Here is a 69,793-nt window from a genome sequence, read left to right as displayed (position 1 = left end):
TGGGTATTAAATATCACCTTGTTCCAACCCCTGCCATGGGCAGAGACACCTTCCACTATCCCAGGTTGCTCCAAGCCCCATTCAACCTTGCCTTGGATATTTCCAGGGATCCAGGGGCAGCCACAGCTTATCTGGGCAATATGTGTCAGGGCTTCACCAATCTCCCAGGGAAGAATTTCTTCCCGATATACAGTCTAATCATGCCTTGTGTTGGGCAGATGAATGCTCAGATTACCCCTTTGCAAGGGTAGGGCTGTTTACACTGGCTGGTTTGTTCCAAGGGGCTGTATGAACTGCRACCAGTTCTGCTCTGGAGTGACACAATTGATGGTATCATTGGTTTTCTTAGCAGACAGGAGAGTAACTGGATTTCACAGAATATTTTCCAGATTGTAGCTGTAATCTTCAGATTATTATCTATGTTTACTATATTGCTTTATGGGAATGAGGATCCCATCATATCTRCTGGTGAAGTAATAAAAGCATGTAACTTCCCTGGGTGAACACTCATTTGAGGTATTGTGTAATCTTGGGAAGAAGTTTGTGTTGATAGTATCCCTGGAAAACACCAGTTGCATAACGGAGCAGTCTCTGCTGGAATCAGAAATCCACTGTATTTTCCACAGCATTGTAAACAGGCGGGAAAGAATCGTAATGCTGTAACAGAAGTATTCATTCTTATTACATTATTTTTATTATTTTTCTKCAGTGGAACAGGTTCCCATTTAAGTTATGTCTGCCTCATCCCTGGAAGTCCCCAAGGCTAGGCTGGACAGGATTTGGAGCAACCTGGTCTAGTGAAAAGTGTCCCTGTCTGTGATGGGGATGGAGCAAGATTAAGGTCCCATCCAACCTGAACCATCCTGTGATTCTCTGATTCTGTTCAATACYAGAATAGATATTTAATGCCATAATTCTGTCGGTGAGTGTAAGAATGGTWGAGGATTCCCATTATTCCTGTAAGATGGTGTAAGAGCTGCTTGAAAGCACAGTTAGCTCACAGTGAAACAGGTTCTTGTGGTCCTTCACATAGATCTTGGCTTCATTCTGTGTTACCTTGTYGGAAATTAGAGTGCCTGAGTTGAAATTCTACATAGTGTATGTCTACCTCTCTGGGTTGCAGGGCAGAGTGGGGAGGAGAGGGAAAACTGGAGTGTCATGAAGCAAGGGAGGATTTGGGGAGCAGGTACAGGCCTGGGGAGCAGAATAATCTGGGAAGAACATACTTAACTGAAAGGCAGTGATGAGTGAACATGGCCCCTCTGTGGCTCTGACACTGTGGGGATCACATCAGGGGTCTGACCCTGGGGAATGGCAGCATGCAGGGGGAAGGGCAGCAGGCACAGAGCTAGTCCTTGGGCAGGGAGCAGCCTCACCGGAGCCAGAGGCAGGGCAGGAAGCTGAGACAGGACCACAGGGAGGAATGTGAGGGTGAGCTGCTTGTCCTTGCATATCCACTGTGGAGCTCTCTGCCTGTTCCTCCATGGCAAACCAAAACTTCGAGGCACAGCAGCCCTCTGATGTCTGTGCAGGACTGGTGAAAGTGGTGTCCTCTACTCATTTTTCAGGCTGGGAAATTGTGTGTAGTTCCTGGCACAGGTTAAATACACACTGACCAGAGAGCTGTTCATTGACCCTGTAGCTCCTGCTGAGGGACCCAAAGGTTTGGTTTCTCTTCATGGATGGTACTTGCCCATCACAGTGGCTTCTCATYCCCARGATCTCTGAGTTACTCCAGGATGGTTTCCAGAGGCTGTTGTGCATTGTCTCGCAGTGCCCAGGAGATGGCAGTTCYGCATTTGGACAGTGTGTGGAGCTGCTCTCCAGATGCTCCAGAGACCGGCTGAAGAGGTTTGTGGGCTGCCTCTGACTCTGCTGGAGAGGAAAATGGCCACATTTGCAGGGTCTGGTGGTCTCCCCTGTTCTGGGAGATAGCAAAGCTGGGGWGATGAGCTGTGAGAGCAGTYTAAGCTCAGCAGRCAGGTGTTCTTGAATGTGTATTGATGGTGCAAACCCCAGCAGGGGTGAATTGGTATCGCTGTCAAGGAGTTATCACCACAGAGGASTTGGAGATATGACGCCTATGCAGCTTCAGCTCCTCCAGGTGTGAAGGCTTTAATCACAGCCWTATGAAAGCATCCTTGGGAGGATGGAGCCCACTGTCATGAAGCCTTACCACTGACTGCCTCTTCCAGGCATGGCTGCTTCCTTAAGCATTTCAGCAGGAAGYGCATGGTGGAAATCACCATTGGATTTCCTACTCCTCACTTACAGCCCTCAACTGCTCTTGTCCTTCTGCTCAGTCCCCATCCTCCCTCACCTTTGCCAGTCTTTCCAAGTCACCATTGTCCTGCCTGGGGTGTTCTGGCCTCTTCCCAACTCAGGGGCTGTGCCATCTCCCCATCTTCTGTCCCACACTCATTCATCTTTGGTCTCTTGGGGGTGATGTTCTCAGTGGGGCATTTTACTGSTTAAAGAAGAAACGCTGGAGCTGAGGAAGGGGCACAGTTCCTGGAAGGGTGCTTTGAACCATCCATAATGCTCAASCCTTCCCAACGTCAGTAGAGATAATCAGCAAGACCTTGGGTTCTAGTACTGGATTACTGCAAACTTGGCTTTGCCATTACAGAGCAGGAAGCACTTAAAATGACTTCACTCTTGGGATGATGGCAAAGAATCTGTTTGCTAAGCAAAATGTCCAACCCATCAGGAAAATCTATTGTTCAACCCATCTCTATTTTCTCTCCACGAGACATAGACAACAAACATATCAGTCAGTGTCACCTCCTTGAGCACAACTGATGTGCCTCAGCTCCCGGGTGCTTGCCTGGGGCTGCAGCTTCAAAATTCTTCCATTTACTGTTCCACTTGGAAGATGATAATCAATGTTGGTGTTAGGGAAGTGGTGCTTCAGAGAGCACCTGCAGAGAGGCTTCAGGTCATAGAAATACTTTGTTAACAGAGCTTCTAAATCTGGATGCGGCTGGACCCAAAGAGATCCAACCAAAAAGACCATCTTCTCAAACAAGAAGATCCCTGTGGTGAGAAGCTAGGGAAAGATATGACCTTAAGATGAAGAAATCAAACTTCTCGGGATTATTTTTAGAGTAGAAACAGAGCWCCATAGTGAAAAGTGGTGTCACAGTGCTCTGTTCAGCACTCCAAAAACTGATGGTTGTAGTCGGGCTGTAGAGCCATAAACTCCTTTGGGAAATTAAGCTGCTTCATCTCTTTTCTCTTTAAAATCTCATAAGGAATTCTAAAAATTCCCTTCTTGAAATTCTGCTCTTTGAATATGCTTTGTGGTCTTTATTATTTAACTTTGCAAATGTTCATGGTTGTATAATTCTGAACTGATGTCAGTTACTTCTTGGTCAGTTCTACTTAAGGAAGAAAACTTCGTTGTTCTTCAAATGTTTGCAGCATTAAGAATTTCTTATCAGATGTTTATTTGTAAAAAAAAAAACCTGTGCCTTTACATCACAGCTGCCAGATGCCATCTCAGTATAAACCAAGAGGTAAATTCATGTACGAGCACATACCCGAGACCTTCTGTAGACTGTGTGCTGTTGAAAAACCCTTTCAGCATGAAATATTCACATTAGTTGGAGGTTTGTTATCTTTTGATGCTTTTGCAAACTATGGATGAAAAGGTGGCCTGCTCTCATGGCTGGACAGTCCTTCTTTTGATGCCTGGCTTTAGCTGAAGGCTAGTTAAGGTGCCCTGGTACTTAAAAGAAGTGTGTGTTTTATAGTTGAAAGATACATATAGAGGAAATAGAAGTGTTTGGACTCACTTGAAATAACCTTCCACTGCAGGGGACAAGAAAAATCTTACAGAATAAGTAAAGAACCTTTTGCTCACCTTTGCTCACTGAAAAGTACTTTGGGAAATGTACAGCACTCGTGCAGGTGCAAACAAGTTATGCAAGCCTTGCATGATCAGCACCTGACCAGAGTGCTGATTGGTCAAGAGGAGGCATGGACAGTGACATAAAGGTGATAAGGGATGTGGCAGGCAGCCAATGTGTGTTTGCTTACTTAACRAGAATGCTAACAAGTATCATTTTAGTTTAGCACAGTATAAAACCCTTACCTAGCTGTATGGTATAAAAGACTATGTAATTGCATTAAATTATTCTCTTTGATGACAACAAGGGTGTCCATCTCTTCATTCACAACATTCCACTCCTTTTAAACTCTGGTGAAACTAAGGGGATTTATCTGAGAAAATGAGTTGCATACAGGGAGGAGATGAACATCCCTGGGGATGTTCTCCTGTTTTCCCTCTTGTGTGTAATGTGTGTGTTTAGAGAGTGAGACTGAGGAGTCGGTGACTTTGAGAAGTGAGGAACTGATGAGTAGTGGGAGAAGTGACGTGGGTCTGTCCAGGCTGGTYCATGCTGTTGGGTCTAGCTCGTGCCCCACCTTTTCTGACCTGAGAGCACATGAGGAGGTGCTGCACTGATGTTTCCCAGCAGCTTCCATACACACTTGGAGGTGTTTGACCTGGTGGTTTGCAAAGCCCTTCCCTGGGTCATAGTGACACAGGAGGGAGTCAGTGTGCCCAGTCCCTGGGCACAGTCCTGCTGATCTGTCAGCTGTTCTTGGGATCTGTGCTTGAAAACTGTTTCTTCTTGTGTTCCTACACCTTAAAGCAAATTCTCAGTGAGTTTCCCCATCCTTCCCATGGCAATCCAGACCTCCCAGTTACCCCGTACTGCTCCTCTGGGTTGGGGAACCGGAAGAAGCCAGCTCTGGCCCAGGTGYTCCAAGGTGAGTTTGATCCTAGATATGATTTTGGCTATGTGGGTCATAACATCCCTCTCGCCCCACTCCAGGTAACTGCCAGGATCCAAAGTCTGGGATTGCCCTCACCCCAGTGCCTGCTGGGTCACATAATGCTAGACTCAGTGCGAGCTGTCTGTGCATTGTGCTGGCAAGAATAAATAATTAACCTCTTGGGCTCTTTGGTCTCTGGCCAAAATCCAGATATGGGTCACCATGTGTTATGGGTTCGTGAGGATACCCATGCACAAAAAGCTCACAACACACTCAGAACTGCAAAGCAAATTAATTTTATTAGTTGYGTTAGCAATAAGTACATCCCAACYCCTGGATTCTGAAGAAGCTGAAGAGCACAAGAAGGAGATGGAGCATGGCTTCTGAACCAGAGGGGTGGGATGGACGGTCAGCACACCTTCAGGGCATCCTGCAGATGAAAATGGTGTGCATCATGGTGTCCGCACCCTCCAGCCCAGGACGACACCTCATATCCCCTCCTCAGGAGTGGCCAGTTCCAACGTCATCTCACGTGGGGCCAGTGCATGAGAAGAGGTCAAAACAGCCCATGATAATACCACCATGCCAACAGCGGCTTATTGTGTATTGTCCCCCTTTCACAGGATGAGTCCCACAGTGACTGATACATAGTTTCATTTCTGAAAGTTAGAATCCTACCAACTAACAATAAGAACTTCTTCTATGGTATCTTGTTGGACGTGCACAACAGCGGACCAAATATGGCAGGGCCTTAGACATGTCTTTGGTCCCTGACACGCCATGGCCAGCTGGGTCCTGGTGCATCCTAGCCACCAAGTGTCAGCCACTCCAGGGCTGGACAGCCCTGACCATGGTGCAGTGCCCTCTCACCCCCAGAAGCTCCATGGTCCCCATTTCCCCCCTGCAGAGAACCCAGGCTGAGAATTCCAGGGCTGACTCAAGACCCCTACTCACTCTGGGTCTCCCCAGCTCGCTGGGGCCTCAGAGCATCACTCCCCAAGCACCCACTYCTGGAATGCTGACAGACCCCAGGCACAACCCTAGGGATGGATTCCCCACGGCATGGACCCCGCTTCTGGTGACCTGCTGTCCTTCAGGGAGACCTTGCCCCCCAGCCCTTGCAGCAGGAGGTGGCTGGGATTCCAGCTCCCCCAGCCATGGCATGGACCAGAGCAAAGACAGGCTCAGACAAGGAAGCAGCAAATAGGATCCCCCCGAACATGATGGCCCCTGGAACCCCGACTGCTCCTGTGTGTGTTTGCAGCATTGCTGCACAGGATTTATTGGACCTGATTCCTCCCACTCTGGGTAGCAGAGCTGTGGGGGTGTGCACRGCCTGGGAAAGGAGTGGGGCCTGAGCAATGCGGGGTTCACTGACTGGGGGGGAAGGGAATTGGCACTGTGTCCTCCTCCCCAGGACAGCAGTGAGTGCACCCATCCCAAACCAGTGCCTGTGCTCCAGTGCTGGCCAGCACTGGACCACGGGATGAAGCTGCCCATGTGCCCGGTGCTCCAGGTGATGGCTCCCGAGCCCCAGTGCCGCTGTGTTTCAATGGAGCAGGAGCTGTGGGCAGCACAGAACACACACCGGGACTGACACGGGAACACCAAGCTGGATGTTGAGGAACACATCTGATGCAGGTGGGTCGGTTTTCAGTCTGCAGATTGAGATGCAAATTGAGCCATGGGTTTGAGCCAGAGTCTAGAGGCAAAAGGATATTTTTAGGGGAAAAAAAGTTCATCTGTATAAGGACATCCAGAGCAAATAGTTCAAAGCACTTGAGCTTGTTGTGTAAGACCTGGTGCTCCAGGTGCAGCGGAAGCAGCTCACAGGGATGCAGGAAACAGYCCAGCAGCAGCAGCAAACCAGAAAGAAATGTCAGGGTGGAAAGGAGTGGGATGGATGCTGGACACACCTAACAGCTCCTGCTCCCGTGGTCCCCACTGCTGTCTGCCAGTTCGCATTTCTGCTTGCATCTCCTGGAGCTGCAAGTGCTGCATGAAAGGAGCCATGAGAAAGGAGGAGGACTGATCCATCACTGCTGTGCTGCTGGTCAGTCCTGCTGCTCCCAGCTCCTGCTGGTCCCTGTCCCTTCACTCCCAAGTTTGTCCCTACACACCTCATCTGTGTAAGCACCTTATCACAGCATTAATCACTGYGTGCTCATCTGGTGGCTTGTCTTTGCTCAAGATGACACAGAGGCCTCAAGATCTCATTCTTGAGGAGAAATAAAGCAGTTCAGCTCTCCCAGCTGTGAGGCATTTATCGCCTGCAATTCATTGGATTTGCCCAGGAATTAAAATCTTCCTGGAGATGTACCAACTGCTGCAGGTCGATAAAGTAACTGAGGGAGGGGAGAAAAGCAAACAGAAGGGCTGGAGCATGAACTAGAAGGAAGAGTAGTGTCATCGAGAGATCAAAGAGAATAACACCAACAGGTTGTTATCATTTGTCAAAAGTTTGTTAAAAGTCCCCAGCTCCCAGCATGGTATGACACCTCTGTGAAAGCCAGATCTGTCTCATCRCTCTCCCAGCAGAACTGCCCAGACTTCAGCCCCAGAGCTGGGCTTCTGACACAGATGCCTTGTGCTCTCCATCAGCAAAGGATGGGGCTGAGGTCAACAACATTTCCCAGGGGCCATCCCTGACCCCTGGGTGCTTTGTGGCAGCTCTGAGCTCTCTGCCGGGATATGTTACACAGTGCCCTTCCTAACAACACTCACCCCTTATTCCATKTGTTTTGAGGGCAAGAAACAGGCTCAGGAGGGCTCTGCTGTCTTGCTCAAAATACTAAAGTGCACAGTCAACTTCCCACTCTGAACCTTTTGCATGTAAGGCTTAATAGATGCTAARTAGTCAAATAAATTGATATTCAGAGAACTGTGAATTGTGAAAGTCTATATCAGACCTGTAAAGATTAATGCATTAGAGGGTTTCCACCACTGCAGCTCAGCTTCTCCCTGAGCCAGGGCCATGATGACTTCCCCGAGATTACAGCATGGAAGGGGGCACCATTCTGCCTTGGCTATTTTAAAACTGAAAAAACGGTTTCCCAAAGTGCTATAAGACTTCTGTGTGGGAAAACCACCGAGCTCCTGCTATCCATCCCTCTGGATGTTCCTCATAGGTGGGGGTTTGCTGCCACAGGGTGACCCCTGCATTGAGGGGCAGCAAGATAAGCCCATTGGTGTCCCAATGTCCCCTTGCACAAGGATATGACCTGGGAGCTYGCAAGCCCCAAGGTGGGCAAGAGAAGAACCTGCCCTCCAAAACCTCTGCTTGACTCCTYGTTCCTGAGCCTGGGCTTTTTAACAGCACATCCAAATCTCTCTCTGCTCTTTCCAAGAGATGCAGCACATCAAAGGCTGAGGCTTAACACAGTCAGGCTTAGCAGAAAAAAGCTACAGGATTAGCACAGGTCATGTGTGCCCAACAGATGCTAAGTCCCAGACAAGGTGATATTTGTGAGGTCTTTTATGCCTTGAGTGATTTTAAGACCATGTGTGAAAAGTATAGTTTGAGAATGAGAGAGTCAGGTCTGAAACAGCAGGAAAGAACAAAGCCAGGGAGCACTGGAAGGGCTCAGAGAGCTCTGGCAATGAGGCGTCAGCAGGTGAGGGAACATCAGAGCATTTGCATCAATTTATATCAGGACTCAGCACGACAGGACAAATCAGGCAGACACTTTCAAGCAGGACCTGCCAGTTCTGCCAGGGTYAAACCTATGGACACAATGGATCCATCAACCCCCCCACACAAAGCAGCATTTCCCACAACAATCATGGCTTTACACTTTTCCTGAAGGGGTCAAGGGGAGGTTCAGGTTGTACATTGGGAAAAATCGGTTCCCTGAAAGAGTGGTTAAGCATTGGAACAGCCTGCCCAGGCCAGTGCTGATGTCACCATCCGTGGAGGGGTTTAACAGACATGTGGATGTGGCACTTGGGGGCGTGGGTTAGTGGTGGTGGCCTTGGCAGTACTGGTGGAACAGTTGGACTTGATGATGTTAGAGGGCTTTTCCAACCCTAATGATTCTAYGATACATCCTCATCTTTGAGAGCAGAACCCTTTTGCAGATGCCACCCATTCCAGATTCCAACCTCCACRGTATTTATGGATTCAAATTGCCTCCAGTGGCATGTGAGTTCTGGAGTGCCTTTGGCTCAGGGAGATGAGAGCTGTTGCCTCATCAAAACAAAAGCATGAGCTAGTGAATAAAAATCATTGAAAACAAATCTTCTATTACTTTGCTGTGCTTGCGTGTGCGATTTTTTACACCATGGTTTTACTGCATGCCTGCCTTGAAATGTGGGATTTCTCTCCCTGCCTCCTACTGCCTCCTGCCCCTTTGCAATGAGTCATGAGGTGTGTGAGAGGCAGGGGTAGGTGTCTGCCAGCTCAGAACAGAGACCAAACCCAGTGTAAGACAGAATAATCTAAGTCAAAAGTTCTTGGCTGTCAAACTTGGGAATTTCTTGTTTTTAGAAATCTTTTGGCTTTTTTTTCTGGGCTAACTGTCTTGTCTTCAGATACACATGGAGATGTATGACTAAAGGGACCCTCTGCTAATGCCTCCCCCTCAGGCTGGGCACCCACCATGCATCCCCATAGGGTGAGAGGCTGCTTAGGGGCAGCAGCACCTACCTGTGCTGGGCTCCCAGCACCACATTGCCTTCCATGACAGGAAAAGCAATTCCACTGAATATTCCATCCTCATGGTGAGGCTCCTTAGCAAGTTGCAGAAAAGTCTTGTTTGTACTATGTCTCCTCATTAACTTTAACCAGTGTGACTTTTGTCAAATGGAGGAGACTGTCCCCATCTGCCCTTGTGAGACCCTACCTGCAGTRCTGYCTCCAGCTCTGGGGTCCTGAGCACAGGAGAGATGTGGAGCTGTTGGAGCAAGTCCAGAGGGGGCCACTGAGATGCTCTGAGGACCACTCTGCTCTGGGGGCAGGCTGCGAGAGCTGGGGGTGCTCACCTGGAGAAGATAAAGCTCTGGTGAGAACTTACGAGTCCCTTCCAGGGCCTAAAGGGAACTTAAGAGTCCCTTCCAGGGCTCCAGGAGAGCTGGAGAGGGACTGGGGACAAGGGCTTGGAGTGACAGGACACAGGGAATGGTTTCCCATTGCCAGAGGGCAGGGATGGATGGGATATTGGGAGGAAATTCTTCCCAGTGAGGGTGGTGAGGCCTGGCATRGGTTGCCCAGAGAAGCTGTGGCTGCCCCATCACTGGAAGTGTTCCAGGGCAGGTTGGACAGGGCTTGGAGCAACCTCACCTAGTGGAAGGTGTCCTTGCCCACAGCAGTAGGGTTGGAATTAAATATTTTTAAGGTCCATTCCATCTGAAACCAATCTGTGAATTTTGAAGTGATGCCTCACTTTTCCTACAAGCGCCAGGGCTGCTGTGTATCCTCAGGACTCTCTTGCTCTCTCCTTAGCAACGGGAGGCCACGGATGAACTTGTACCTGTGCCCTGGGTTCCCATCAGTCAGCTTTGCTTTGGACACACAAAGAATTTTAATAGTTCCAGTGCAATRTAAGTTTATCTAATTCCTTATTGAGTCCAATTAGACTTTTGGTTTCACAGCATCCTGAGATGAACACGACAGCCATTCCTTTGCCTGGTGCCCCGAGAAATGCAGAAYCACAGAAYAGTCAGGGTTTGAAAGGGAGATCCCCTGGAGATCCTCCATCGCAAACTCCAGCTTGGAAAAGTGCTGAACAAACATCTCCAACCATTCCCTGTTCCTACTGCATCCATGTCTACATCCCCAGTGCCTGTCACCTCATTCACCTTTTTCTTAGATAGCATAGATCGTGATCTATTCAGCCTTTTCTTGCAGGGATGGCATTTCCACTTCYGACCACCCATTTTCTTCATCTCTGTGACCTTTTTCAGTTTTTCTCCATCTTTTCTGAGCCRGGTASCAAAGCCACAYGCACTCGTGAGCACTCCGCTTTATRCAGGAGCAAGGGATATTTYCCTTGCAATTTCTGGAGCCTTTCAATTACTCCTGAACCTTCTGCTGATGTTTTCAGAGAACTGCTTATAGTGAGAAATCTGTGCCTGGGTGCTCTCCAGGCATGTGTGCTCCTGCCAGGATGTGGGGCAGGGGAGGAATTTGTTAGAAACTATAGAGAAAAAAATGTAATTTAAGTCTGAAATTGTATCTGCTGTGTCCCTCTGTGGCTCAGGTTAGTGAGCAGATGCTTGTGACACAGGTCTGGCTGGGATGGCACATGCCAAATMCTGTATTTATCCACAATCCACTGTCTTGGAGCAGGRGASGAGGTTGGTGAATCAAGCCCTGTCYGTCTGCATCTCTAAGGACACCTYAGAGGTGAAGGCAATCCAGGGTGGATTTAGATTGGATATTAGGAAAAAATTCTTTGCTGTGATRGTGGTGAGGTCCTGGCAAATGTTGCCCAGAGAAGCTGGGCATCATCCCTGGAAGTGTTCTGGGCCAGGTTGGACAGGGTTTGRAACAACCTGGTCTAGTCCYTGGTCTAGTGGAAGGTTCCAGCCTGATATAGTGGAAGGRGGGTGAAATGAGGTAAGTTTTAAGGTCCTTTCCAACACAAACCATTCTAGGATTTGATGATTCTGTGATTTTTAGGACTGCATGACCACAATGTGTGTAAATCCCACTGTACCCAAGCCCATAGCTGTTCTCTCTCACATTTGTTATTTGCATCCCCTCTCCTACTGGGTCATRCCTTGGAGAAGGTTTTCCTGGAGCTGTTTCTCAGCTCGGTGCTTGGCTCAACGCCTTGGCCTGCTTTGTGCTGAGCTGAGTGCCTGTTRCTATAATTTTACCTGTTTGTGTCCCTTAATCTATATTTGTTCCCTTGAAAGTGCGGGGAGATCCATTAAAGCAGAGGCACTGGGTAAATACTGCCTGCTCCTCACTCCACCAGCACCCGGGATAAGCGATTAACTCCGGGTAAACAGAGCCGACTGCCAGCCAACCCTTGGCCACCAGCAAGAGGGGATAGAGGACCTGCAGKGCTCCTCTGCAGATGTGTGGGAGACGTAGAAGCTGGGGTTGTCAGGGACACTGCTGGAGCAGGACGGTGGCATGGAGCTGAAGTTCTGGTGACCAGTGCCCAGTGCCTGGTGGCCATTGGACACGTCCTGCTGAYGGTGTGCCATGGGCGGGATCAGCCACCAGCAATATAAATAGGGCTGGCAGTGAATCCGCCCTCACAAACCAACTGCTGAACCCTGGAGCGTGGAASAGACAGTGTGAGCTGGGTGGAGGAGGTGCCAGAAGGAGGTGTGGTGCCTGTGTCCTGCACTGGGGAGCCCAACAGCACGTGCTCGATGCCAGCGCAGTGCCTGTAGGGCTTCAGCTCAACCGGGATGTGGATCACAGCACTGGGTCAGATCCATAAGGGCTCTCCAGTAGGCACTGGGAATGGCAGGAGCTCAGGTGGGGCTCCCAGGACCTTTCCTGGAGTCTCCAGTTGGGACTTGCCCCGTCTCCGACTCTGACTCCGACTCAGAGGAYGCAGCCATGGGTGGCACAGGACCCAGCACTGGGGCACAGAATCCCTCCCAGGTCATCCACAGTGGCCACTTCATGGTGTCRTCCCCGCACAGCGACTCACTGCCCCGGCGACGGCACCACCGTGCTGAGCCCGAGCCGGCTGATCCCAGGAGCATCGACCCGACCCTCACCCGGCTCTTTGAGTGCATGAGCCTGGAGTACAGGTGAGTCCCAGAGCCCTTGCATGTGTCTTATGGACCCCTAGCTAGCTGAAGGCAGGAGGCCAGCTGAGCCCTGTTGCCCAGTCAGGAATTTGTTTCCATCTGACATCCTCCTCCTCCTCCTCTTCTCCATGGGSTGTGATGTGCCACATGCTCAGCAGTCACCATCCTGGAAAGTTTCAGGGAGAAAGACCTGATGTTGGGTTACTGRCTGTGGAGCCAGGTGAGAAGTTTCTACTCTTTTCATGTATAGGTTGACTCTCCTCCATTTTCCCATGAGATCTGCTGTCAGTGTGCCCAGCTGCAATTCCCTCCTGGCCAGACCTAGTGCACTCCATAGAGCAACAGTGACCCTGTGGACAGCTAACAGTTCTTTGGCAATCCAACCCAAAGCAGGAGTCCTGCCTTCTGTCCTTGACTCTGTCCACATGTCCTGACATCCCTTGGGACTGGATGGCTGCACACGTTTTGTCCAAGGTCTCCTGAAAGCTTTCCTCCTTCTCTCTGGCAAAATCAAACTGCATTGTTCCCCTGGCACACAAATTGCCCAAGGCCAATGACAGCTCTTTGGTGACAGCAGGACAGACTGCATCATGTGTCCTACTACCATGGTCCACATTTTTGGAGGCAGCTCCCCTCCTTTGTCAAGCTCCAAGATTTTGAATTCTCTCCAGCATGGCACCAGCGTGACTTGGTCTGCTGGAGGCAGTGCCGAGCTGCTTGCATAGCTTTCCCAAAATGTCCAGATGTGAAAACCTTGAATGATGTTGTCCTGCTAATGCTATGTGATAACAAAACCTCAGCAAAGTATCCTTGAAGAGGTGCCCATTGCCTTGTTTCTCATYCAGGATCTCATTCAGTGGCTGAGCTCTTAGGTTTGCCTTGGAGTCCTTGAGTGCTCAATGCAATAGGGAACACGGCCACTGCCAGGACATCCCTAGAGATGCTGGGCACAGGGACAGCACTCCAAGGGTACCAGTTTCCACAAAGCTGTGTCCATCTGACCTGTCACCATATCCCAGGTTGTGGGTAGGATCATCCCAGTTTACTGGTAGCCAGYACAGCYRAGGCAAAAGGCATGGTTTTGGTAGWTAAATTTGTGAGAAATGGAAGATGAGTGTTCAGGACTTGCAGGGAACACTGTCYTCCTTTTGCCAGCCATGTCCCACAACCCAGGAAGCAAGGGAGGTTCTGATGGCCCCACAGGGATGCTGCTCCTTGGAAAGGATGATGAGGGTTATCCTGCCAAGGGACCCTTGGCTCAGCTRTTCCCCTCCTGCTGCATTCTCTTTGTGCAGCCTTGCATCTTTCCAGAACACTCCTTTCTTTCTCCCTGTTCTTGCTGATGATGAAGAGGAAAATACCATGTTGCCATGAAATCAGGAACTGCAACACCTGAAACTGCTGCATGGGAAAACGAGTCACAGAGCAAACAAGGTGCTGCTGGATCCATGCCAATGTTGGACCCARGCTGAGCCCTGCTCCCACCTCATCTCATACCACAAAAAGCCTGTAGCCAGTGGCAGGATCTGTGTCCCACTCCCTCCRACAGTGTAGGGTAGTAGGACCCTTAATCTTTTTGGGGCACCCTATACCCTTCCCACAGTTGAATGTGGGGTTTGCACCCATCTCCCCAGGAGAGATAACTTCAGAGAGAAAGGTGGGGCACTTTTCAAAGCAAAGCAGGGAGCAAAGATCAGCCTGATAAGCCCCAAATCTGAAAAGATCGTTAAGGGGGAAAAAGGCATTTGTTGGTAAAGCCCAAAGGCATCTCCCTGCTGCCTCCAGGCCTCACAGCAACTTGGTAGCCACAGCCCTCAAGTGTGGCCAAGGTGTCTGCCTCTGTCCCACAGGCTCGGGCTGCTCCTCTCAGTTGGCTGTGAGTGAGGAGCATAGCCTTGACCAGCAGGATCTGGCCATGTTCCCAGGAATCCCGTCCCTTCCATTGGCTCCTCCACTTGGCACCATCTTGCTGTTTGCCTTGTGTGCCTGGGGAAAGTTCAAAATCCTGGTGATAGCAGAGTAGTCTGTGTGTAGCTGAGTCCTTAACTCTCTGCAAGCTGGAGCCACAGGTCCTTCCCCAGCCCCTGGAGCCATGTGTCAGGCTGGGCCTCCCTGGGGAGACCATCCCCATCCACTTCTGCACCTGCTCCCACACACATTCCTGCATAGGTTTTGGAATTGTGGGGGTCCCGTCCTCCACCTCTGCCAGAGGCAGATTTTRAGCCAGGCCAAATCAGAACTCACCAAAATAATTATCTGAGAGTGCTTRGAGGTTTCACAAGCTYGAATGAACAAGTCAGAGRTTTCATACACCACCCTAATCCTMAGCACCTCCCTGGGGACAGAGTCTGGTGGCACCTAGAGAGGCTGGGAACAGGGGATTAGAGATCCACCTTTCCTGCTCCCTGCATGTGTCAAGGAAAAGTGGGAGTCAAAGCAGCACCAATATCTTTGGGTATAAATTCTCTGTAGGAGAGGAACGTGGCTTCCCAGTCAGGGATGCCCTGCAGCCGACTCTAGAAGGGACCTCTGGAGCAGCTGGCATTGTCTCAAGGCCAYGCCATGTTGCTGAGAGAGATGGAGAGGTCAAATGGACCCCAAAGTAAGGCAGAGAAACCCTGGACTCCCTGCAGAACTCCTKGGGCAGCAGGACCCTCACGACCTCCTCGGTTGTTGCACGTGAGGGGTTGTGTCCCTCCACTGGATGGAAATAAGACAAGGAGTGAAATGAGGCTTCCTGCACTGCAGGTCCCACCAGGGATGTCACCACCACTATGATGAGCTGCAGAAYGAACACACTGCTTCTAGGAATGAAGAAATGAGAAGCAGGGAGCCCAGCTCGGGCTGAGGGCAGGGGGGCAGGTTTGCAGGGATGGGTGCAGAGAAGAGGCCAGGGAAGCTCGGGCTGAGACCAGGACTTGTCTTGCTTTCTGTCTGTCTTAGGGCACAGGCAAGTGTCCCTTAATGTCCTTAGCATCCTCCAGTGTTGTCCTGCCTTCCCAGACCCGCCAGAATGGCTGCCCTGACTGTCCCAGCTGAAGGCAACATTTCTAAGCCTGGCCTGGTGTAAAAGTGCCCAAACACTGTGATGAGGCAAGAGCCACCACAGCACATGTCCCTGGAGCATCTCACCTGGGAAGGACACTTACCWTCCTGTCCCCCAGGGCCAGGACACAGCTGGCTTGGTCAGGGGCAGCAGGAGCCCCCCTTGGAGCTGGGGTTTAAATTTCAAGGAATCAATTCCTCAGTGTGCTGCGCTTTAACACAGGGGTTTGAGAAGCCTCCTGTGGGTCTGGGAAGCTCAGGGTTTARGTCTGTGGTGCTCCCAGGGTGTGCAGGAGCTTGGGATGTTCCTGTGGATGCTCCCAGGTGCCTGGCAAGTGCCTGCAGCSGAGCCACGTGGCTGTTCCTGCTCCTGACTTGTCACCAGGCTGGTGGCACCTGGGCATCTTTTAAGGTGGTGCTCCTCAGCCTTCCCTTTGCTTGGTGTTTCAGTGGGAAGCTAGTGTCTCCAAAGTGGAAGAATTTCAAGGGGCTGCGGCTGCTTTGCTGGGAAAAAATTCGACTCAAYAATGCAATCTGGAGAGCATGGTACATTCAGTGTGAGTATAAGCCAGACYTCACTCTGTCTGCCAGATGCCAGGCTGTGCCAGTGGGATGGGGCTGGCACCATGTATAGGTGCAGAGATAGAGATGGGGCATGGATACAGCCAGATGTGTTCTTCCCTGTGCAGATGTGGAGCGGAGGAAAAACCCTGTGTGTGGCTTCATCACCCCTCTGGAGGGAGTGGAGGCTGATGAGCACCGAAAACCAGAGGTAGGGCAGGATCTGTATGGCATAGTGGGGAACTGGGGACACATTGCATTCCGCAGATTAGCTGGAAAAGGTATTTCTGCTATGGCACAAGGAAAGCAGCCTTGGCTGTGGGGTGCTGGGGCTGGGGAGCTCAGCCATGACCCCCTGTCCTGCCCCCAGGCTGTTGTGCTGGAGGGCAACTACTGGAAACGCCGCATCGAGGTTGTGATGAGGGAGTACCACAAGTGGAGGATCTACTATAAGAAGCGGGTGAGTGGCTCTGCCTGTGCTCCTCCTCATCCTGTGGCAGTGCCAGCGGTGGGATGGGACACTAAAGTGCCCAACCTGGAGCCATGGCTGACAGGCTGGGATGTGATAGGCTCTTGCCAGCATAGGAAGGATGCTGGCTGCCCCCTGAGCACTGTCCCCTTTGCTCTGCCCCAGACCATGCCCACCTGCCTGGGGGGTGACACAGGCTGTCTTCTCCTTCCAGCTCCGAAAGTCCATCCGGGATGGAGAGATCTCCAGTGCAAAGCAGGTGAGTCTGCTGAGAAAGGGTGGGCAGTGGGAGAAAGAGGTGCACAATTTGGACTTCTGCACTGGACAGAAGGGCAGAGAAAAGCCCCAGGGCACGATAAGCCSATTGGAATGGAATGCCAAGCATTTGGGATCCTAGATTCACCCTCTGGAAGCTTCAATGTGCCAGGCTTTAAGGTCTGGAGAAAGTAAACACTGCAGGGAACATGGGAGCTGCCAGAGGGAGCAGCCAGAAAGCCAGATGTGGACCCTACCCATGAGAAGTGTCCACTCGGCTCCTTTGGTCCACCTCATGCAGGACGAGGAAGTCTGGAGGCCAACAGAGAAATGGTGCAACCAGCTCTTCTGCAACGTAGTGCCCATGCTGCTTGGGGATGAGGAGGAGGAGCCCGGGAGCAGGCAGCACTTCGACTTGGACACCTTCCTCTCGGACATATCYGACACCCTCTTCACCATGACACAGATGCCCAGCACCCACCAGTCACTCCCCGAGGAGGGTAGGTGCCCCAGACCATGCTCCAGCAGGATGTGGAGGAGGAATACAAGTGCTGCCTCTTGGCTTGGCCCATGAGAGCTGCCAGCTGTGTCMTTTTGGGCAGGCAGGGTCCCCTGGTATCTGCCCTGCTGGGGAATGGGGAAGGGATGTTCCTTTCCTGCTCAAACAAGAGCCGTCAGAGGAGAAGATGCTTAAGGAGTGCTTGGGCAGAGTGGGACCATCCCCTTCTCCCCAGGGACCACTGGCACCATTGAAGGACTTTGCCCCAGCCCCCAGAGCAGGTMCTGCTTCCATGGCCACCTTTGTCCCTACCTTGCCATGTCCCTGGGGCTATCTGCAGCTCCAGCCAGGCTCCGTGCCAAGGATCAGCCTTTCACTGAGGTTCCTGGGCACTGGAGGCCCTAGAGGTGCTGATGGACAGAGTAGTGGGATGGAATAGCCCTGGCTCTCCACAGGGTGGGCACTCATCTCTCTGCCCAGGGCATGGTCCAGTGACACAGRGCAACTCTGGGGTGACACGGAGGGGTGGCAGCCAGGCAAGTGTCAGGGCAATGGTGGGAGCAGCCCTCAGGGTGGGTCTTGGGGGATGCAGTGGCTGAGCCTTCATGTTCCAGCTCTGCCCTCTTCCAGCATATGTTGGGAATGCCGACATGATACAGCCGGATTTGGCACCCCTGCAGCCCAGCCTGGATGACATGGACATATCAGGTAAGAGGTAGCCTAGATATGGTACCACATCCCACACAGCACTGCACTCCGTGACTTCCCAAAGTGGGGGGGGGGGTCACACATTGGACCTGGCAGCAGTGGGAGCTGCTGAGGCAGGCAGAAAGCACTGAACACACAATAGCAGCATGGATGGGCAGGGGCTGAGGGCAGAGGCTTGGCGGGGGCAGAGGCCACGGAGGCTCAGGAAAGTCTTGGCCAGGAGCTGTGGGAGGGGATTTTGACAAAAAGAGGGTATTTCCAGCAGTGCCAAAGCCCTTCATTTTGGCTACAGACAGAGGAAGGAAAATTGTCCCTCAGAGGAAGAGGATATCTCTACAGAGTAGGTTCTGCTGTGTCCCCTCCTCTTTCCACTGCCCAGCCAGCCTATACTACATCCCCGGAGGACAAGTCACCATCCCTGCCAGGCTGCCCAGAAACAAACCTGGCACGGGTGTCCAGCTGGGGCCGCGGGCTGCCAAGGAAATGMTGGGAAGTGGGCAGTGGCAAACTCCCCCATGTTGCCATGCAGGCTCTGAGCAATAAGCATCCATACAGTCAGCTGGGACATGTCCCCATATGCCAGGGCAAGGCATTTTTGGGGACCAGCTTTGCCCTCGAACATGCCAGAGCGGTGGCCTGGGCACACTGTACAGGGTGGGAGCTGGTAGGGGCTTGTGGCAACCCAGCGACCCAGTTTGCTGGTAGCCTTGGGCAGCACCAGCATCTTCAGACCCCTCTGTGAGCACTCTGGAGCTCCATGGTGTGTCTCCACTTCCTCCAGGAGGAGGAAAAAAGGGTACTTGCGCCATACAGCTGCGGGGTGTTGCAAGACCAGATGCCTGCGGGGAGCAAGCTGGGCACTCCATGTGCCAGGGCAGGCAGTGGCATGGATGCYCTAGGGATGGATAAGGTGGGAAGGYTCCTGCCAGCACCCTCTCAACTCATTCCAAACAGACCAGGGCAAGTCGTACTGGGAAGAGGGTCTGTTGCCATGGCTGGTGCTTCATCTTCTGTCCCCTGATGCCCCAAGTGGGCATCAGTTGCTGTAAGGTGCAAGGACACAGCTGGAGCTGGGGAGRGCAGCAGCATCCCGTGAGGTGCTTGTAGACCTGTGTGTGGGAGTTTTTTCCTGGATGGAACAGCTCCCTGGATGATAAGGTGTTCCATCTGAGTGCTGAGTGTGCCATGTGCCCATGGAACTGCGTGGAGAGGAGATTGGGGTTGCTGGGTGCCAGTCAACCCAATTATGTCCCAAAAGGCCACTTTTCCAGCAGAGCAGGCTTTTTGTGGCTTGGGAGCAAGGATTGCCCAGCAGCCTCGCGCAGAGCTATGCAGGGCAGGCTTGGAGGGTGGGCACCATGGGGACACAGGGCTGTCACTAYGGGTGGCGTGGCAGAGCTCAGCGCCTGTCAGTCAGTGCCTGCAAACCAATCCCCAAATGAGGAAGCAACTCGTGTCTGCAGCGGGTGCTGGAGTGTGATGTGAGGCAGATGGAGAAGTCCTGATGGCAGAGGCAAGGGAGCAGCCTGGCCCTGTGCCCTGCTGGCACCGTTCTCCAGGTAGGATCTGTGCTGGGTACTGGGGCTAGGCTGTCTATCCCACAGGGTGGCAATGCTCTGGTGCACTGCAGGGCTCTCCCCAAAGCCTGGGACTAGTGCTGGAGGGTCCTTGGGTTGGGAAGGCCCAATTCCATTGGAGCACATCCCCAGGTTTGAGCAGGATGCCAAAGGTGGGGTTTGCTGAGCACACAGACTCTTCTCCCTTGAGCAGGGCTGTGCCCTGGCCATGCCACGCTGTCTGGAGCAAAACAACTTAATATAGCAGTGGAGGAAGACTGGCAAGAGATCCGGTTGAGGAAGGGGCAGAAGAAAGGGAGGACAGGGCTCCCAGGGACTGCCAGCCACCTTCCATCCCTGTAGCACAGCAAGAGGCACAAGAGGAATCAAATCTGACAAGCTGGGCATGACAAATGCCTATAAATACCTGCAGAGCTTTGGTGTCGGTGGCAGAGACATCCTGGTGAGGGCATGGCTGAGGTGGGGGCAACGTGCTGCTGGACTGCATCCCGGGAGGCCAAGCTCCTGCCTGGCAGCACTGCAGCACATGTGGGATGCTAGCCTGTAGAGGGGCAGGGATGGCTCTGTCATGCTGCCAGGGATTCATTATGGCTATGGCAGGGGGAAGGGACAGTCTGAGGGCTGASTGGGACAGCTCAGCAGTGGCTCTGTCCTGTCTCACATCAGTGTTCCCTTCAGCACACGGTATGCTGGAATCTCACTGTGCACAGTYCCGTGGCATCCCAGAGTGCTGGCATGCTTGCTCCTTTGGTGTAGATTCTCAGGCCTTTGTGGGTCCCAGCCAGGGCACCCTGGGTGCTGATGCCTGGATCACAGGCAGTGCCCCGAGCATGGCTGCACATACCAGGCAGGCAGAGCTGGCAGCAGGGTCTGGAGTTGGCACTGTTAATGCCTGGCGAGGGCTGGAGAGCACAGCTGGGTGCTCCCCAAGGGGGGATGTGAGTGCCTGTCCCCAGTGGCTGCTCAGACACTGAGCCTGTGCCAGGGGCTGCCAGGCAGCAAACCCAGTGAACTTTCCTGCTCCATCCTMCAGGGAACATCCAGCAGTGCCATCCCTGCCCCACAGTCATCCTCTGCATGAAAAACCTTCCCTGTGGCGATGCCAGAGCCAGCACTGACACAGGCACTGAGCCAAGGCATGCATAGGGCTGATGTGCTCAGGGAGATGGCTGTGGGGCCAGCCCTTTGTGCCATGGTGTCTGGGCCTGCGGAAGGAACAGGGTTGTGGGAAGGAGAGAGGAAGGGAGCGGGAGTCGTGGCAGGGTCACGCGGCTCAGCTTCAGGAAGGCCATGGGATGTGGTTAGCCGCAGGCTGCACGCAAAGCAGTGTGCTGAGGTGGGCAGCACAGAACTTGTCACCACTCCAGACAACCATCCCTCTGGCTTGGGGATGCCGTGACCTGATCATCTGGTCCCCTGCTGTGGTTGGCCCCCAGGCCCCGGTGTCATAGTCCCTGCCCCAGCCTGAGGCTGCTACAGCAAWGAACACCCCTGGGAACAGCTCTGGAGCTGGACCACATGCAGCCCAGCTGGGTTTTAGGGATGGGATCCCCACCCTTGGGTGGCATTCCACATGGGTTTTCCTGCCCCCTTGCATATGGCAAGGCTGGGCCTGGGTGCTGGCCCTGGCCCCAAAAAGTAAAGAGTGCCATAACAGAGTACAACTCCACTCCTCATGCCCCAGGGTGTCCTCCTCCTCTCCAGGCAGGCCCGCTTATGCCGGTCACTGTGTCTCCACTTCGTCCTGCAGAAATCCTCACCGGCCACCGGCTACCCCCATCACAGACACAACTGGGCTACCACGACCCATCCTGCTTCTTGCCTATGGCCGAGCCCCCATTCAGCAGTGGGGCATCCCTGATGGGTGTTCAGGGTCTGTCTGTGAGCCCTGAGGCCCCACTCCTACCTGGCACCCTCCTCCAGGTAAGTGGGATCCCAGCCTGCAGCCTGCAGATTACTGTTGTGCCAGTCACCTGTCCCTGACCCTACCATATCTTCCACAGCCCAGTGGTACCTCCCAGCTCAGCCTCCACAGTGCCTTCCTGGGCTCTGAGCTGCCCCTGGCCCCCCTGCCCCCTGAGCCCCCCAACACGGCACCCAGCAGCCTCAGCCCCCAGCTCCGACACAAGCCCGCACTGCAGTACGACCTCCCTGGCAACGGCCTCAGCCTGGAGCCATCAGCACCCCTCTATGTCCCACCCATCCCATCTCCCCGGGCACCACTGCTGAGCCCAGAACCCCCATTCTCCCCTCCCTCAGCCCCTCACTCCAAGTTCCCCTATGCCAGCCCACCTGATCCCTTGCTTGTCACCCACCCTGCCTCCCCTCTCTCAAGCCCTTGCTTCACYCCCTATGTCCCAGGGCTGGGCTATGCCACAGGCATGGTGCCCCAGGGGCACCCCAGCCCTGCTGCCTCCCAGCTCCTGCCCCCCGCCCTCCTGGGCAACCCCAGGTTTGCCCCCAGCAAGGARCTGCCCCAGGCCGGGGGTGGGCGGCCCAAGACAAAGCCCTGTGGCACCAAGACAAGGAGGCTGCCAGGAACCCCCCTGTCMCACCTGCTTGAGCCCAACTCCTGCCTGAGCCAGCTGCTGACCACAGGTAAYAGGGTTGGGGGGCTGTGAGAGGACACAAGGGTGAGGTGGGGGRCATGCTATTGTGGGGATCAGGATGGGGACCCCATTTCTCCCTGGGGTTGGGATGTTGCAAACACTGGGCACATGGCAGTCCCTACAGTGGGTTAATTCCAAACCCTGAGCTGAAGCCAAGCCTGGGGGATTGCCTTGGCTTCAGCGGCCTCAGAGGGAGATAAGGTCCAGCCCCAGGACTTTGCTACGGGCACTGCTGCAAAATTCCTGTCCCCAGTCTGGTCTCCACATCCCTGTTGGCACAGCTGGGTGGTCACTGGTGTTCTGCCAGATACGCTGCCCATGGGTGTGACAGGACAGGTCCCTTGGGCTCTGTCGTGTTTTTCTGCTTGGTGAAGGAGGTGCTGGGGGTMCCTGCCCGCACAAGGCTCCTGAGAACATTGCTGTCGTCAAGAGAACAGGCACCTCCTCCAGAGGTGCATCCCTATTCTCTGGGGCAATCCAGCAGGGAAGGGGCTGCAGCAGTTCTGGTACAAAAAGGGTCTGGCTGTCCCCTGGGGCAGGGAAAATCACCCCAGCCCAAACAGCCCCATTCTCCCTGTCCCCTCAGCCAAGCAGGACCTGGCCCTGGATACCCCTTGCCCGATGGGTGAAGGACTCATGCCCACRGCTCCTGTCTCCCCGGTAAGCACTCACCAACCCCCCAGGTTGAGAATTGCCTTCTCCTGGCTGCTGGGGAAGAGGCAGAGATGGGCTCTGAAGGTCACACTTCRCTGTGGGCTGAACAGACATGGGGGGGAAGGAGGGGGCATGAGGGTGGAGGTGGCAGGAGTTGCCTCAGTTTCTTCTCCTGTAAAAGAAYCAGGGCAGAGGTGAGAGACATCCTGCATGCAGGGGCCCTGGGGCTGAGGCTGCCCCTGCAGATGGTGGGATGGGGCTGCTTGTCCCCCTTCCCCATTTCCTCATGRGGGTTTGGCTGCCAGTGCTTGGGCAATGGCCAACCTGGTGTGCAAGGGGTGCCAATCCCCCAACTTCCCTTCCCTCTGCCTTCTCCCAGCAGCAGAGCGCTGTCCCCAAAGTCCCTGCCACCCTCCTCTCCAGAACGGCCCAGGTGAGCCCGGGACTGGCTCCTGACTCGGGCCCTTCCCAACTGGTGCTGCACACAACAGGAACACAGCCAGGCCCCCTGCGAGTCCCCAAGGCGGAGCAGCTGTCCCCCACCTTGGCCTGTGGTGAGTCTGGAGCACCYCAAGAAGCTCCACAGGGCACTGTGGTTCCTGCAGAGAGTTTGGAYCAAACATTGTGGGAATTTTCATTTTGGCTTCAATCCTGGCTATTTCCATTTACCCAGCTGAGCACAGAGAGTTCTTTCTGTGCCTCTTCACCTGCCTCTTTCTCCAGCAGCAAAAGCAGAAATAGGAAAAGACAAAAATGGAGCAAAATGTCGGACTGTGGTTTTGAAACTCCAGAGCTTGGTTTTGGAGMAAGAAGCATCCGCTTTCACCCACAGAAACCAGCACGGCTGCTGGAAACCAGGCTCTGGTGTTGTTCCCAGTTCAGTCTGGTGCTGCACACCATAACCTTGCTGCCCTTGGGATTCTTTCTGGGCAATTTCCACCCCAAGAAATGCTGGCAATTTAAAATGTCAAATCCCAGAAGTTCCCATTTCTGAGCAGTTGTAAATGGGATTTGGGATAATGTGGTTGAAAGCTGAAGTGGAGCATCCTTATCAGCTGAGTGGGGTGGCTGTCCCAGGGTGAGGGCAGCACCATGGGATGCCCCCCTCTGCCTCAGCATGGGACCCTGGTGCCACCTTGTCATGGGTGCTGTTGCCATGCATCTCCCCACAGAAACACCTTCCCTTTTCCAGGCAGYGAGTGGCCCAAGCCCAGCCAGGCTTCCCCAGCACCCACTGCAGGGCTGGGCACTAACATCTCCTCACATCACCCCGTGTCCCGTCAGGGCAGGCCTGATTCCGGCAAGGTAGGGCAGGAGCTACAAGCTCCATATGTACCCCCCTTCCTTCTCCACCCAAGAAACCCTCCATCCTTCTGCAAGCTTTGGGCTAGCCTGTCCCCAGTGGGGCTGGTGGCCCATGGCTGCTCCCACTGCTGGGAGGTGCCTGATGRCGCTGACCTGCAGCTGGAGAGCCGCCGCATCACACACATCTCCGCCGAGCAGAAGAGACGCTTCAACATCAAGCTGGGCTTCACCACGCTGCACAGCCTGGTGAGCACAYTGAATGCTCAGCCCAGCATCAAGGTGAGCACACAGGGCCAGCCCTGGGCACGGAASGATAGAGTTTGTCACCCAGAGATGCGGCACCCCTGCTGTGATCCACAGCACAGAGCTCCTCTCCTGCACSCCAGCCTGCAGTGCAGGAGGCTGGAGCACACAGCCCGGCTGTGTCAGGGTGGTCTGGATTGCCTTCCCCTCTCACCCCATGGCCCCTCAGGTCAGCAAGGCCACCACCCTGCAGAAGACAGCCGAATACATCTGCAAGCTGCAGCAGGAGCGGGCGGCTCTGCAGGATGAGGCACAGCATCTGCGGGAGCAGATTGAGGAGCTCAATGGCTCCATCAAGTAAGAGGGGCATGGCTGGGGGAGATGGGGGAGCACTGCCTGCTTTGGGGTAGACAGGCAGGGCAAGTGGCAGTGCCAGGACAGCAGCAGGACATGGCAGGTCTCCCTGGAGCACCTCCCAGCTGACTGACTCAAACCCTCTCTGGGAGAGAGCTGATGCTCAAGAGGCAGGACAGAGTGGTGGCCAAGTYGCCACCATGTCACTTAAAAAGTGTCCCACGCCTGTCCTGGGAGGGGGACATTGGCTGGCAGTTCCTGCTGAGCCTCTGTGACTCTCAGCCTCCTGAACATGGCCCCACAACACTGGTTGTGCCCCACAGCCTGTGCCAGGARCAGCTGCCAGCCACAGGAGTGCCCATCACACGCCAGCGCTTCGACCACATGCGCAGCATGTTTGATGAGTACGTCCGCTCCTCCACACTGCAGAACTGGAAGTTCTGGATTGTATCCTTTGGAGTCAGTGCCTGCTGCTCCCTCTGACCCTCCACCAGACACCAGGTGCTCTGGTTCATCTGCTGCTGCTGGGTCTGTGGCATCCCTCCAGTTCGAGAGACTTTGGGGACCACAGGGAGATGTTTCCCAGCCAAGGACATATGGCAGGAACGTGCCRAGGTGCTGTGGTTAAGAGGCATATTCTGCTACAAGGGATCAAAAACAGTTGGATAAATGGTCCTCAGGGAGAAGGGAAGTAGAGCTAAGCTTATGCATGGAATTACTGCTGGTGACATGGGAACTGGCTCTGAGAGGCAGCAGCCATGGATTAGGAAATATCCAGACACAAAGCTGGGGACATGATGACTTAGTCTTGGTGGTTGTGTGGCATACCCTGGGAACACAGGGATGGAGAGGATCCAGGGCCAAGGAATCTGTGGGCAAAGGGCTGGATCTAGTCCTCTGTAAACACACCGGGACTCACTGGCAAAGCCTGTGAAGTCTGAAATCCAAGTGGTAGGATGAAAGGCATTGCTTCCCATGGTCCCATCCAGCACAGGACATCTGGGCAAGGCAGAGGTGACTCCTGATGCAGAGCTGGGGAGCKCCTTCCTCAGGACATGGGGTATTGTACAGCCAACATGTGTTCCAGGACATGCTCGTGGTGGAGGATTACTGCCTGCACCAAATCACCAGTCCTTGGTCCTTGCAGCCTGGGAGCACCAGGGGTGCTTACTGGACACCTTGGTACCCTGTCCCTGCCCCTGAGCATTTTGCTAGCTGATTTCCTGACCTGCTCTGGAAGAGATGTCTTGTGTTTCAGCAACCTTTTCTGGCAACCCCAGCCATGACAGGGGTTTTGCAGCTCTGTCACTGCCTACCCAGGTGACACTCATGCCATCAGCCCAGTTTGGGCTAGTGCCAACTGTGGTGCTATGCTGGGAAGGMACTCAGCAAGTCTGTTCCATGGCCTGTCCTGCTGCCCCAGCAGTTCTGCTCCACAAGAAAGTCTGTCCTGCTGCCATAGGAGGGTGATGCCCACATCTGGGAGGTGGAAAACCATGATCATGGCAAAGGTGGTCCTTAACTCCTCTGCTCCCACTAGTTCAGTATCATCATCCGGCCCCTCTTTGAATCTTTTAATGGCATGGTGTCCACAGCCAGCATGGAGAGCCTCACCCAGACATCCCTTGCCTGGCTGGACCAGCACTGCTCCCTCCCAGCGCTTCGGCCGAGTAGGTGAACCTGTGCCTGGCTGTGGCACCCTGAGCAAGTTGGGTTGGCATGGACTAAGGGAAAGGAGGGGAAAATGACAGGGATGTCCTGGGGGATGGCAGGGTTGATCTGTGGGATGTCCTGGAGCTCGTGCTGATTCCTTTCCCGTGCCCCTGTCACACCTACACCTCAGCTGAGCCAGCTGTGCCCTAACCCCGTGCCCTAGCAGGGCAGGCTCAGCCCTCCCTAAAGCCCCATAGGATGGGTTTCCCTTCATCGCGGTGGGGCTGTGGCAGGGATCTGCCCAACGGTTCGGGGGCCTGAAGGAGGGCCGGGCAGCGCTGTCTTCCCCAGGATGGGTCACGCTTTCTAGTCCCTGTCCCCTGTCCCCGCAGCCGTCCTGAGCTCCCTGCGGCAGCTGAGCATCTCCACCTCCATCCTCAGCGACCCGGCCCGTGTTCCCGAGCAGGCGGCGCGGGCGGTGGCGGCGCCAGGAGGCCGCGGCTCCTCTTCCCCCTCGTGACCGCCCCGGAGAGCGGTTCGGGGGCTGCGCAGGGCCCCGTGGCCACCGGCGTGGGAGCCGGGGCTGCTCGAGGGCTGTTCCCCTTGCACCCCCGCGATAAAGGACTTGCTGTGTGACAGACCACGCGTGGTTCTTCAGCCCCGGGGCTGCTCTCTGGGCGCGGCCGGGAAGGGCGGAGGGGGACCGGGGCTTCATGGGGGGTGAGAGCTGGGGCTGGAAGCGGGGCCAGGGGCTGGGGAAGGATGAGGGAAACCGGTGTTGCGGGGCGAGTGTGAGCAGGAGTGGGGGGAATAAGCCGGTGCTGTGGTGGGGGCGTGAAGGGAGCCGGGTCTGGTGGGGGATGCGGGTAGGGGCTGGTGGGGGCAGGGAGTGAGGGTTAAGAGCTAGCAGGGGTGATGGCCGGGGCGGCAGCGACCGCGGTAGGGGGGAACGTGGAAGTTGGGGGTGGGATGAGGGGAGCCCGGGCTGGGTGGGAGGCAGGAGCTGGGGGTGTCAGGTGCTGGGGGAGTGCGAGAGCCGGGGCTGGGGAGGGTGTGTTAAAAGAGGGTCTGGGGGGTCGACGGGGTTTAGCGGGAGGCAAGGGCTGTGGGGTTGAGAACAGCGGTTGGGAAGCTGACAGGGCTGGGAAGTGCTKGCTGAATCGGCGCAGTCGGTGTCTGGAAGGGAGGCCCGGCGGAACGGAGCGGGGGTGCAGTATTACAGCGAGGGGCCGCCCTGCCGGGGCCACGCGTGCGCACAAGGACATTTCCCCCGCTCCGGGTGCCGGTYGCTGACGCGGCGGCGGGAACATGGAGGCAGCGGTGGCGCTGGGCGGGCCGGGGCTGCCGGCCGCCCTCCTCGTCCTCATCCTCCTCGTCCTGCTGCTGGCGACCGCGCTGCGCCGCGCCGCTCCGAAGGAGATGCCCGCCGCCCCSCAGCACGGTGAGTACTGTGCGGACAGCGGGACGCCGGTCGGCATGGAGCGGAGCGGAGCTGAACGAGATCCTCTGCCCCTCTGCTCCCKCAGGGCCCAGGGCGAACGGGCACGCCAAGCCGGAGGAGCCGCGGAAGGCGAAGCCGGCGGCGAAGGCTCGCAGGGAGAAGCAGGAGCAGCAGAGCTTCGCACACCGGCTGCTGGTCGCTGCCCTCAAGGTACCGCGTGTGCCCGGGGCCGGTGCCACCCCGGTGCTGATGCCGATGTCCCCCTCGATGCCGGTGTGCCGCCGGTGTTTGGGCCGGTGTGTCCCTGGTGCTGCTGTCCCCCCGGGGCTCGTGCCGATGTCCTCCCGGTGCCCGTGTTCCCCCGCCCCCGCCCAGTGCTGGTGTTCCACTGGAGTCTCCCCCGCCCCATCCTCCGTGACCACTTTCTGTCTGCAGGGCCACAGCAGCYCCGTCACCTGCCTGGACTTCAGCAGCAACGGCAAGTACCTGGCGTCGTGCTCTGAGGACCGCACGGTSCGGCTGTGGAGCACCCGGGACCTGCCGGGGCGGGAGCACCGCTGCYTGCGCGCCAACGTGGGGCTGGACCACGCCGAGCTCGTCCGCCTCAGCCCTGACTCACGGTACGGCCGGACTCTGTACCGGCACCGGGATGTTCTGCAGAACCGCCTAAACACACAGCCGTTGCTTCCTGTTGCTCTGGGATGGGTGGAGGCAGCATCCCTCACTGGGTCAGCCTGGTATCACTGATCCATGGCCTTTCCTGAAAGCAGCTGGCACTTAATCACAGAATCACTATAATTGAGTTGGAAGGGATCYCTGGAGATCATGTAGTCCAGCCCCTGGTTGGTTAATGTGGTTTTGAGGGAAAATATCCCAGTTCCCAGCTTGCTGCACCCATGGAAGGTGCCTGTTGAGATCTCTGCCAATTGGCTCTGCAGCTGGAATGTGCTCCTGAGCTTCTCTGGTGGTTGGGGGAGTTCTTGCTGGGTGGGAAATTTGGTGGAAAAGCATGCTTTGGCTTTTTGAAGTGGCCTCTTTTAGAAAGAGAGGGAGGGATCTCATTTCCTCATGTGGGTAATACTCTTTTTCATTCAGTGTTGCTRTTGTACCAGCATAGGGACAGAACTTAGCGCCCTTGTAAATACTTTCACTTGCCGGTGTATCCCTCTTCCCAGGTGCCCCTGMGTGACCTGGGCTGAGCTGGGGCTCAGTGCCTGTCCCTCCACAGGGCTTTCATTGTCTGGCTGGCCAGTGCTGAGACTATTCGTGTCTACAGGATGACCAAGAAAGATGATGGTAGCTTTACCTTCACTGCAGCCTCTGAGGACTTCCCAAAAAAGCATAAAGCTCCTGTCATTAACATAGGGATTGCAGAGACAGGTATGGAAATGAGCTGCTCATCTCTCCACATCAGCTTTGATTTTCTTGTGAAGCTACCGGTTTCAAAGTGTTGGAGTTTTTGGCATTCTCAAGGCTGTGTACAGCGCCAGTACTGAACTCTGTAGTCTCTTAGTTTTTTTTAAATTTAATTTCCTATCAACTGAACTAAAAGGTGTCATTTTCAGACCGATTATGTCCCTGTAACCAGCTCCCCGATATGCACAGTCTCTTAATTTACATTTTCAGGGATGCTGTTGCAAAGAGGTCTGGTCTCAATATTGAGAGGATCGCTGTTCTCTGGCCTGCCAGTCTCTCTTTAACCAGTCAGAAATCTCTCTAGTGAGTTCATATGGTCTATCTTGAACTTCTGGGATCATCTAGAACAGAGGCGGGGGTGTGGGGAGGGTGTGGGAATTATGTCTTAGTGGTGAAGGCTTGATGGATTAATGCACCAGGTATGTGCCAGTGGGCAGTTGGAAGAAGGTGGATGTGAGTTCACCTCTGTAATAGGAGAGCAGGGAAATTGTTAACTGAGACCTTTGTTCAGCTGTGAAAGTGAAAACTTGCAACAAGTAGCTGGAAGGTAAACAGGCAACTCCCTGCCTGGGCTGAGGTGGAAAAGGGAAAGGGGAGCAAGCAGGAGTCCAACATGCACACAACCAGCAACCATGGATCATGGTGGTATGACTGGGATTCAGTTGCCTGTCTGTAATCCACAGCTTGAAAAGTGTTTATCCTTGAGCTGGTTTTGGGCGTGCAGGGCGGGTGGAGTGTGCTTTGTTCCTGCTGTGGTACAGCCCAGTGCTAAGCTCTGCACGTGGGGCTCAGGGTCCTGAACGTGGGGCACACATGGGCTCAGTGCCTGCTGCTCACTTGGGAGCTGGGGGAGTACTGAGGCATGACCAGAGTGAGTCTTCTGATACCGCTCTTTTCTCTGTCCCAGGAGACTGACACTCCTTGGATTTGGGTGCTGCTGTTGGTTTTCTCCAGCTGCAGGGAGAGGTTGTCCTGGGGCTTCGTTAAGTCTGTGGCAGTGTTAGRTCTGGGGCCTCTCCTGATCTTTGCCCTTTTTCCTCAGGGAAGTTTATCATGACAGCTTCCAGTGACACTACCATCCTGCTATGGAGCCCAAAGGGAGAAGTTCTGGCCAGCATTAACACCAACCAGATGAACAATGCCTATGCCACAGTGTCACCCTGTGGGAGGTGAGTGACAGGAGTTGATGTGGGCTTAGGCCCTTGTGTGTTGCCATCTTGCCTCAGCACTGCTGTTCTGGAAATCTGAGAACAGCTTTAGCCTCASATAGCAGACATGGGACAGAGAAAATGGCCTGTGCAAAGAAAACAGCCCTTTGTAATTGTCTGTGACCTCTTAAAGGTAATCATAAAATTAAATTTTTTATTTCTGGGAGATTGTTTATTGGGAAAATCTTGTGCTTTGCTCTGCCTCTGACTTGCTGCTGCGGGCGACTTGCCTTGCTCCTGGTGTGAGGAGTTTGGGGATCAAAAGCATCTAGATCTTTTCCTTTGGAGAGTTTCTTATTCCTTAATTGTTCTGGTGCCCTTCCTTAGTATTTTCTTTACCATCCGGTAAGGGATTTTTCCGGGTTTCAGGGAAAAGTGGAAACTCATCTGACCAGACTTGAGTGCTGGAGTCAGGACAGGTTTGTGTAAGAGGCAACCTATGTCTCTGCTTGTTCCTTCATGCAGGTTTGTGGCATCCTGTGGCTTTACYCCCGATGTGAAGGTGTGGGAGGTGTGTTTTGGCAAGAACGGAAACTTCAAGGAGGTGACCAGGGCTTTTGAGTTGAAAGGCCACACTGCTGGTGTACAATCCTTTTCCTTCTCCAATGACTCAAGGAGGTACATGTGTGTTAGAAGATGTGGAAACTCACCCCTTCAGGGTTCACTRGCTGCACCACTGAGCTGTGGAGAGTAAAACTGCCCTGGGGAGCCAAATCTGGCTCGTGCCACCTGTGAATTCCCTGCCCATAGGAATCTCATGTGGTTTAACAAGAGCAAGAGCTGATGCTGCACCTGGATCAGGGCAACCCYTGGTATCAATCCAGGCAGGGGATCAACAGATTGAGGGCAGCTTGGGGAGAAGCCTTGGGTGGTGCTGATGAGTGAGAGCCAGACATGACCCAGCCCAGAAACTCCCCATGCCCTGGGTTAATCCCAGTGTCCAGGGAGCAGGGTAGCTGGGGAGGGGAGGATTCTGCCCCATTCAGGTGAGACCCCCACCTGCAGAGCTGCCACCAGCTCTGGTGCCCCAGCACAGGAAGGGCATCAAGCTGCTGGAGCAAGTCAGAGGAGACACCAAGATRAACAGAGGGATGGAGCAGCTCTGCTAAGAGGAAAAGCTGAGAGAATTGGGATTGCTCAGCCAGGAACAGAGAAGGCTTCAGGTGACCTAACTGGCTTTCCAGGACCTGGAGGGGGCTGACRAGAAAGGTGGGAGAGAGACTGTTTATGGGAGTGACAAGATAAGGGGAAATGGTTTCAGGCTGATGGAGAGTGGGTTAGATGGGATATTGGTTAAGAAAGTCTYGGTTGTGAGGATAGTGAGGCCCTGACACAGGCTGACAAAAGATGTGGCTATTACATYTCTGGAAATGCTCAAGGCCAGGTTCAAAGGGGCTTGGAGCAGCCTAGTGGAAGGTTTACTTGCTCTGGAAAGAGAACAGGGAGTATACATGTGTACAGACACTCTTTTCAAAAGATCTCCACAGAGGATTCCTGGCTCACAGACAGGGCAGGGGAAGAGGTTCCACACCTTTTCCATGCACTCACCTTGCTCTCTTGTGCCTGCAGGATGGCAACCGTGTCAAAAGACGGCACATGGAAGTTCTGGGACACAGATGTGGAGTACAAGAAGCAGCAGGACCCATACCTGCTTCTGACAGGACAGTGTGCCGTGGTGGAGCCGTGCCGCATTGCCCTGTCCCCTGATGGCCGCGCGGTTGCCGTGGCAGGTGGCACAGACATTGTGATGTACAACACACGGCGTGGCGATGAGGAGGAACGTTTTCTCGGCGTGCACAGCCAGCCTGTGGCTGACCTTGCCTTTGACACCACTGGCCGCTACCTCGTGTCCTGTGGGGACCGTGCCATCCGTGTTTTCCACAACACTGTCGGACACCGTGCAGTGGTGGAGGAGATGGAGGCCATGCTGAAAAAAACTCTGAACAAGGCCACACGGGAGAGGCTGGAGCAGCAGATCGACAGTGCTCGCAAAGCGCTGGCTGCCATYTATGGCAAGAAGCACTAAGCTACCCACAGAGCATGAGGCAGCTGCACTCTGCCTTGGATATTTTTTTWAAAAACTCTGAACAGCAGTAATAAAAGAGTGCCCGGGTCCTTCCTTGCGTGCTCTATGATGGGGTGGACAGGGCTGGAGATGGTGGGGACTCCGASTGCCACATCCTTATGTTGTGTCCTCCCACGGGCTCGGATCAATATCCCATGGGACTGATTGCTCAGACAGCAACTACAGGGTTTCCTGAGTTTAAAGGCGGGATTTTTGTCGATTTGGGGTAGTTTTTTGGGTTCGTTCTTTTTTCCAGGACAGCTGCCCAAACTCAGTTTTCGATGCTAAACGGTGGGGATTGTGCTGGAGGGGACGGGGTAGTGCTGTAACAGTGCAGCGGCCGCGGGTGGCCCCGTTYCCCGGGAATGGCGGTGTCGGGGGTGCCTGGAGCGGAACGTGCCCTAAAGGCAAATGGCGGCGCCGCGTCCCATTGGCTGCGCGTCGTTTCCGTGCCCGCAGTGGGGCGTGGCCGCCCGCGCAGGCGCAGCAGCCGGGCGTGTCCGGCGCGGTGACGCAGGACGCGCAGCGCGCGGGCGGGCCGCGCAGGGCGCGTGCGCGGGGCCGGGCACGGCGGCGGGTGCGGCGGGGCCGGTGCTGTGGGGCTGCGCGCGCCATGTCGGGGCGCTCGGTGCGGGCCGAGACCCGCAGCCGTGCCAAGGATGACATCAAGAAGGTGATGGCAGCCATCGAGCGCGTCCGCAGATGGTGAGGGCGGGCCCGCGGGGGGGAGGGCCCGCCGCCCGCGCGCAGCCAATCACCGCGCCGCGGGGAGCGACCCTGGAGTGCGCGCCCAACCAGCGGGCGGGGGCGGGGGGCGGGGGCCAATAGGAGTGGGGCGGGGACGGAAGCGCCCKTGATGGGCGGTTGGTGCGGCCAATCACAGCGTGGCTGGGCGGGGCAATGCCGCTTAATGCTGAATTGACGTTCCTCGGGGCCAACCGGAGCGCGGCGGGCGGGCGGGGTTTGTTGCCATGGCGCCCCCGGCCCGGCCCGGCCCGGCCCGGCCTGTCAGCGTTCTGTCCCGCAGGGAGAAGAAGTGGGTGACGGTGGGCGACACATCCCTGCGGATATTCAAGTGGGTGCCGGTGGCGGACAGTAAGGAGGTGGGTATTGTGCGTGCAGACGAGCCGGGAGCYACCGCGCACAGCCCAGCCTTGCCCCGTTAACAAACCCCCTTAAGCTGACCCCGAGCCTCCCCCAACCCAGCTCTGCCGAGTCCCCCCAACCCCACCGACCACTGAAACGCCCCGACCCATCCCCGAGTCCTCCAGCTCCGCCGAACGCCACCAAACCCTCCGAGTCCCTTCCGAGTCCGCCCCTGAGCCCGAGCCGAGCCGACATCCGAGCCCCGTTGAGCTCCTCAGCCCTGCCGAGCTCCCCTGAGGCCCCACCGAGCCCCTGAAACCTCCCCAGGCTGACCCCCAACCCACCCAAGCCCTACTGAGCCCCTTCTGAAGCCCTGCGAGCCCCTGTCGAGCCCTTTTGGGCTCCACCCACAGCCCCAAGGAGCCTCTCAACCGACCTGAACCCCCACAGAACTATTATGTCCCTGCCAAGCCCTCTGAGCTCCTTTGAGCCCCCTCCCACTCCCTCGTAAGACTCTCTGCCTGACTCCTCTGAGGACTTGATTTACTTGGTGTCATTCCTAGATGGGTGTCAGCTCCTCCTCTCTTTCCTGATTCCCAGTCTCTTCACAGATGGAATTATTCCTCTTACTTAGAAAAGCGCCCCCAAAGCCAAAGGAAAAGGCCAGCTCAAGCACACCTGTTGGGGCTTCTGCAGACAGAATGGGGAATGTCTCCTCTAGAGGAGCCTTTGTTCCTCTGACCTCATGTTTGTGCTTTTTGTCTCCTCAAGAAAGAGAAATCCAAATCGAGCAGCACCACCACCCGAGAACCCAATGGCTTCCCAGCTGACACCTCTGCCAACTCCTCCCTCCTTCTGGAGTTCCAAGGTTGGTCTGGCTGCGCTCCTTTCAACATGGGGAAAGACTGCAAGGCTGTACAGTAGTTAGGACGTTGCTGGTTCTGTGTGCTGCCTGGATTGGGAAGAGCAGTGCTTGTCTCCAGTGTGGAGTTGAACTGATCCACTTCTGGATTGTCCTTGCCCAAACTGGTCGTTTTTGCTGTCAGAGTCTTAATGGGCTCTTTCTGGCATCTTCTGTGAAAAACTTCACAGGAAACTGAAGGATTAGGAATTCCTGCTCTCCCTTTTTCAGCCTCTGCTGGGGAGAGGCCAGTAGCCACATGCAGCCAAGCTTGCTATTCCAACAGTTACTTCCATGGACCTTAGGATGAAGGGGCAAAGGATGTGCTTGGCATTGCTCTTGGTCAGGGCACTGTGATACAGCCAGGAGAGGTTGTACTGGAGCAGAGTGTACACCTGTGCCCAGCCTCCACTCTTTGTGTGGTTAAGGAAAATCAGGAATGTGGTGGCACTTTGAGGAGATGTGGTGATGTTATATTTCAGGTCTGCAGTTTGGGAAGGTGTGTTCTAGGCCTGCGTCGTTATTGGGTGGCAGGCACTGAGCACTGATCCTGGTGTTGCCTGACAAATAAAGGAGTAACAAAGCCCTGCTACACAGCAGGAGATTCCTGCCCTCAGATGCTCTGGGCCCTCCCAGGCTGCAGATGGGGGTTTTGGCATTGCTCGTTCTCATTTCCTGGGTAGAAGCATTCCCTCTCCCATGGCCAGTTGGGTATGTGATTCCCACAGTGTTACGGTGGACAGTCCTGTGCCTGACAGCCCTTGGGCTTACGTGGGACATTGAATCCCATTTAACTTCTCTGACTTTGCTCTGCCTTCTCAGCAAGACCCCAGCTCACAGTGCTGCCTTGGCTACCTGTGCCCCTGGGTCAAGGTGCTCTTCTTCACCAGGTGCTGTTTCTGCAGATGAGAACAGCAACCAGAGTTCCCTGTCTGACGTGTACCAGCTCAAGGTGGACAGCAGCCCYAACTCCAGCCCCAGTCCCCAGCAGAGCGAGTCCATGAGTCCTGCCCACACATCCGACTTCCGCACAGACGACTCGCAGCCTCCCACCCTGGGGCAGGAGACCCTGGAAGGTGGGTGCTGGGCTGTGAAGGGAGTAGGCAGATGGATGGGAGCATGGAAGGCCCTGACAGAGCTATTGGTGGTCTGGTGGTGACCTTGGCGCTGCTGGAAGCTGACAGGGGAGTGGGGACTTCTTTTGCTGGATGGCTCAGCATTGAGCTGAGTATTGGATCTGTATTTTTGTTGACACACCTGTTCTCCCCAGAGCCCTCCCTGCCTTCTTCAGAAGTGGCAGATGAGCCTCCCACTCTCACAAAGGAAGAGCCAGTTCCCCTTGAGACTCAGGTAAAGGAAGGGGGATTTAAACCACCTCTAAATGTGCTTGGCCCTTTCAGCCTCACTGCTGTTCTTTGTAGCAGAAACATCTTGGTGCATGGACTTGCTCTGCAGTCCCAAAGTGCCCCCTGGGAGCTCCCAGAACCTTCTGGCTTYSTGAGCTGTCCCCTGGTTCGGATCTWGCATTGAAGCATGAGGGAAGGATGTGAGGGTGTGGGAAAATGACAGTTCTGGCAGGCTCCAGGGCTGGAGTGGGTTCCCATTCCTGGTGCCCTGGGGTCTGTGCACAGGTGACAGCGTGGGGTGTTCCCGTGGTGTGACACAGCTTTGTCTAGGTGTGTGTTACTCAGTGTCACTGCCCATGATCTCTGGCTCTTACAGGTAACTGAAGAGGAGGAGGACTCCAGTGCGCCGCCTCTGAAGAGATTTTGTGCTGACCAGAACTCTGTGTGCCACACGGCCTCGGAGAGCTAACCTGCCTGGTCCGGCGCCTTCGCCAGCCCCTCGCAGAGCCGCCTGGCCCCTCGGGACCAGCGCTTCCCTCCAGCTGCCCCTTCCCCAGTGTCAGGGCTCCCACCACTCGCATCCAGCGCGCCCTTCCCTGCCCTGCCCTGCCTGATGGATGGGGCTGCTGCCAGTACCTGCAATTGCCTCTATTTATTGGCTCCCTCTCTCCCTGCTCCCTGCCCTGAGAGCTGGGGGTCTCTGCTGGGTGGGGTGCATGTGTGGGGGGGTTCTCCACGGGGCTCCCTGCTCTCCATGGTCCCCTGGACACTGGCAGATGTTTGCCTGCTTGTGGCTCCCCTGCCTGCCCTTGTCCTGGGTGCTGGGACCAGGAGAGCCAACTTCCACCTGCTTCAGATGATGTGTGCACTCGGTTGTGGGAGCAGGTGGTGGTGGGTGCAGGAGGCAGTGAGGGGAGGCCAGCAGGGACCCATTGGGATGCTGTGCAATAAGCTGCTAGTTTAAGCCATTCATGCTGGGAGAGAGGGGAGTGCTTTCCCCTCCCGGAGGGCAGGTACTGGCCGGCCTCGGCTCTGCCGCGGGGCACAGCTCCAGCCCGGCGGGATCTGACTTCAGTCCCCCAGGAGCTGGCAGAGCAGGGGAGCTGCTGTCCTGTGCTGGGACTCGTTGCTCYGGCCTAGGTACCCGCTATCCCCGGGACGAGGAAGGAAGCAGCAGGGTGCTGTAGCCCCCGGGAAGCGCTCCCACCCTGGGGCTCTGCTGSCCCCCAATACCCGCTACCCGCCCCATCCCCACTATCCCCCCGCCGCCACTGCATGTCCCGCCGAGTCCGTGATCGAACCTGGTGAAGCCGAAGGTGCGGCCACGCGTGGAAGTGGAAAGTTATTTTAGCACTGAATAGAATATTTTTAAAATTAAACTATTTGAAATACAGATTAAGAGCACGATGCTGGCCGGGCAGGGCCTGGTGGGGAGGGGCGGGACGAGAAAAAATACAGAGAAAGGGAAGTTTCTGCGGCACTTGGCCGGAGTGCTGCGGCGTCCGGAGCTCCGTCTCCTGGGAAGTTCCGTCAACGCCCGGTAGCGGTCCCTTCCACTCCCATCCCTGCCGCCTGTGCCCGGCGCTGTCTGGAACGAGCGGGGACGACACCGAGCCCGAGTCGAGCCGGCAGCAGCGCCCTGCACGGTCGGGAAGAGAAGCCCAGAGCGATTCCCGATGGCGGCCCTTGCTCCGCCCCGGCCTCTGCGCGCTCTTCACCGGCCCCGCCCATCCAGGGGACTCTGCCCGCGGCGCTATGCATCCAGGTGTTTTGACTTCCTAAAGAACACAAACGTCTTTTTTTAATTTTACGTATTTGAAAAGTGTGAAAAACGAAGTCCGCTCAGCTGTGAAAATTTAAAAGTTTAATAAATGACAGTAGGGGACAGAARGCAAAAGGATACGGTGCCCGARGGGACACCGAGTGCTTGGCGGCATGCCAAAGACACCCCTTGGTATTGACTGAAACTTCTTTAAATACATTTCGTATTGCATCAGCTTAATGCCTATTCATAGGCATTTGTGCATATTCAAACTTTTCCGGGAACTGTTTAACATGTATCTGCCYTTTTAGAGCATGAGCAGTGATGTTTATGCSCYTGGGGTCSTGTGYRTGACCCCTATTCCATAATTTCAGCAGATAGTCCTCGTTGATGGAGAAGSGTCCGTAGAAAGGGCCTCTGATGGGTCACGACACCCCTGGCCTGTCCAATTACAGATATGGTTGTCTGAAGGATGGGCAGTCCCATCACCTAGGTTCCTTTGGATGTTCCACGAGCTCTCTTGACTAGAAACTTTTCACTGTACATCCCAAAGTCTCTTTTCCTTCCACCCCCACCCTTTTGCTGTCAGGGTCTGTGCTGGCCTGGCAGCTGATAGCCCCGAAGGTGCTAAGCATCGTGATCTCTGTGAATGTATGCATCCTTTTCCCCAGCTCTGAGCTGCTTCTTATCTTTAAGGACCTCTKCTGCCAGGGCCTCATTCAGGGTTTTTTGGTGACTTTCTTTGCAGCTTTTGTATAGTTTTGCTGTAATATGAAAAATATCCTTTATGGAGATGTTTARGTCACAAGCCATAACACTTCAGTATAACCATAACTATTCTATAACTATATCTGAGTTGCAAAAGAAAAACAAACCCATCACTCATTATTTTACCACTGTGTCTGCATAACTAAGCTACTTATGMAAAAAAGGCAACATTGTACACATAGCACTCATCTTAATATTTGCAAAAGCCAACATTATAATCTGTGTTTGTAACAAAGGGAACTATCTTACGCATTTCTCACTTAAAACATGTAAAAATAACTTYGCAATGCAAGACACCTTGCTCTAAATATTACTCATTTTATTACAAGACAAATCAATACAGAGTCTCGAAGGAGGTTAAAAATACAGGCACAAAATAAAGCTAAAAATCAAAAAGCCATCAAAAATCACAYGAAATGAGTTAAAACCAAATGATAACATTAAGAATATAGAATTTATTAATATTGAATACTGTGGTGCTTGCTGGTAGATAGGCCAGATACTGATCGGTAAAAGACGCAATGGGAGGAACCATAAATTCCATTGGAATTTCACTAGTTGACACAGACTTACTCACCCAAGACCRTGCTAAATCCCCACACTTAAAAAAAACCCAAAAAAACAGAGACACAAAGAAAAAGGAGAGGGGGGAATGCACTTTGGAAGGAGGTCTTTATTAGGCGATTYGGAAGTCTGCACCTCTCAAGTACTTCAGCCAGTGGGGAAAGAGAGAGGGAAGTGCGGCTGAGAAATTAGAATAAAAAGGAGGCTGTGTCCTCTAACAATTTGAGAGASCCCATGGAAATGTCCCATGGCCTCTCTTTTTATTCGAATAAAGTTACAGGACTTCGCTGCCTCCTTTTTGAACATAAGCCTCTGGCGTTTGTGGTTTAATTTTCCTGACATTATGAAATACAACACAGAGAATTAGCTTGTCAGTGACCTATCATGTATTCAAAATAGTGTTGTTCAGAACCAAAGAAATAAGATGCTGGAAGCAATTATAAAAAAAATGTAGCAGCCATGAAAATATACATGCATAATGAAATGTAATTAAATGTGTAAAATTCTCTCTCACCCAAAGAAGATAAGAAAATGTCTCRTTTTCTTTTATCATTGAAATCAGAAGCCTCCCACTTGGCAAATAGGAAAACAGAACAGTTGCTTCCTTACATGCCACAAAAATAAATAGCCCACACGATGTCGAGTCTGCCACTTAACACTGTAGTTATCAAAAACATTAACTTACAGATCAAAGTCACAGCTCCAGATCAAACAWGAGACATTCTTCTCCACTCCAGTGTCCACAATCATGCAGAAGGGAACTGGATCCAGCTCATGAGTGGTGAGCATCCTTTACCAAAAACCATTTCACATAGATCACAGGGGGCCCTCTCAAACAGAAGATGATGTTAGCAAAACTTCCCCATGCTTCCAGACACCTCCCACAAAGCAAATTTGATCCATGTGCTTTCCTAGGTTTTTTTCAACAAAAAAACCAACAACAAAAACCCCAGTCCCCACTTCTACCTCATGACAGTTATTTTATCTATTTTCTAAAACAAATACAGGGATTATTGAAAGGTGGCATAATGTTTCAAAACCAGGACTACACAAAGAAACACCTTTCAAAATACAGATTTTTAAATTGACACTGCCAGGGATCCAGGGACAGCCACAGCTTTTCCAGTCAACCTGTGCCAGGGTGTCCCCACCCTGACAGGGAACACACCTAAATATAAACCTACTCTCTTAATTAAAAACACTATTTCTCTAACTGTGATTTACTTTCTATTACTCTATTTCTCTAATTTTTATTTCTCTCTCCTTCTCTCTAACATAAAGTTAGAAATTAAGTTAATGTTAGAAACAAAGTATATTTTTCTCTTTAGCTTAAAAAAAAAAAACAGCAGTAGAAAATCTCAGTTTCCCTGGGAGTAAAAAAACCTTTAAAATTTTAAAACAAAAATTACTYCCAGGGACTCTGCCATTTTCTACTGCTGCACCAGGTTTAATATTTATTATTTTTCCCTCTTTTTTATGTACAGTATGTAGGGGCCCAAATTAGTCTTTCAGATGGGAGTAACTAATTAAAATTATTAATCACTATACTAACTTTAACCCTGGAGCACTAATTAAATTTGATAATTAACTAATTAGTTAATTGGAGAATAAGTTAATTAGCCAATTTTTTACTGTGACACAATCACTTCCCACTCCCTCTTTGCTGTTCATTGTGCCAATTCTTTAAAGCTGTTTTAAGACATGCTTACAGCCTTTTAAAGAATTTTAAGGTATGTTTAGGGCTTTCTTTAGACTACCTAGAATTTTGTTAGGCTTTTGGGGATATTTTTCGACTTTTTTACACCTTTCTTAAGACCAATTGCAATTTTTTATGGACCTTTTTTCTTTCTTTTACTTTTTTTTTAGAGCATTTAAAAGGTATTTTTAGGGCCTTTTTAGAGCTTTTTCAGGATTATTTTGAATTTTTAAGGGCTAWTTAGGGTATTTTAAAGATAGGTGTTAAGTGTTTTTAGAGTTTCTTTATGATGTTTTTGAGTTTTTTTAGGGTCATTTTCATATTTTTTACACGATCTTCAGGACATTTTCAGGACTATTTACAATTTTCTTAGGGTCTTTTTTTTTGTATTTTTACACTATTGTTAGACCTTTTTTTCGTTCTCCTTTGCATGTCTTTTAGGCACATTGTATGCTTTTTGTTTTCACAGCTTTTTAATGATATTTTGTGGGAGCCATTTTGGATTTCCAGGGCCAGGGCAGTATCAGGAGCCTCACAGCATGTGCAACAATAAACCAGGACAATGCCAAAACCCTCCCAAGAGGACAAGACACACTCCAGAAAGGTACAGATGACATATGTGCATGCCACAGAGTGACAGATAGGGCTTCAGGGCTCAACAGTTGCTGTAGCACTTTCCAAAAGGAGTTTTGAAGGCAGCTTTTGCTGGTTTTCTGCAGGGCTTTTTAAAGATACAGTTTCTTAGGGGCAGTTTTAAGGCTTCTTTAGACAGTTTTAAAGACTTTCTTATAGCCTCTAAAAGATCTGTTAGGGTATGTTTAGTGCTTTCTCAAGTATTGTTACAGCACCCTCAGAGCTTCCACAAGGAATCACAGCCCAGCGGTTGCCCAAACTTGCCACAGTTCACTCCCTAATGATAATAGAGAAGACTGAAGGGTTGTSTTAATCTTGCYAAATCAKTAATTACAGTGGCAAATGTATTCATTAATATCTCTGAGTCAATTTCGTTTAAAACTCCTAATGCTGTCCCAAACACTCCAGTTAAGTCCATTCATGTTCTACCCCTGAAGGGCASTTGTTTCCTCAGCCAAGTTATCCGTCCCTTGAAGGATGTTTGTAGGAAAGGAGAACATGTTTGTTGAATTTCGGAAACATTGATTTGCATTGTCAGTTCAACAGGCTTGAGAGACYACTCTGGGTTAAACAACAATTGTTGTTGACCCGTGTTCCTTGTTACATATGGGCCAGTTTCATAAATTTTGGGTTCAAGTTTAGGTGGTGTGGTTTGGATTTGGGCCTGAGTGCTGACATAGGTTCTAACAGGTCCAACTACGGCATTTATTTTAAATTTGAATGACAGCCCTATTGTATCCTGGGCCCAAAGACAAACCACCTCAACAGTCTGTACTAATGTAAAAGTATACTAACAGTCCAATTCACTTGAACTAGTACAAATTTCATCATGCTTACCAGTAGGAGTAGCTGAGACACTTATTTGGATTGCTTTTTCATAGACAGTCCCATTAACCATTTGTCATCCTGTTTTGATTACCTCACCTACAGTCCCCTGAAGTTGCCACAACCTTTGTTTTTCCCATTCTTGTCTAGCATACACCTGATTTTTGTGCATAACCACAGTTAACAGATTCAAACCCTTTATATCAGAATACCTCCCCATGGATCCAGCATACCGCCAGACACCTTGAGACCAAGGCCAATCAGTATTGCCCTGGCTAGAGGTACTCTCCCATCCCTGGATTATTACTTCCCAGGCCTTGGTGGTTCTGGTGGGAAAGGCTTCTGGCCACCCTGATAAGGTATCTGTTAATACCAACAAATATCGATACCCCCCTTTTCTTGGAAATTCTGTGAAATCAATTTGCCACTGCTGTCCAGGTCCATGGCCCCTTCCAATTCGACCAAGTTTTATTTTGCGAGTAATTTTGGGTTTAGTCTGGAGGAAAAGGTCACACTGCYGGGTTMCCTGCTTGATGGGAACTTGTAAATACCTGGCAATAATTTYATCATTTAAATGATTATACAGAGCATCTACTCCCCAGTGTGTTTTCCGATGTTCCTCCCTAATTAATGACCACAATAAGTGAGAAGGGATTATTATCCTTCCATCTGCTGTAACAGCCCATCCCTCTTGGTTATGTATTCCTTTTTCATCCTTAATTAACTTCCTATCTTCTTCACTGTATTTAGGCTTATCTTCTAGGGAGACCTGCCCATCTGGGATCAGGGCTCCTTCCATTGTTATCTGACCTTTTGCTGCCCTTTTTGCCTCTCCGTCTGGCAGCTCATTTCCTTCCTCCAATTCAGAGCTCACCTTTTGGTGTGCCTTAATGTGCATGATTGCCACCTTCTCAGGTAGCTGGACTGCTTCCAACAGCTGCAATATTTCTTGTGCATGTTTGATGTTTTTTCCTTGTGAGTCCAACAGTCCCCTTTCTTTCCAAATGGCTCCGTGTGCATGTACAACCCCAAATGCATCCTTTGAGCCTGTATAGATGTTTATTTTCTTTCCTTCTGCCATTTCCAGGGCACATGTCAAAGCAATTATCTCAGCTTTCTGTGCAGAGGTGTTTGTTGGCAAAGGTCCAGATTCTATTACCTTTTTGCAGGTAGTAACTGCATACCCAGTGTGTTGCTTTCCACCAATAACGTAGCTGCTCCCATCAGTGAACCAGGTTTCTGCATCATCTAAAGGGGTATCCTTCAGATCCCAACAACTGGAGTATGTAGTTTCAATGGTCTCCAGACAATCCTGGTGTACCAGCTCTCCTTCATTTCCACTGAGGAAAGAAGCTGGTTTGACAGTGTTAGTCACCACTATTTCTACATCATCTTGTTCCACCATGATGGCTTGGTATTTCAAGAACCTCTGTGGGGAAAGCCAGTGACCGCCTTGCATTTCCAGCACTGCAGACCCTGTGTGTGACACCAGCACAGTCATTTTCTGGCCCAATGTAAACTTCCATGCCTCCTGAATGTTCATCACAAGTGCTGCAACAGCCCTGAGGCACCCCAGCCATCCTTTGGCTGCTGAATCTAGTTGCTTTGAGAAATAAGCAACTGCCCGTCGGTACAGACCCAGGTCTTGTGCTAATATTCCCAAGGCAATTCCCTGTTTGTCATGGAAGAACAGAAAGAATGGTTTACTCATGTCTGGAAGACCTCGAGCTGGAGCTGACATGAGGGCCATTCTTTAGCTGGTCAAAGGCCTTTGTGGCTTTTTTTGTCTACTGGATATCCCTCTGTTCCGTGTTTATGAGAGCATATAGGGGCTTTACAAGTAAACCATAATTACAAACCCAAAGTCTGGACCAGCCCGTCATTCCCAAGAATGTTCTGAGTTCTTTCACAGTCTGAGGTTTYGGGCTCTGGCAGATGGCTTCCTTGYGATCCTGCCCCAARCTCCTTTGTCCTGCACTGATCTTYCCGTGCSGTGGAYGYACTGGAAGCGSGGTTCTTCCAGGGAAAAAGACCTGGCCCGTGCCAAAGAGTCCCGATTSTGGCCAGCCCCCGCACCGGACAGAGGTTCTCCTGGCTGGCTCACCAGAATGATCCAAAAATGATCTGGGCAAGACTCTGCAACTTATATAATTTTAAGTTGTGAAGTAGGTATGATTATTGCAGCGCTGGGTGTGCGGGGGGTAGTCCTCAAACCTGTGCACACCCCCAGCACGGTATGGCTTGGTATATATTTGGTTTCATGTTACACATTCACCAAGTTTCGAAATTTGCCTATACATATGCATGACCAATCYCYGCTTCATATTATAATGAGTTCAAAAGTCATTTCCAACTGCTCATGCCTGTGCAGTGTTATTTGGTAGTGGGCTCTGGGGGTCTTGGGAGGAAGTAAAATATTCATCCTCTTGTTTTGAACTTTTCACCTTTCTGTCTTGGGCGTGCTCTCYGAGTCCCTGGCCCAAGTCCAAACAACARCTCTGGTTTTAGCCAGYGTAGGGGGTCCACAAATACAAGCTGGGTCACAGTCCCTGCTTTTGTCAATAATCTTTCACTTCTCATTCTGCTTTGACCAACACAATAAATGTTAAGTAAGCAATATACAGTGTCTAGCAAGCAGTTAGTAATATATACTTGTTTAGCAAGTAGTTTCTAACAAGTTATCCCTTAACTTCTAACTTCCCTGCATCACTACACCTGTTGGAAGGCTGCTAGCTGTTCGCACAGCACACTTCAGGCTCCTCTGTAGGGAGACACTAACCAGTCATTGAGCCTRGCTTTAGTGACTAAAGTAAATGAAGCCTTAGGCCATGTGAATTGTTTTTTAACCAGGAAATGTAAACGGTAGATAAGAAAGCATAAGCAGTACTTTAGCTACAGGTTTTTCTGCCACAAAAAATAAGGAAATGTCTCAAGACAAAGGGGTGCCTGGAGGCTGTGGGAGCAAATSAGAAGAGAAGACCCCAGACTCCATGAACAGGACTGGATGAACTGTACCATCAGGGTATCAAGCAGCCTACAGAGGCTGTAAAATCCACTGACAATCGACGGGGGTGGGGGTCTCTCTTCAGCAGTTCCTGGCCTGATCTGGAATTACAGTAACATATTACACATAGTAGAAGAAACTCCATTTGATTTTTTTATTTAAGTGAAACCTAGGGACAAGCGCTTTTCAAGTGGCATCCACCTAATGGCTATCACAGTGGAGATGGTCACTCATTCCTATGCCATCTTCCAGCATCCAAGCTCTAGCTCTAGGCTGTCCAGGAGAGGAGCAACATCTCTCCAATAAGGATTTCTCACTTTTTGAGTATGGAAATGGCTGAAAGTGGAATCCAGAGAAAAAAGGAATTAACGTAAGAAAGATCTAAAGAGAAACACTTCTCACCTTTGTCAAGTCCCATTAAAACCTGTAAATGTTTGTTTGTCTGTGTGTGTATGTGTGTGTGTGTGTGTGTGTGTGTTCTCCTGGGTGCTCATAATTGAAGAGAAATCCAAACACTGGAGATTATTATCAGGAGCAGAAAGAAACCAAAGTACCAGTCTTTGTTAAGACACATATTGTTAAGACACATATGGTTAGCACAAGAGATACAAAGAAACAAAGTATTTATTGTTAAAAGCTTTTCTAGGAATCAGTCGCCATCATACAATGGATATCATGGCTACAGAGTAGAGAGAGGCCCTCTCCCTTCCCCCCATTCTTTACACACATTTTTGCTCACTCTCACAAACCCACAGTTGTATTTTTAAAATGGAGTTCCTCTCTTCAATGAGTTTGGAAAATATGTTTATAATACAGGATCYGGCAGAACAAATACATCCAATTAAACAACAGAGCAGTTACAGAAAGGAGACCTCTTTCTTCAGGAAAACAAAAGCCTTATTTTCCTCCACATCTCTTTGCATCGCCATAAAAGGGCTCTCCACACCAAACCAGACCAACAAATCCCAAATACCTGATAAGCATTTGGCAAAAGTAAGAGCCCTAGGATATGCACCTACATTGATTTATACACTAATATTTCACTTGGCTTCCACAGATTAAGTACTAAACAATGTGGTGTAAAAAACCTGCCAGCCGAGACCGTGTCTGCACTACAGCTACTAACCCTGGTTTGTCAAACAACCAAATCCTTGCTGGTAACAGTGAAAATGTTTTGACAGTGTGTCTCAAAGTTATTTGCAGAACTTTTGGTTCTGTCCTTCACCCCCATTTCCCAGGCTACACACCGAGACCGTCTCTTCCAGGTGCTCTCTTTATGTACGAATACACAGATGACCCAGAATGCACAGACTCACATGGACTGTGCTACTTCCAAGAGTACTCTGCATGTTATCTTGTGCTGTGTCTTACTGGCACTTCAGTGGCATTCTGCTCCATTTTTTTTTTCCTTTCTCACTGTTGTATTCTGCTCTTTATTCCATAACTGAACATTTGTTTCCTCTTCAATCTCTAAGAAACATTTGATCTGATTTCTGCCTCATGGTCAACAACCCAAATGACTAAAAAAAAACCTGACTCCAACCTGCGATGTCAACACTTCAGCTACACTATCTATTTCCCTCCTACTGGTACTCCAGAATTCTGTTGAAACCTTTCCTGGCTTGATGCTCTATTTTCTAACAATCTATATAATCACCTATACATTAATTACTTCTATGCATAGAATGCTTTTTTGCACTATGCATAGATTTGTATTGTACTGAAGACCCTGAAACATCTTCATCTTTTATGCACCCAAAAAGACAACCACCTTGAACTTAAAATTAATTTCCCATTCACAGTCTACCATAATTACCTGCCTGTTCAATGCCACCAGCTTTCACTTTTGAAATGAAAGCATGGCCAAGCAACACTTGTTCTAGCTGCTTCCAGTACTGCTCCATTATTTCTCTTCAAATAAAATTTCTCTTTGTTTTGCAAACAAGCAAGCTCTTAGCTGCACTCATGAAACAAAGGACAATTTTTTTTTTCTGTGTGTCTTTAGCAAAAGGCCCAAACTGTTCCTGAACACAGGAAAAAGGCATCAGAATCTCAATCCCCAGCTTAACCAAAGGAGAGACCCCTGACTGCTCTTCCTAAGACTCACTGTTGGTGACCAGTCTTTTTTTATAGACAGTGGGATATTAGAATTTAGATTCTAGACTGCTACCTCTAGTGGCCGATTCACGTACACACATTTCAGGATAACACTGCTTAACACAGCTTCAGCTTTCAGTGATGCAGTTGTGAACACTAAGCACCAACACCACATTGGTTTTGTTAATTTGCTCTGAAAGAGACCTGGAACCAGATCCATCCAATTAATTCTACAGAGRCTCCAAAACCAGGCTGGACTCCAGTATGTTGCCAGCTGTGGCAAATGACTGGTATTTCTCTCAAATATTTGCCACTTCAGCGGGAAGGCTCTCAAATCCCAGAATTCCCTGGCAGACATTTTGCAGGCATCTCAGTCCCRTGCCCTTCTCACATCGTTGCACGTTTTTCTCTGCATTTCTTATTCCTGCAGACTGAACCTACCCCCTGAATGTAGCTGCTCTGTTTGCCACGTACAGACAAGAGTTTTACACACTGAACAGCATGCACACAACGGACACAGCAGCAGAACAAATATGGAAGCACAGCAACAGATGACCCCCGCTGTTTTCTCCTCAATGCTTGCATTGTAGTCCAATTAGTGGAGTCCTAAATTAAGTAACAGTTCAAGTCAATCACTGTGGCAGCCTCACAGCCCCTCAGTATAACCAGCTCAAAACTGCAGGTTTTCACATTTTACTGTGAAAAGAGGTTTTAACACAAAAGAGAAAATTCGTGATGAAGCCACTGACAGTAAAGGCCTCAGGCAATGAGGTACTGCCATACTTTTTCTCACACCAACAGGTTTTGCATGAGAGTACTGCCATCACCATGTAAATGCAATCAAAAGTAAATTTTCCAAGACATCTCTGAACACAGTGGACAGAGTAAAAGCTATGGCACCATTAATGTGAAAACAAAGATATTAAATAAAGGGCTAAAGAGAAGACTGTCTCTTCTGTGACTGAACAGAAGAAACTTCTAAGTTAAACTACAAAAGAGATTGGCAAAGACAGCAGAAAACACAATACCAGAAAAAAAATGCATTTATTCAGAAGAGCTGCCTTCCTTCCATACCACATATGAATTTGATTCTCTTTCCAAGGAAGTGAAAGAAAGAAGGTGAAAAGGATTCTGAGTGCCATATCAAATGGACAATTATACTTTGGCAGCTGCTTTTTGGACTAGAAATCATGTTGGGCCTTTAATKACAACTCATCTATGCACTACAAAAATGAGGAGGGGAAGGATTTAAGGAAGATGTTCCTGCTTCCAAGTAATTGTTTTATAAATTCCCATAGTCTGAATTTGTCGAACATTTACAAAGATGATATCCAGGGGATATGTTCCCTGCGCTCTTTAAGGCTGATAGTGCTTTATAATTCAACAGCATCTAATATAACCAGCACATATCATGTATGGGAGAGCTAAACAATTCATACTAAGAGGCAGTTCACCTATGACCAAAATGGGAGACCAATCCAGGGACTCTGTTAACATCTTGAAGTAAAGRAAAAAACTACAATGTTTCATTAAGTTAAGCTTCTTGGATTCTGCACCAAGAATTAGGACGTTCTCTTCAGTGATGAACCCTATAGGCACATGGAGAAACATTTAAGTAATCTGGTATTTTACATATATACTTATTGTTAATATSWKCTGTGTTAAAGGCAGSCATCAGCAAAGCACCATTACRYTATTTTCATTTTCTCAGAATGCCTCATATGTTGCCAGTACCACTGATATTAAGGATGCATAAGAAGCTCTTATTACAGGGATGATTCTCTTTCTCTCAGTACAGTATACCAAYTAGAGCCATCTAGTGATATGTGATTCAATCTACCTTTCACTGCTGGGACAAGGGGAAGAGAAATTATTTGCACCTGGAAAGAGATGCCCTGACTATATGTCTTTCTTCTAGTCRGGCTCTGTGTTCCAGGATGAAAATCCTCCTAGGTTGTTCTTTCAGATGGTGAGATAGCTTCTTGCATTGCTCTGGCTGGAATAAACACTGTATTCAGGAATCTGAAGCATTCCACATTTATAAGAAAGACTGTCTTGTCTAATTCCAGGAAAGTTACTGTTTGAGACTCTTGGGTACCATAGAATAAGAACTGCATACATTTCTCTAAATCTGTAGTCTCCTAGAACACCTATCTCAACCTCCCCCATCAGTGCCACCCACGACTCTAAGCATAGCCCATTAGGATTTGCTGTGTAGTGTCTAACTTTCCACTAAAACTTAACAATGTGTGTTGATGAGTGAACCTTCAGTCTTCTTTCACAATGACACTTGTATGGTGCTGTCTCTGGCTTAAAATGGTTTGAGACACCTGTCATAGGCAAGATTTTCAAGGGTCACTCTAAAGCTGGTGTTCTGATTGGTGTGTTGATGGTACATTCTCATCCAGTCAGGAAGCAGGTCCATGTGTAACAGTGAGCTAAGTAACACTGAAAAGTCCACTGGTTYGGTGGTYAYGATGCCAAAGGAATCTTGTGAGCAGCACTTATGTGTTACGCACTCCCAGAGATTGTTCCAATTCCTGTCGGCGCTGCTGGATCTGAAAGAAAAAGACACACTATAGCTCAGCAGATTCCATTGCTCAGTGGCAGGAGACACGTTTATCAGTCAGCAGTGTGGATATTTCCTTCATACCTTGCAGTAGAAATATCTGCTTACAGCTTCTTGAGACCAYGGCTCATGATAAAATTCAGCTCTGCGTTCTTCCTCTGGGTTTCCAACTACATCGGTCATGACCTGTGGCAAAAATAAAATCATTTTCCACCACAGCTCTTCTACCACATAGGGAAACTTTCAGATTTACCTGGAATGAAAGTTCATCTACATTACACATAAAAATGTTCAGAACTGTTCCCAAAGCCCAAAGCAAATGGACAGTGTGTGCTTACTGCCAAAACAGGATCATAGAATAATCAAATGGTTTGTGTTGGAGGGGATTTTTAAGTTCATCTCGTTCCACTCCCTGTCATGGGCAGGGACACCTTCCACTAGAYCAGGTTGCTCCAAGCCCTGTCCAATCTGCCTCCAGAGACAGGGCAGCAGGGGGTTGGAACCATTCCATAAAACAATAGAATTCTGATGATCATGTCTCCAGGATCACAGAATCACAGGCAAATAAAGTTATTGTCRTATTTTGCAAAGCAGTGCTGTAGAATCACAACTCTGATGCCAGCAGGGCAGAACATTATAGGAAAAGCTCTTATGGGACTAGCTGTCAGTCTGGGAAAACTCTGACCAACTATTCCATGTATATAACTAGAGAAGCTCCACAACACCATTGTTTGTAAGTTCCTCAAGTCAAAGTCTGCTTTATTTAAACATTCTTTCAGATGTCTGTCCTCTTCAAATAAAATATAATAACCATAATCTTGACAGTAAATTTTTGGAAGACTATTGATTTAACAAACTAGGCTTTTATATAAGAAAGACACAAGGATTTTATTAAAATAATTTCATGGATTCACTAATACAACTGATACAACTACATCTTAGTTGAAGACAGAAAATGTGAAACTTTATGAAGAACAAATTATTCATTTTTGCTAGCAAACAATTGAACTTCTTTACRTTCTATTTATTGCATATCTCAAAGATAAGTTCAAGGACAGCGGGTAAGATTAATTGATGAACCAACAAAACATCCAAATTGTGTTCTTGTACTGTAGGATGCTCCCGCTGAGTTTTACACAGCTTTGATTTTATAGAATACATCAACAAAGCCCTGCATTTCGATCTTACTGCCTGGCCACAAACTGACCTACCACTCACATGAAACACCACTGTCCCACTAGAACTAAAATACCACCTAAACTATCTTTCCTGCATACCATCTCCTCTAGGATTACAGTATTCCATTGTCTGACTTCCACCAATTATCCATCCTGAATGTTTGGCTATACACTCTATATACATTAAGATAAAATTCTTCCATTCTGGTTCCACTATTCATTCTTTTTCAAACCTTAGCTCACCTTAAGATCCCTACTTTGGGACCGGAGAAGGTCTTGGATGTATCCTTTGGGATCCTTGGAAAAACTCAGCATGAAATCACGTTGTATTTTTAGCTGATTTATGGACTCAATTGTCTCATGAATCTGACAGAAAAAAAACAAGGCAGATATTCTTTAATTTCTCCCATGCTCCAGTGACCCTCTCAGCTCTATTACTATCTTTGTATTTCTGGCAATCTACAAAGGTGATAATTCTACACCAYAGACTTGTGCAGATTCCTAGGGCTTTTCCAATTGAAAAAGCAGCGTAGAGGTGGCACAGACATGGRAAAAAGTGAGTGGGACTGGACACAGAGTAACCCTATGCATGCTGCTTGCAAGTTTATATTGGCTGGGAAACATCTGACTGARCAGCTGTCCTGCTGAAAAGGACCTCCCTCAAGAGCCATGATAAGCAAGATGCTGCAACAGTTACCAGAATCCACTGCATTGCTAGTTCCCAGACCYCCTTTAAAACTGTATGAAGACCAGAGTTTAACATAATTTGTTTGTATTAGAAGTATACAAAGAGAATCTGGACCTTGGTCTAAGAAAGCACTTTGGTTTATCGCTTACCAAGTCAAATTCAGCCATGGGCACATGCCAGAATGGCTAACAGCCCCTAGGACGTGAAACCCTAAAATAGGCTGCAAAGCCCACCACTGCCTTAAGACAGATATCATTATTTGAAGTGCACACGATTCTCTTCCAGTAGCATTTGAAATTGCTAAACTGCTCCAAGTGATCCTCCTGGTACACATGTTCCGTATTTCCACCTAATGCAGAGAGCTGTTCTGCCGTTATGGATACAAAATCCACATCTCAGTATGAGATTCTCCTAGGTTTGGCTTAACAATTTAGCAAGGTATCATGATCTCTCAATAAAAAGTCACAGTCATACAGTTCAGGTGGTTCTTAAGTGTCAGGGATTCAGTACATTACCTGTGAAACTCTATCACCYCAACAACCGTGCCAGGCCCTGAATCAAATCCCAGGTGAGAATGCCATTCACCCCTATGCATTTCCACTGCATTTTGCTTCCTGTCTCACAACATGACTGTGTTTGACACATGACACCAAATCCACGTGAAGTTACACAATGAGAACATGTACCATGGGATACTTTACTCTTGGGCTAATACCTTRTTGTCCAATGCAGTAATCTCCTGTTGGTTAGCTGTTGAGAGAAGAAAACTACTCATCTGGCCCTTTAATGGGTCTTCAACTTCTACATCTATGTCATAACAAGCCGTCTTCTTCTGATCGTTGGGGTCAACACTATGGAGAGTATAACACAAGATCATGAGAACTGCCATAATGAATCAGAATGAGTATCCATCCAGCCCAGAATAMACTCTTCAGCAGAGCCTGTTGCAGATGCTGTGAGAAAAGTTTAAGAACTGCATATCTTTATATATTTTCATATTCCAGTATATACGCTCATCTTTTATTGGTCAGATTTCTTTTGAGCTGGAGTTTTTGTCCAGACCATCAAATTTAATTTCTAACATCCTACTGGGACCTCTTACACCAAATATCAGTATCACTCTTTGGCTTGTCCTAAATTTATATTTAATTTGCCGGCATTTAGACTTAACATTTACTTCATTGTTAGACTAAAGTTTCTTAACAAGAAAACAATTTTCAGTGCAGTAGTTGGTAAAACAGACTTCAGTCACTGTCACTTGCAATATAAAAATGTTGGTTTCTCAACACTACCTGTGAAATGTGTGGGTTGTGTGCCTCTGCAGTAGGTAGTAAAACAATGTTCTCAGGATCTAATTGAGCCTGACAGACTTGGGGGAGCAGAAGAACTTCCAGGGATGGATTTGCATTACTAGTGCTGTAAGCAGATGGAGGGAGGTGATCCTTCTCTGTTCTCAACACTGGTGAAGACACGTGAAGTACTGTGTTCCGTGCTGGGCTTATGTTCAGTGCAAGAGACATATGGAGCTACTGGAGAGAATTTTGCAAAGGTCCATGAAGATGATTAAGGCATTGGAGCACCTCACAACTGAAGACGGGCTGAGAGGTCTGGGACTTTTCAGCCTAGAAAACAGAAGGCTGGTGCGGAAGGAACTTACCAAAACTTGAAGGGAGAATTTAAAGAAGATAGAGYCAGGATCTTTTCAGTGGTACCCAGTGACAGGACAAGAGGCAGTTGGTGCAAACTGAAACACAGGAGGTTCCATCTGAACACCAGGAAACACATTTTTACTGTAAGGGTGACCAAGCAATAGCATAGGTTGCAGTAAGACTCTCAAAGCCCATCTGCCTTTCCCTCAGCCCAGAGTCTCTCATGTTGGAGACACTCAAAAGCCATCTGGACACGGCTGTGGCCAACCTGCTGCAGGTGGCTCTGCAATAGCAGGGGAGGACATTTGACCAGAGGATCTCCAGACCTCAGACACTCTGAGAATATGTGATGCTGTAGCCTTCTGCAAGAAGATCAGCAGCAGAAGGAAAGCTAAGGAAAACCCAGGTCTGGGTCTGGTTCTGCCACTCATGTGAAAAGCCACAGAGAAGGCTGTGGCTCTCCATGTTGTCTTTGGCTCCATTGCTCCTGGTTAAGTYCTGTYCTCAGGCCTTCCAGGGTCCTGAGCCCAAGTCAGTCAGGGCAGCAGGGCTGCTCACAGGGACCCTGACAGGCTGTAGAAACACAACGACATTTCAACACGCTAAAGTTCCGCACTGGAAAAGTTCTGCTCCTGGGATAGGATGACGCCGTGCAGGGGGACAGGCRGGSAGTGGCTGGYTAGAAAACAGGCTGGCAGGACAGGACTTGGAGGCCCTGATGGACAGACAACAAGTGSAGAMGGAGTCTGAGGGSTAAGGCAGCCATGGCAAAGGTCAGCTGCAAAAAGGGCTGTTATTAGTGCAGTTGTTGCCATCRAGCCCGGGAAAAGAGGCTCTKCCTTGCTAYGCCAYGCYRGTRAAACTGGATCTGGACTGGTGGGCACAGGACCACAAAGATGTGACACTCTGGAGTGAGGCCCACAGAGGCTCAGTAGGATGTCGGGGGCTGGAGSACTCTTGGAGAACWGTCAAGAGAAGCTACAAGAGCTTCTCCAGCCTGGARAAGAAAAGGGAAAAGGACTGCGACTGCCATATGAACTGGTGAAGCATAGACATGGCCAGCCTCCCCTTGGAGTTGTGTGAGATTAGGGTGAGAGGCAACAGAAACTCACTGCAGCATRGGCAATTCACTCCCTGGAAGGAATTAGTTTGYAAAAAATCATTATGGTAGTCAAACAGGGGGAATCCAGAGATAACCTTTTTGTACTAGAAGAATATTGGAGAGCTCTGCTTTGCAGTCTGCTTGCGTCCTGTTARAAGTGTAGAAGATGTCTTGCTTCTTTGCATAAATGGTTTGAGGTGTGTCAGCTGCAATTAGGAGTGCAACTCTAGAAAATCTCCAGTTCTGGCTTGAGCTCAGGTAAGAAGATTTGACTTCTACCAGTTTTAAATTTGATCCCCAGTATCATGGGGATCAGAAAGCACTACAGAATCTGTATTTCTAATTGCATTCAGGATGTTTTAGTCTACCTAATATTTAAAATATTTGCCAAGATCAAAGACCTTTTGTTCATCTCTACTCATACCCACTTCAACCCCATCACATTTTTTCTTAATTTTTTTCAAAAAGAGAGCTTGTTGGTGCCCAGACAGTGGTTCTACAATACTATTATAATTTCTAGAATGAGTTTAGAATACTTCACGTTTTTGTCTCTGTGCRTATCMTCTAAAACTAGAATGAATAATTGTSATCTACTCGATCTTCCTGTAAAACAGGCCTGAGGATTTATCTGAATTAAGAACACATATATTTACAATCACTAGTGATGAAAAATTTCCCAGTAGCAGTGTGCTGGTTTTGGCTGGGATAGAGTTTATTTTCTCCCTAGTAGCTGGTAGGGRCTGTGTTGTGAATTTGTGCTGGKAACAGCTGGTCACAGATATTTTCCTAATTTTGCTGATTGTTGCTTACAGCATATCAAGACCTTTTCAGCTCCTCATACCACCCACTGTCAAGGAAGCTGGGGCTGYACAAGGAGCTGGGACAGGATATAGCTGGGACCCTGCTGACAAAAGGGATAAGAAACCATGTGGCATCTTGCTGAGTAGTAAACTGGGGCAGGTATTCACTGCAGGGCATCTTAGTGAGTATCAGTCAATTGGTAATGAGCAATAGTTTTCATCCGTACTGCTTGTCTTGCTGGATTTCATTCATCATCATCATCATTTTTTATACCATCTTGATCTCAACTCATGAATTCTGCCCCTTGTACCTTTCCAAGGCTTCCCCCTGCCCTGGTGATGGGAAGTCTGAGCTGATTGGATTAAACCAGGCATATTGTTTCTGCATCTGACTACATTCACTCTGAAAAACTGATTGCAGGAGGGTAGGGAAGAATATCTGTGAGACTCTGTTTTAAGCTTGGTTGGACCAGGCCTCTAAGTATCATAGATAGACTTTGAACCTGATTTGAGTTTGGATGGGAGAGCTCTCAATGACCACCAGACAYCCCTTCTACTGTAAATCATTCTGTGACTTCATGAGTCTAAAAATTACTTACTTTCTTTAAATTCAGTGCCCGACTTCCACATTTATTTTAAATTTAGCCTGAGACTGTAAAGACTTCAATGCAGAASTAGTGCCTGATCTCAGGAAATTAATTCTTTTTTTTCCCACACTGCTGTATCAGAGAATGCTAGCAGATACAAAGTCCCATTCTAGTAGCTGACAGAACAGCTGGTACCTGACAAGAACACTTCCTCCAGAACCTTTTTGCCATCTCTCAGCCCTTGTTCAACTGATGAACATAATCATCAGCTCCTTGTCACTTTTCTCTAAGCAAAATGATGATACATCTCTGAGGATCTCAGCTTTTTTGTGAATTGTCAGACAAGTCACTGAGTTGTGTTCAATGACAGTACACACACAGTTCTCAATCTGTATGGCCACAAATAAAGCTGCTTTTTCACTACTCTGTTTGATATATTCAAATGAATCAAAAAGAAAATTTTATTTTCATAGCCTATGTAATATTTAAACTTCTTATCACATATGTTACAAGTTTAAAATAAAGAGCACAATTTTAAGCAAAATCAGAAACATTTGCTGTCAGTATTCTGCAGGATATCAAATCACTGTGCTTAAGTAACAATRATGTTTGAACACCCAGAATCAGAGGTTTGACCAAGACCACAAAGAAATTTGGAAAGAATCGAACTTCTGATCAGTAAAGTTGCAATCCTCATGAGGCTCTTCATCCCCCTCCTCCATGWACACAGTTGTCACTTAAATATGGCACATGCTAGAAGTACCCTAGAGAGCTGAAAGCTGTATTTCATCTGTTATGTCACAAAGACATCTGTTTTGACATGAATGCAAGAGCTCAGTATCTTGGTCTCAATGACCTCCTCTGAATCCAGGCATTCTTTGTTGTAAATCTCTGGAGATCCCTGATTCCTTGGCATTCTCAGGATATGACTAACAGCCAAAGGACTGACCCAGTCCCAAAAGAGCAAACATGGACTGGCCCTTCTTTTGAAATTGTAATGCTGTTGTACATTTTACATAATATATCAGTGATTAGAATGATTGCCCATGATATACAATATCTTATTTCAATTTCTTTTTTATCTCTTTTTGTGGGTTCAAACTGTCATTCCTCTGTCTTAGGGAAATAAACCCGACCAACTGTCTCAATGGTATTCTAGTAGGAATAAATATAAAAGCTGTTTGTCATACTCCTAGAAAATTGGTGCAGTGCTAGTGAAAATAATTCAGAATTATACAAACTAGAATGACACACAGAACGAGCACACAACATAGTCCAAGGTACTCACCTGGAAGTTATGAAAACTGGGCTCTGGTCCCTACAGCTATGGCAGCTGTTTCTGGACTTTATCTAGGGAGTGATTTGCACATGACAGTGCTGAGCTGACCAATCAGCTTACCTGATGATGTGGTTTATTACTATCGGGTCTGGTGGCAGCAGTAGGTTAGTGAGTCTCTGAGGAATTTCAGAAAACTTTAGCCGTGGACAGTCAAAAATCTGGAATACAATAAAAAACAAATGTTGTTTGTCTAAAGCCTATCTCACAGTTAAATGAGAAAGTAATAAATTTGAAGYTCACAAAGAACTGAGGCAATTAAGGAAGGTGATTTTGAAAGCTGTAATTCAGATTCCTTGCACAKATTAAATTTTTAGTCACTACTGCCCCATAAATTGCTGTTGTACTTACATCTGGGCTTGCAGACATATCCATCAGGTCATGACAATTTCAGGTGTCCCACTTTTGGTTTAGCTGCTSGAGGGCACAGGACACTCTAATGGGACATAAGGATCAACTCTACCAATGATGAGAGAGAAGCAAACACTCCCTCTCTTACTGAGGGTTTTCAGCAGCACATTGTAAAGAAAACTATTTTCCTTTTTTACCAGAGAAAACAAAAGAACAGTTTGCCTTTTTTCCCTCAAGGAATGTTTCCTGCGATATTTTGTGCTAAAGAAAACTACAATAAAACATTTCTGGATTTTAAAACCATTTGCAATTTGTAGCTTTTTTATGTTTAAGGAAAAATAAAGTCAATGTGACATTATTTATTTTTAATCAAAGCCTGAACAGCCTCTTGGAAGGGATCCACCCCTTTCCAAACAACAGTTCATGGTTGCCTTCTCTGTTCTATGGTCCAGAAGCCAAATAGAATCATAGACTCATAAAATATCCTGGGTTGGAAGGGACCCACAAGGATCATTGAGTTCAACTCCTGGCTCTGCACAGGACAACCCCAAAAATTACACCATGAATTTCTACTGAATTTAGAACAAAAAAAGCCTTCTGGAAAGGGTTAAAAGCTGTAGAGTTTGTTAATTTTCTGTGAGTAATTGCAGTGCATTGTCATGAATCTAGAAAAACACTCTTTACACCTACAGTTTTCAGAAATACAATTATTACAGCCTTTTTTTTCCTACTGGGATTTTTAATACTCTGAACATGTAGAAAACAGACTTTTCTCTAAAGATATTCCATTTAAACTGACCTTAAAAGCAAAACCTGAACTTTCCATATATTAACATTTGCCTTAAAATGTGCCTTTATGTGGAGGCAATTTGTAAAAATGTTCAGGCCTATGCAAATGCCTCTTAAGGAAATTAGTTTCACCTGATAGAAGAGACTACTACTCATAGCATCTATAAACARAAGCAAGCTTTGCAGCTCCAGAGACAAAGAGTGCAGGCAGGGTTGAGATGAAAGGACTATCAGCTCATAGAATAGACATACAAATAGACATCTGTGGTTCCTCAGACAGGGCATCTTTTGAAATCCACAGTTTTCTCAAGTGAGTGAATTTTGCAGCAGAAATACCTAGAAGCCAGCTCTGGCTTTTGAAATACCTTTGAATCTTTTTTCTTGCTTTGGCTTGTAACATGGTGGATTTCAAATCTCCCGCTGATGTAAACAGCGTTTTTAAACAGAAAAGGATCCATCTTCATCAACTCTAAAATCTGATTTGTTGGACTTGCCTGCATCCAGGAATTCAGCCAGCTAGTTTCTGAAGAACAAGGAAGTAACAAAACCTACTGAGTCTGCAGCTCACTKCTTGAGTTCTGAGTTCTGAGACTTGATAGAGATGACTGTGGAATTCCCACCCAAAATCTCTCCACACCAAGCTCCATCCAATCTGCTGTTGCCACTGGTTCAACACTCATTTCAAACTCCTAATATGGATGCCCAAGTGACAAGAGCTTAAAGAAGGGAAAAGGGATCAAGGACACTCATTATGGGAGACTAGGTGGAATTTTCCTAAAGCTTCTCACATTCCTTTCTAACTGGAGTTAGTGTAAACTTGTAATGCCCTTGCTCCAAAGGTCTCTCTGGCTACAATGATCCTTGTGTGTCAGGTAACTCATTTAGAGAAAATMTCTTAGTCTGTACTGTCTTGTGCCCTGAGATACAACCACAACMCAGCAGCACAGGATTCAGAAGAGCAGGTATACCAGATGAGAAGACCAGTATCTAAAAGGGAATGCCAGAGACACTCATGAGTTATATACTGCTCCCTTGAGTGATATCCACACTTTCAGCGAGGACGTTTTTTTTTCCCAGGGGTTATCTGGCTAAAACTTTATAATCTACAGAAATATTATCAGACTAGAAGGCATTACTAACCCAATTCCTTTGCCTTCCATCTCTCAATCTTAGAGTATTAGAGTGGAAAATAAAAAAAAAAAAAATTGCCTTCCATCTCTCAATCTTAGAGTATTAGAGTGGAAAATAAAAAAAAAAAAAAAAAACTCATATGAAATATTTCATTTATTGTAAGTGGATTCTGATTCCTAAGTAGTAGCATCAGTTTTGAAAGCATGATCAGCTAATTTGGACAATTTTGCCAGGYGCCTAAGGAAAACAGAAATACTCAAAACAATGCCACTTATGATATAAACCTGTGAAAGTTCTGCTTTTTTATGAAACTATTCCAGATTAGCCACTCTGCCAGCTCTTGGCAGAGTGTGAGGTTAAGTCTTCTAGAAAAGCAATCAGCTACTTCCCAACTCTTTCACTTGACTCATCTGCTAAAGACGAAAACAATTATCAGATYTCATAGCATTTGTGAAGAGATCTAGAACAAAGAAGGCCTAAGASCAAATAAGTCTGTAATAATATACATGAGAAGACAGCTTCAACAAGTTCTTACTGCAGCGAAGTTCTTAAACTGAAATMAAAAAAATGAAATTGAGAAGGCCCTCCTGCTTACTAAAAGCAAGATGTGTATATCTGTACAGGGTCATATAAAAGATCTGCTGCAAATTTACCACACTATCCTGCCCTTGGTAGTGATCAAAAGTGGATACAAAAGGAAAAATATAAGAACAGGAAAAACATATACTGGTTCTTCCCCAAGAAAACTCTGCCAASTCCACAGCTTGGCATTTAAAACAGTCCACAATTTTCATCCATTGGTTTGTCACTCTTAGAACTTATATACACTTCTAGCATTTGTAAGGTTCTATTGCAAGGAGTTCTGACATTTAAATATGCTTGAATCCTTTTGTTTGTTTTCAATTTGCTACCTGCCAGTTTTAGTTGATGCACTGTAATCATTGACCAAAAGATATGAAATTACTCTTTTTTCACCTTTTTCATTCTGCTCATGATTTTTCAAATGTTTTTCACCTCTTTTTTTCCATTTCCTCTTTGGGCCGGTAGAAGCAATACTCAGTCTAAATTAACTATGGACAAATAAAGAATGGAAATGAAATAATCTAATGAAGAGAACAAACAGCATTGTTACTTTGCCAAAAATTCTCACATTTTCACTGTGTGAAAAAGACTGTATGCTGTAATTCACAAAAAACCAAAACCCAAATAAACAAGAGGGTGACTATATAACCTGATCACTTTGGTACTATATTCCTAAAAATACCCATGAATCTCACAATTATTTTGTATCTTCAAATGTGCAAAGCTGCCTTTAAGTTTACTTCAAGCATTGGCTACTTTGAACAGTTGTAAATTAGTAACAGAAAATAAAAACTTTAAAAGAAAACCATGACACAAGTTTCATTGCAACATTTACTTTCATTGCTCACTAAAACATTATTCATTCATTATAACTGCCAGTACTTTCCTTACACAGAAGTATGTCACAAACCCTACTTTCAATTACTTTCAAAATATGCCATGTGAGCCTGAAGCTAGAGAAGAAGTCATGTAAGACAGTGACAGCTCAGTTAACACTACCTTTACAAAAAAATTATAACCATATTTACAGAAAGGGTGGAGATGCTTTTAAGTTGCTTTCTTAATTAATTCTAGGGGTAATCGTGAAAGACAAAATGTCTCAACATGCTACTTTCAAAATATCATGTAGATCATTAAGGGTATTTTATTAACTGAAGCAGATTTAAGAAAAAATAGCTTTTCTAATTATACCTTCCATATCTTCTTCCTTCATAAACAGGGAAAGAGAAGGGAAGAAAACAGATCTATAGATGATTATAGCAGATTATTTCATGTTTCTTAAAAATGAGACAATGATACAATGGGGGAAAATACTCCATCAAATCAATACAGAAGTCCTCCTTCCTGGAAAGGCCACGACTTTAGTGGGAGTGCTGAACCACCAGATGTAGGGGCTTTTGACAACACTGGTACATGGGGAGCGTTTTAATGGCATTAGTTGCAGTAGATTCCAAAAGCCATTCAATACTGAGGATATGGCAAATTATTAWGGGAAGATAAAAATAAGTAATTTCCATTCATCCCAGATTTGTGGCTGTTACAGTTTGCTTCTGAAGAGCTACTGCATCCARAAAAGTTACCTGCTGGAAGTACTTGTCGCAGTTAATGTATTCCTTATCGTGGGAGTCTTGCAGCTTGTTTGTTTTGATGTACTGCCAGAGAGCCTGGATGATGGCTGAGCGCGTCTGCGTGTGGATCCCCAGCAGACGTGCCAACCGTGGGTCCAGTTTAAACTGGGGAGGCTGAAACAGAAAGCGAAGGAGGTGGCAGTGAAGAGGAAAGCAGACAGATACACAAGTATGAAGTTTCAGTTTTAGTTCTTGGGGAACTCTTCCTCAGTAGAAGCATCGCATTCAATGGCAGAGATTACAAAAATACAAGTTTGTATTGTTGGTGCTCTGAAGAGGGATACTGTACCTTTGCTGTGCACAGGGACTTTCTGTAGCACATGCTTTAAATAATAAAAACATGCACAACGACTCAGGAAGAATTTTCCTTTTCAACATTGACTGCAATCTGACTTTTGCGAAWGGGAGAAGAAAAAGAACAGCCCTTCTTTTGAACTACTGTAAGTTAACCACATAGAAAGAGAGATGGAAGGCAGGATGATGTTTCYACAGTTATTGCTAATAACTCCTGTCTACATCAACACACTGTCTTGGAACTCTGTTTTTTCAGGCATGTTCCCACCATTCTGGTGCATGACAGAACATTTACCCAACCACAATCAGTCAATGGAATATAWATTTCTTTTCCTGACCTCAGTGATACAATTCAACTTCCATGTTCTGCATCTCTAGTAATATAAATTCCTTGGATAATTTGGAATTACATGCTACTTCAACTGTGTACTCCTACTCAAATTTGGTACTTGCCACATTATTAAGCAAGGATTACTCCAGCGGGTGCCAGGTCACCCAAAGCTAGCTTTATAATGAATCAAAATTTAAGAATAAAAGAACATCTATTTTAAAGCATAGATTTGTAATAATGGTAAGCATAACAAACATCATCACATTGTCTTAACAATAATACTTACTCACTGCCTAYATTATTATTAGTATTTAGTTAGCCCATATACTCCCTTAAAAAAAATTAATAAAATTTTCCATCTGCTAACATAAAATGGAGTGAATCAATGCTATTTGCATGGAGGGGAAAGAAGGTGGCAGAGAACAAGTTCTTAAAGTTATACCATCAAAATGCATCAATTTTGTCCAGAGATGRTTTCAATCAGATTTGTGAGCTCCACAACTGCAGTGTCCATCATTTGTGCCCAGATAAGGCTGCCATAGCTACACAGCTAGTTCAGGTAACACTAGCAAAAGCTACTCCTCTGAAATTTTTTTAAGAACCACACACATAACTTGTGCGCAACTTATCTGACTATTCTCTAAGAAGCTAGAGTAGTAAATGCATATTTTTTCTGCAGGTGAGCAATGAAAATACTAATTATCATAATGCCAAAACCAGTATTTTGCTAGACTATATTAGAAACTCGCTCGATTTGTCCCCTTCAAAATTTTAAATAATCTGCCAGTTTGGTATCACTCTAACTTCAATGGACCATGTGACATTGCAAGTCCAAGTATATTGGGTTTTGATGTCCGTGACAAAATGAATTTGCTCTGTTCCATTAGGTCCCAATGGCTGTATTTTCCACRTCAAAAGCAGTGCACAGACCTGGTAGTCTAACATGAGGAGTAGTGTGCATCGAACGCTGACATCCCCAGGTCTCTTCACCTGGAAGCCGTCTGTTTCCTGGGTCGTGGGAGTTCTGTGCCACTGACAAAGAGAAAAGCAACATGGTTGGTCTTTTTTTCACTGATGTCTATGGAGGTGCATCTTGCACAGTACACCATAACAGAATCAAATAAGCACAAGCTTTCTGAAAATCTAGCAATTTAAAAAAGAAACCAAACAGCAAAACCAAATCACCACCACACCCCCCCCATCCTAATAATTTCAATTCAACTTTAGTGCAGAATCTTGCTCTGCTGCTAGCATGTTTTACTTGTTAGGAAAAAAGTGCACAATTTTTTCATCTTTTCATACATTCTGTTATAAGATGTGCATTACATCACTAATACATCTATGGTTTTAGAGTAGATTCCTTTAGCAAACATGCTTAAGAAGAATGCAATTTTGAAAACTTTGAAAATACCTTAAATCAGGTAATGAATGCAAGGCCCCTTAAACAAGGGAGGCAACAGGCGACAAATGCTTATTTGTGCCAGTAACTGGTTTGTATGCAAAGGGTGTACAACCTTCTCACCTCCACAAGATGATTGTCRGGTCCATAAAGATCTTTGTCCAGTTCAATAACCAAACTCTTAAAAAAAGATGAAAACTTCCGTTTCTGTTTGCTGAGCTGTACAAGCAGAAGAACCAAACATGTGTAAGGCGGCATATATTAGCTTGTGTCCCAGATTTCCTKCTCAGTCCCTSTGTCTTGAACATTAAATCCCATGTAAACTATACATCTTAATCTAATTGAGTTCTCCCTCTGACAAACACAGGGTAAGATACAAAAATCTCAACAGTGGTGKAACAGTGAACACTTTAGGGAAGATTTCCTTGACTCTTAATGTTATTGCAAAGGACTGGCTTGTAAAGTGAACATGGCACCCATGAGAAAGGTCCAGAGAACAGCCATAAAAATCATGTGAGGATTGGAGCACCTCTCCTGTGAGGACAGGCTAAGAGAGCTGGGGCTGTCTAGCCCAGAGAAAAGCAGGCTTCAGGGAATATTTAAAGGGGGCTTGTAAGAAAGATTGAAAGAGACTTTTTACCAAGATCTGTAGTGACAGGGTGAGGGGCAAYGGTTTTAAAATGAAATACGGTAGGTTTGGATTGCTGATAAGAATTACATTTTTTACTCAGAGGGTGGTGAGGCTCTGGCACAAGTTGCCTACAGAAGTTGTGGCTTTCCTATCCGTGAAAGTGTTCCAGGTCAGGTTGGACGGAGCTTTGAGCAGCCTGGGTGAGCAGAAGGTGCCCCTGCCTTCAGCAGTGGCATGGAATGAGATGGTCTTGAAGGTCCCTTCCAACCCAAACCATTCCTAAGGCCTCTGTATACCTTTCATTTTAACAGCCTGGGTTTTTTTCATGAATGCTAATTTATTGGTCTGATTTATTAGATTACAGTAAATTTTGCAGACTGGTCATACACTAAGTAAAGCTACTTCCTTTTACATTTTGTGTTTCCATGCAATTATCAGTACTCGTTCTTCACTACACAGCTCATAGTGTCTACATTAAAAAAWGGAAGGTCTATGATTACCTAATCTGACTCTCCACAGAATACAGGCCACAGGATTCCAATTTATTTCTYTGTATTTAATGCAGATAATATTTTCTTAAAAATGATGGTAATTAAAAAGCTATTTTGTTCCAACATAAAGAATCTCTTTCTTTATTAAAATACATGCTGTAATTTCTAAACCAAATTCATCAAACTTCAGTTCCCAGATATTGCACTTTGTCACCACTTCATCCTCCAGCAAGACTGAATCTGATTGATGCAGTTACCTCCAGACTGAAAGCCTTGTCTTCTCCATGCTCTCCATCTGTTTAGCCTATAAATACTTACTTGTGAAGTCTATTCAAAGAAATTATGTCTTTATTATTAAAGTCCAGTTCTCCCAAGGGCAGCTATGCCCATCACTGACGTTTCTGAGGACTTCATAATGATAAAATGYTTCTTCCATCCTTGCTCTAACCATTCATTGTCTTGTACTCCCTACGAATATGAAGTACTGCYCTCTCCTTGTTATCCTGCTCTTCACAAAATGCAATGCCTGCTGCAAGCCTGAATTATCACACATGTTGTAATGTGAACCCTACCCTCTCTTTAAAAGGAATCATCACAGCCCTCTTCTCTCCATTTCCTCCTACTTCTCCTATCCTTAYGTCTGCCTCATTTCCTGCTGCACTTCCAACATTCCAGTAGGGYGTTATCCCTTACTGCCTTCCCAGCAGCAACAAGCCAACACTCAGCTGATGTCCCCAGTAAAACCTACCACCCCAAAGGACAAATCTCTAGACTCCTGCCAGCACCAGTGAAGCAGAGATAAGTCATACATCATCCAGGAGCTTCCCCTCCACGCGCAGCTCCCACGAAGCAATGCTGCCATCGGAGTCATCAGCATCGGATTTTGCAGGATTAAATGTGTTGGAGATGTAAAGTCTTAGTTTCCGCTTTTGCTGTTTTACACAAAGAAAAGGGAAAAGTACATATCCAGTTTAAGTTTAAGATCTGAGGAAGCTGYAGGAAAAGTGGTAATTACACATTTAGTAGAGAAATCTCCATGTTTTGTACAGTTGCACCCAGTTAAATCAGAATTTAAGATTCCGTTACATATAAGAAGATACACTGAAGAACTGAAYCTGGAAATTCCTTTGAAAAACTCTTGGCTATACAAACACACTAAAATTCACTGTAAATGGAAGAAGACAGGAGGTAGCCAAGGCTGAGAGGTGATAAATCCTATATTTCTGGATTAGATATTTGAGAAATCATTGTAAGAAAAGCATAATATGATGTCCTTTCTGGCTTCAGCCTAGCTACATTGCTAAAACTCAGCTGCAATTCTATTGCAACATAAATGTCTTTCATAGTTGCATCAGTTCAGATTTATAAATGGCAGTCACAAATACAGCTCATGCTGTAAACTATCTGCCAGGCACATCCCTGCCCATCTGCATTCCACCATCATACAGCATCTGATAATAGTCCTGCAGACACACWTGAACACACCAACACATGCACATCGGCTGCCATACCCTCCTCTTCACCATACCTGCCTCCACCCTCATCAAAGTTGCTGTTGGGAGACCTGAGTGAAGGAAGGCACCCTGTTTCATTCCTAATCCAGGTGCTCAAGTCTCTCAGAGATAAAATCATGTCTGTACGTTGTCATYTTTACAGACTACCTGAGGTTTCCTGATCACCATAGTGGCTTACGGCTGTGTCATTTCTCAGCATGTTTCCTTCTGTGCACCATGTGGAAAATCCAGTCATTAAGTCTGATGCATGGAYTCCAGAAAAGATTACTGCCAAAAATTATTTTGAGACTCTAGTCTCCAATACCTATGTATAATGCAATGAAAAAAAGGCTACAGTTATCAAGTTAATGCAGACAAAACAACATAAGAAAGGAGCAATCTTGTAAAGCTTTCACACTCACACATAGGAGAGAAGGAAGTTACATACATCAGGGTATAGAGCATAGTCTGTCATAGAGGAAGGGGGAAGGCAGAGATGTATGGCTGAAGAGGAACAGGAACATCAGTGCATTTTGCCAAATCTGGAGAAGACAGTGACAGAAAGGTTTGATAGAAATGGAGTGTCAATAGYGTGCTCTGACAGGGCATGGATTTTCCGAAGTGCCATCAGTCCAGCAAATGACAGGTCTATACAGCTAAGAATCAGCAGACAGGTAGGAAAACATTYCTGCAAATCCATATTCTTTCTCCATCCTTTCCCACAGGATTTCTGTTGYCCGAAGTGCTCTTTCATAATATAATTATTTTAATGACCCAAAATCTCAATTARGTGTGGCAGACTAGTGAAGGACTTGGGATTTCTAAATTCACAACTCTTCAAATTACCCTGCACATTTTATGCATCATTCCTAAATTTTATCCCCACCTGGATTACTTGCAGAACTGTACCTACACACACAAGTCGGCTTTTACTGAATAGTTCCTCATAGATACTCTCCCGAGATTTCAGGTTTATATCATTGATTCCATTTCCTCTTCTTTCAACTTCCAAAGATACTATATTCATTCTCACATTTACTCTGGAAACTTCTTCCAGAGAAGAAGTTTTTCCCCATATCCCCATATTTGGGGAAAATATATCCCCATATCCAGACAGGAACTGTGTCTGTTTCCTCAGAAGTCTGACACTTCATTGCTAAGATCATCCTCTGCAATAACATCCTTATTCAAATCTGAGTATTTTAGATATCTCCCTTTCTCTCTGGCTGCCTTGTCCAYTCCACCTAAAACCAAGTCAGTAACAACACTCAACTCAACTGTGAAGTATCGAGCTCTTCTCCTCCACGCTTTCACTCTTTCCCTTTGGAAGCCCCTTAGGATTTGTCTTTCAAGTCATGCACAAGCCAGATGCAGCTTACATTTCAGAATGGTCTCCTGTTGGCTTCCCTGTACTTTCCCTGGTCTGCTGTAGTCTGAGTCTGTAAATCATTTGGTTGTTTCTCCTGCATCTCTCTTCAATTTACACTGTTTGGTTTTACACAACAAATTCTCTTTCTCAAATCTAATTMTTTCCTGACTGTGACACCTATAAGTGACTTCCACATCAGAAAGGAACCTAGAATAATTATGAATAAAAATGCTAACTAATGGCTACCTCTATCCTTTCTCCTACTTTTAATGTATCTTGCTTTTACATCAAAAATCATTTAGCCTCAGACTCCAACATGATACAGACACTACAGACAACTTGTCTGTACCGWGGCATGCTGTGCCTCCAGCCTCTGCTGGGCAGAGACATTCTATCCAACAACAAAATGTGCAACCTGCACCCTGGGGGCTCTCTTCAAACACAAATTCACAACAATATTAAGGGAGTAATAATCTCTTAAATGCAACCACAGAAAGATCCTTGCTTCTGACTCCTCAAGGAATCAGTCAGGCAGGGCAACTGCACAGCTGCAAGAATACTCCAACACCAAATGGGCTTTAAATCTAAAAAAAACTTTATGAGAACACAAAACAGAATAAGGGAACATAAAAAAAGGAAAAATTACATTTGCTGGGTAAAATAAAATTTGAAAAAAAAAAATCTGTAAACCAGATTTTCTCTGCTCACGTGTCCTCGAAAATGGTTCATTTCTTCAAGTTTGCTCTTATTCCAGCAATTCTGTGACTTTCAGGGTTCAGGTATGACCTGCAGAGTCAGCCAGACCTCCCAGAGATGTTTTGGCAAGCAGTATAAAAAACTGTGAAAGAGGCATCTGTCCATGACCACTGYTCCAACAGATCATCTTGCTCTGTATAGCACTGTACTGACCCAGACACATTCAAGACCCAACTACCTTTCTGAAGGTGCTGCCATCATGACCACATCTTGTTCGTTTCCTGCCACTCCTTCATTTTTTTCCTWTATTTCCCTGCTGCTTTTCCATTTTTCCTTTTTTCCCCTGCCCTTTCCAGAATTACCACCACCTCTTCCTTAYATGTCCAGGGTTGCCAGCACCACTGGCTCCTTGTACGAGCTACCTGGGAATGGTTCTGCTCCCAGACATTTTGGGAGGCTGTCTGCTCTTCCAGGTCCAGGAACTAGACAACAGCACTTGAACTTACACAAACACTACACACACTTTAACTACCTACACTTGTCACCAGCAGTGGTAATGCATACTTCCTGCAGTGGCATTTAAAGAAAATAAATTTAGAAATCCCTAGCAAAATTTCAGAACCATGGATCTATCCAGTGAGYAACAACTCCARYATGCACAGCTACACTGMCACCATAAGGATGTCCAGTCTTGTAAGATGCCAGTTCAGAGATGAGATAGATAGTCAAAACTGAGCTAAAGGAACAAAAACACCAACATGGTGCTGGGTAGCGCTTTAGGGTCACTATACAGACTGTAAAGTCTTTTCAGCCAATGACACACACCCAAAACCACTGCACTCAGTTCACTCTCAGTACCCCYGTGTTCCACAGTAAGGTCAAGTTCATACCCAGAAGGCTCTCAGAATGACCTATTCTTCCATCTCCAGTTGAGGAACTCCATCTCATCCCAGCAGGAAATGATAAAAGTTATGCAYAACTAGATTGCTTTGCAGCTTAAATAAAGCAGTGGCAAGAAGCCACTGCCCTTCAATAAATTCTGCAAATTTCTTAGCCATGCACTTTATCACACAGACCTAAAATCTGTTCTCCTCTCGGTATGGTAGATTCTCAGAGAACAGAGAAGCAATCAACGAAAGGATTTTCAGTAGCTGGGAGCAAAAAAAGTGAAAAAAAAAAAAGACTTACAGTTCTAGGGCAAAGAGAAAGCATCACACTTCATCTGTTCCAACACACCGGAACTTTACCACCCATGAAAGCAAAGCTGAGATAGGGGAACTTCACAAAGACTTGATCAACACTGTGAATAAAATCATCTCTTGTCCAAAAATCAGTAAGTGTTTGATCTCCTTGGTCTCTAAGAGTAAGATACAGATATTTCACTTGATTTCAGCAAAAGGAACTTTAAATAGCAGTCATATTAAAATGAAAAGCCTTCCCCTAAAACCATTGTATTT

At 48.3% G+C, this 69,793-nt stretch overlaps 4 protein-coding genes across 10 annotated transcripts in view; 3 read left to right on the top strand and 1 right to left on the bottom strand.

Annotated features, from left to right (window-relative positions):
• The first annotated feature begins 11,973 nt into the window (after nt 1–11,973).
• On the top strand, nt 11,974–27,096 carry MLXIPL (MLX interacting protein like). The gene is given in 17 exon segments (XM_057367924.1): nt 11,974–12,498; nt 15,994–16,100; nt 16,233–16,315; nt 16,475–16,564; nt 16,788–16,832; nt 17,130–17,328; nt 17,958–18,035; nt 21,363–21,589; nt 21,592–22,210; nt 22,808–22,881; nt 23,258–23,429; nt 24,068–24,180; nt 24,340–24,459; nt 24,653–24,780; nt 25,101–25,224; nt 26,318–26,447; nt 26,823–27,096. Coding segments are annotated over 17 exon segments (2,733 nt in total). The 5' UTR covers nt 11,974–12,202; the 3' UTR covers nt 26,951–27,096.
• A 596-nt stretch (nt 27,097–27,692) lies between these two features.
• On the top strand, nt 27,693–32,610 carry TBL2 (transducin beta like 2). The gene is made up of 7 exons (XM_057367922.1): nt 27,693–27,871; nt 27,957–28,081; nt 28,307–28,491; nt 29,100–29,251; nt 30,330–30,456; nt 30,961–31,113; nt 32,065–32,610. The coding sequence occupies exons 1-7, from the start codon at nt 27,739–27,741 to the stop codon at nt 32,519–32,521; spliced, it is 1,332 nt and encodes a 443-aa protein (XP_057223905.1). The 5' UTR covers nt 27,693–27,738; the 3' UTR covers nt 32,522–32,610.
• A 494-nt stretch (nt 32,611–33,104) lies between these two features.
• On the top strand, nt 33,105–37,286 carry BCL7B (BAF chromatin remodeling complex subunit BCL7B). 3 transcript variants are annotated; one of them, XM_057367920.1, is made up of 6 exons: nt 33,105–33,265; nt 33,588–33,663; nt 34,418–34,514; nt 35,453–35,623; nt 35,818–35,897; nt 36,270–37,286. In XM_057367920.1, the coding sequence occupies exons 1-6, from the start codon at nt 33,174–33,176 to the stop codon at nt 36,360–36,362; spliced, it is 609 nt and encodes a 202-aa protein (XP_057223903.1). In that variant the 5' UTR covers nt 33,105–33,173; the 3' UTR covers nt 36,363–37,286. The 3 variants fall into 3 exon arrangements, with proteins under 3 accessions (XP_057223903.1, XP_057223902.1, XP_057223904.1); XM_057367919.1 differs by having other exon boundaries at nt 35,438–35,623; XM_057367921.1 differs by having other exon boundaries at nt 33,145–33,233; nt 35,438–35,623.
• Nucleotides 37,287–48,904: 11,618 nt separating this feature from the next.
• Nucleotides 48,905–69,793, bottom strand: part of SMARCD3 (SWI/SNF related, matrix associated, actin dependent regulator of chromatin, subfamily d, member 3) — a 71,971-nt gene continuing 51,082 nt past the window's right edge. For all 5 annotated transcript variants that reach the window (XM_057367916.1, XM_057367915.1, XM_057367914.1 and 2 more), the window contains 9 exons: nt 65,588–65,710; nt 63,780–63,875; nt 63,188–63,289; nt 61,585–61,746; nt 57,215–57,312; nt 52,393–52,528; nt 51,233–51,355; nt 49,896–49,997; nt 48,905–49,800 (listed from right to left, as the gene is read on the bottom strand). In XM_057367916.1, the coding sequence (XP_057223899.1) occupies nt 49,747–49,800; nt 49,896–49,997; nt 51,233–51,355; nt 52,393–52,528; nt 57,215–57,312; nt 61,585–61,746; nt 63,188–63,289; nt 63,780–63,875; nt 65,588–65,710 (996 nt within the window). In that variant the 3' untranslated portion in view covers nt 48,905–49,746. The remainder of the gene's footprint in view (nt 49,801–49,895; nt 49,998–51,232; nt 51,356–52,392; nt 52,529–57,214; nt 57,313–61,584; nt 61,747–63,187; nt 63,290–63,779; nt 63,876–65,587; nt 65,711–69,793) is intronic.

Source organism: Malurus melanocephalus, unplaced genomic scaffold (genome assembly GCF_030028575.1).
Source record: "Malurus melanocephalus ecotype Western Australia unplaced genomic scaffold, MMel_1.1 scaffold_86, whole genome shotgun sequence".
Classification (NCBI taxonomy): Eukaryota; Metazoa; Chordata; class Aves; order Passeriformes; family Maluridae; genus Malurus; species Malurus melanocephalus.
Note: the sequence above shows the minus strand (reverse complement) of the source record. Positions and strands in the feature narration are given on the sequence as shown.